This window comes from Trachurus trachurus, assembly GCF_905171665.1.
Source record: "Trachurus trachurus genome assembly, chromosome: 14".
NCBI lineage: Eukaryota > Metazoa > Chordata > Actinopteri > Carangiformes > Carangidae > Trachurus > Trachurus trachurus.
In genome coordinates this window covers 24,915,864-24,987,952 of record NC_139903.1, presented here as the reverse complement: position 1 = coordinate 24,987,952, position 72,089 = coordinate 24,915,864, and the positions used below count along the sequence as shown (strand labels likewise).

At 40.9% G+C, this 72,089-nt stretch overlaps 1 protein-coding gene across 1 annotated transcript; it reads left to right on the top strand.

The window, feature by feature from the left end:
• Positions 1–31,338: 31,338 nt before the first annotated feature.
• On the top strand, positions 31,339–71,416 carry rxfp2a (relaxin family peptide receptor 2a; the record flags this gene model as incomplete). Its single annotated transcript, XM_083986618.1, has 20 exons — positions 31,339–31,423; positions 36,849–36,995; positions 41,487–41,570; positions 42,773–42,878; positions 47,250–47,321; positions 48,391–48,462; positions 48,920–48,991; positions 49,869–49,940; positions 53,069–53,143; positions 54,027–54,098; positions 57,697–57,768; positions 58,627–58,701; positions 61,554–61,625; positions 61,711–61,782; positions 61,919–62,148; positions 63,758–63,903; positions 65,837–65,932; positions 68,013–68,181; positions 70,721–70,939; positions 71,084–71,416. 20 exons carry the CDS (start codon positions 31,339–31,341, stop codon positions 71,347–71,349), a joined length of 2,274 nt encoding a protein of 757 aa, XP_083842744.1. The 3' UTR covers positions 71,350–71,416.
• Positions 71,417–72,089: the final 673 nt, after the last annotated feature.

Sequence of the window (72,089 nt, the reverse complement as noted above, 5' to 3'; positions counted from 1 at the left end):
TGATTTTCACAACATTGTGGAAGCCGGCATTCAAGAGCACACAGGAGTGGAAGGTCAGGCAGTGGCACAGAAACAAGGTCTGGTTCATACAGTCTACGCACATTCCCCCTCATCCCTCTGGTGCTGGAAATCTGGGCGCTGCAGGTTTTTCCTTTCAAACTTTTACAGCCACTATTTTAGGACCTTGGCTTTGTGAAGATGGACATTGTAAATTTAAAATTAGTTCTACAATTGATAAACTACATTGATAAAATACACACATCTATGTGGGCACTATGGTTTACTTCAACTGTGTCATGATATGGCAACAGTTGGTTGTTGACTTTGGTCTGGCATGTTATCCTGCTATCCCAGAACTGCTGCTGTTCAGTTCATACCAGCAGACATGGATGTGATTTACGGAGACTGAATCTCGGCAGCGCTGCAGGTTTGTGCCATAACAAAATCAAATACATTTGATGTTTGACATCTCCCTAAAGACTAGATGAATTAATAGATGGTTGGATGTTCATCATCTACGTATTCCTCAACCAGTAGATATTTGATCTATAAATTATTTTTACCGCTGCAAAGCAATAGGGATTACATCTGGATAATCATCCAGCCTCAGCTTTCATCTTTCTGGGCCAGCTTTTGCTTCTTCATTGAACATATTCCCACATTTCTTTTGGTTATTGCAGTTCATCTCTCTCCGTTATCCATTAATGTTTTTCCACATGCTGACACGTCAAAGACACACTGTCCTCCGAAAATATAACCAATTCCAGCAACAAGAGAGGAACAAATACAACCTGTCTGGAGCCACTCGTCTGCTGCTTACTATCATGAGACTCCTTATTTCGTTAAAATGGTTCATTATGCTCTGAATATTCATACAGTGGCAGCATTCATATGCAAACTAATTATCCACACTTATTAGTGTCTCTTTCCTCTAAGTTACCGTGAAGAATGGTATTATATTTACAAGCTACACCAGTGAAAGGCAGAAAACCACTGAAATGTTTTCAGGCACTGTTGGATATTCTGAGAAGTTTTTATTACAACACAGTTATTTGACTTTTATTTGTGTGTGCTAATCTGTTTACTGGAAATGAGGTGCAGATGTTTTCAATTTCTTTCTTTTGTCTGTGAAGTGATGAGATGTAAGATTTTTATTTGTTTGTCATTTTTGGAGTGCTTTTTTTTAGAAATACAATTTGATCTGACATTTGATGTCACACAGTGATCTATGGATCCTGACTGAGAGCTGGGGTTTTCCTGAGGGTAAAACTTATCAGAGAAATGTATTGTAAGCTAGATTGACTATCCTTTAATACCCTTTAAATCTATTTTTTTTAAGGGCGTGCAGTTTCACAAAAAAATATGTTGGGCTCAGCTAAAGTCCCATATGATCTCATCACCTCTCCACTGGAATTGTGGAACTTATTCTTGGCCCAAAATTTACCCACAGTCACTGCGTGAGTGCATCAGATTTTATGTTTTGTGGACCAATTGATATTCCATCCCCTGATAGCAAATTGTCCTCTGGCCAATGACGACCTCCATTCTGTCTCCTACAAAGGAAGGACAAATCTTCTCAAAGTAGTTTGCTTGATGTGGGAGGAAGAAACTCTCTCTGTTTGTTCAAACGATAATATATAAATGAATTGTTCCCCCTACTTTGAAAGTACCTTCCTGCAAATATAACATTGGAGTCACTGAGTGTTAAACCCCAGTCCTCCATGTTTTTGAACCATAGCGTTAATTCATCTTTTCGTTTTTGTTTCTTAGGTTTGCCACTGCAACGTGCTACTACTGAACAGCCAGTGTTAGCATTACCTGCTGTTTACAAGAATGAGCTTTAACTACAGCTTAACAGCTTACTCTGGTCTGTCTTGATGAAGCAGTGCTGCTCAGAAGGTGTATTGTAACATCTTGTCTTGTAAACACAAGGATAGCTGCAGTAGGACAGCTCTCCATTCCGAAACTCCCCCCACTCCGAAACACGGCTGTTCCGAACCCCCCTGCAGCTGTCCATGGTGCTGAACCGGCTGACGTTGTTTACACTCTGTGTTGTGGCTTGTCTGTGAAACGTGTGCTGCTCAGGGACTGGGCAGATCTGTCCCACTTGTTTTGTCCCCCACTCCGTTGTGGGAGATCTCCCACACAGTAAAAGAAATACACCTTTTTTTCTCTCCCCGCTCCGCTCGAGCGCGGCTGAACCCGGCTTGAGCCCAATTTCACGGGCGTGAGCCTGCTGCAGCCGCCGCTCCTGCTGACAGCAGACTGGGGAAGAAAAAAAGACATTTCTTTGCTCTGATGCTTTGGTTGGGTTTAGGCAATGAAGGAAGGAGTTGGTTAAGTTTAGTAAAAAGACCAGGTCGAGCATAATGAGTGTTATTACACGGCTCTATTGAATGCTGCTCTCTGATTGGTCCAGCGCTGCGTTCTGCGGTCTGTTATTTCTGTATAACGGACCGTCGTCATGTATAACAGACCGTTGCTAGGGACGCCGCTCTGATCAGCGCAGCACAGAAAAGAGAAACTATGCAGGATATTTACCTTGTGTTTCATTTTTACCGTCATTAAAGCAGATATCAGCTTCACGGCCGTTTCGGCTAATGCTGCGTTCAAGGCAGGCTTTTGAAACCGTAAGTTACAGCTTCAAGTCACAACTACGACTTGGTAGCGTTCCAGGTAACCCGTAGCTCGTGTTTTTACCATCCTGTTGTCTGTGAAAGTTCCCTATAACGGCCACTCGTAACTTCCGACCCGTGAACTCGTACCAGATCGAACTGGTATGACTTCACAGGAAGGAAAAACACAAAGTACGAGTTTCTTTGAACGCACCATGAGTTAGCAGCCCCCGCCCTTGTCAGGCATCAATTGGTCCTCGTGCTACGTCACCACATTCACGCGCATCCCTTGGCTGCACACACAGCCCTTCATGCCGTTCTCTCTCCTCATTGGATAACACTTGTATCCCACAAGGAAAATTTTCTCCTCGGGTTACAGCAGAGCAGAGTGACGGAGAGACTCGTGTTTAGGCTGAAATACTTCATGTAAGTGATTGCTGACGGAAAATAGGACTATTTAGGACTTATATTAACAAAAACATTCCACTGATATCTGCTTTAAACAGCGTCGGACTATTAGTGATGTTAGATAAATCACTTGTAACCTGTTACAAGGAGAGTGGAGGCTCCTTCCACATCGCTGCTGGAAACCAAACCTGCTGATCAGAGCCTCTGACCCGGTGTCACAGCTCTCCTCTCGTCTCGGTGCAGCTGGCACCGCGGCTCCGCGACACAAACGCACCCCGTAAACAGTAAAGTTAATCTCTTGTTTATGACAGATACGACTACACACAATACACACATTTTAACACGTGTATGGTAATCGAAAGCAACTGGACTTAGTTATTTGTCTAGGAAGACGTTTCACCTCTCATCCAAGAGGCTTCATCAGTTCATGTACGCAGCTGACCAGGCTGGGACTGGTCCAACTATCTGGTGTGGAGACTCACTATTTAACCTCTTGTGTGGGCGTTTCACAAGGGTGATGATGTCACTGGTTCCCTTTTGTGCTCCAAGTGCCAACGACAGTCGTTGGAGTGACAGTCGTTGGGGAAGTTGGTTTCGACTTTGTTAGTGCACTATTGTTTTCTAACGACAGTCGTTGGAGTCACTTGCCACTTGTGAACAGTAGTTGTTCTTTGAGGCTAGATTGTTGAGTCTCCTGGGAAGGGATGAAAGGGCAGCATTGTAAATTGGAGATAGGTGGTGTCTCAGACCTCCTCCCCTGTTGAGGGTTGGTTTTTCTACTTTTACAAAAATGGCTTCTTTAACTCCTCTTTCAAACCATCTGTCCTCTCTGTCTAGGATTTGGACATTGCTGTCCTCAAAGGAGTGGGCTTTCTCCTTGAGATGTAAATGGACAGCAGAGTCCAGTCCTGAGGAGTTTGCTCTCCTGTGTTGGGCCATGCGTTTATGCAGTGGTTGTTTTGTTTCTCCAATGTAGAGGTCTTTGCATTCCTCGTTGCATTGGACTGCATACACCAGATTGCTTTTGTGGGTGTGTGGTGTTCTGTCCTTGGGATGTACCAGTCTCTGTCTGAGAGTGTTGCTGGGTTTGAAATACACAGGGATACGGTGTTTGTTAAAGATCCTCCTGAGTTTTTCTGATACTCCAGACACATATGGAATGACTATGTTTTTTCTCTTGTTTTGTCTTTCTTTCTCAACCACTTTGCTGGTTTTCTTTCTGGAAGCAGCTGCAGTTTTCACAAAGGTCCAGTTAGGGTAACCACAAGTTGTGAGGGCGCCTCTCAGGTGCTTGTGTTCTGCCCCTTGGGCCTGTGAGCTGGTGGGCACGTTATCAGCTCTGTGTTGCAAAGTTCTGATAACATGCCCACCAGCTCACAGGCCCAAGGGGCAGAACACAAGCACCTGAGAGGCGCCCTCACAACTTGTGGTTACCCTAACTGGACCTTTGTGAAAACTGCAGCTGCTTCCAGAAAGAAAACCAGCAAAGTGGTTGAGAAAGAAAGACAAAACAAGAGAAAAAACATAGTCATTCCATATGTGTCTGGAGTATCAGAAAAACTCAGGAGGATCTTTAACAAACACCGTATCCCTGTGTATTTCAAACCCAGCAACACACTCAGACAGAGACTGGTACATCCCAAGGACAGAACACCACACACCCACAAAAGCAATCTGGTGTATGCAGTCCAATGCAACGAGGAATGCAAAGACCTCTACATTGGAGAAACAAAACAACCACTGCATAAACGCATGGCCCAACACAGGAGAGCAAACTCCTCAGGACTGGACTCTGCTGTCCATTTACATCTCAAGGAGAAAGCCCACTCCTTTGAGGACAGCAATGTCCAAATCCTAGACAGAGAGGACAGATGGTTTGAAAGAGGAGTTAAAGAAGCCATTTTTGTAAAAGTAGAAAAACCAACCCTCAACAGGGGAGGAGGTCTGAGACACCACCTATCTCCAATTTACAATGCTGCCCTTTCATCCCTTCCCAGGAGACTCAACAATCTAGCCTCAAAGAACAACTACTGTTCACAAGTGGCAAGTGACTCCAACGACTGTCGTTAGAAAACAATAGTGCACTAACGAAGTCGAAACCAACTTCCCACCAACGACTGTCACTCCAACGACTGTCGTTGGCACTTGGAGCACAAAAGGGAACCAGTGACATCATCACCCTTGTGAAACGCCCACACAAGAGGTTAAATAGTGAGTCTCCACACCAGATAGTTGGACCAGTCCCAGCCTGGTCAGCTGCGTACATGAACTGATGAAGCCTCTTGGATGAGAGGTGAAACGTCTTCCTAGACAAATAACAAGTCCAGTTGCTTTCGATTTAACCTCCTTTGAAATACTATGACCTGGACAAATGAGAATATGCACCGGCGTATGGTAATCCATCGATCCACTGATTGATTATCAAAGGCTTCAAATGCACGAACGGGAGGAGGCTCGGCAAAACAGCGGAAGTGACCGGTCTTACAGGTTCGCTAAATGCAATTTTAAATTGATGAAAGTCGTATTTTGGTCAACATTATGTTTCAAATTAATTATTTCACTCGTAAACCGTGTAATAAGCGGGATAATGTACAGTTGGTCGGTTGTTATGGAGAAATAAACCCCTTCATGTTGAATGAAACCCCTCCGCGAACCTGTCGGGGTTTATTTCTCCATAACAACCTCCGAACTATACATTATCCCTTACTTATACAATATGTCATTAATATGAAGTACTTGTTTTGTAGTTAATTATGTACATGATCTGTTTGACCCCAAAAAGGAAAAAAGGATCAATGCGCAGCCTCTGTTTCCTTTCTGATTGCGTCCGTCTGTCCGTTCGGAGTGGGGGGGGGGGTTCGGAATAGAGGGTTTTCCCCAATAGCCTTTTCAGAATAGCTGGGTCATTAGAAAAAATAGAAAACACCGCTATTCCGAAGAATGGAAGTCTATTTTCGGAAAGGTGGGGTTTCGGAAAGGCAGGGTGTAACCAATAAACAGCTGATGCAGAAACAGTACTAATTATGTAGATATAGCCAAACCGGTACCGAGAAGCTAACCCTTGTTTTTATTAAAATTGTATCAATAAGTACTCTTAAAACCAAGCAAAGAAAAAAGGATAAAAATCGCTGCAGTAGAACAAGACATACTGTTTCTCTCTGTCCATGCATGGGTAGTCTATGCTGGCAGTGGTTTATGTAGCCTCAGGCTGCCAGTCTCATGCAGAGATGAAGAGCAGGCTGCTGAGATTTGGTTGAGTCTGATGTTGTGCGGGGACAGATGGATTAAATTGTTATGTGAACTTGTTGAAAATGGAGAAGGAAAAAAAGTCTCGTATCAACATTTATAGATTGATAACGAGAAATTGACAACACACGCTTATGTCAGCCTACCACAGCACAGGAATGAGGATTAGGAACTTTTTCCATGAATATATCAAAAATATGTCAAAACTTTATCCTCCTCCTGTGACAAATGGAAAATATGCACAAATTTTAGTAATTCTTTTCAAAGACATTGACAAGAGTGTGAAGTACAGGTCAATTTTAAAGCAGCTTGATGAAGAAAACTTAATCAAAAGAGATGTGCAGGTCGTTACAGAATGAATATCAAAGCAAGACAAAGCTGCATTAGAAGATGAAGAGGTACTGGGGATGTTTGAACAGATGCTAAAGATAGATTATTTTTGCCTTAACTCTTCTCTCTTAGCTTATATTTTATAGTACCTACCGTTCCCACAATGGGGTTGTGTGTTGTTCTTGGTAAAAAAGCTGGGTCGGCTGTGCTCTCATGTAGCCTATCATGGAGGCTCATTATCACAGTATCAGTGCAGCATGTCCCGCATTCCTTATTTGTGATCTCCTCCTCTGCCTCTGCAGTACAGAAAGAATACTTTTCACAGCTGAGCTGATGATTAACAAAATATATTATCGTGTTCCTGGATCATGGAGCAGCTCATAAAAGCTCACACTGGATATGAAAATACTGTTTGGCACAGAAACTTTAAGCTACAGATTTTCAGAAACCGGAAAGTGACTTGTTTGATCCAGGAAACAGTCATATGTTGCACAAACCAGCCTCATATGAGCTCAGATCAGGTGCTGTGTTATCCTGTGGTACACTGATGTAACATGTACACTGGGCTGCAGAATTTTGAAAGGAAGACGGCACAGACGTGATGAATGATAATGACATTTCTGTGGTTACACTAATCTTATAATGTTCAAAGAACACCTGAGTCTGATTACTCTGCATTAATCTGCTCATTAGTATACTGTATAACTTCACCAAAAATCTTGAAGCCATAATGAATTAATTTATTCTCGTGGCATCATGAGGTTCTGGTTTTAGAAAAATGTAATATTCTCTGTGAAAGCTGATGCACTCTGTTGCTCCAGACCCATTCACATCGGTGGTGTTGCCGTATTTTGTACTCACCACACGGTGACTTCAACAACCATCATCCTCGGAGCAGTGCCAACCCATCCTAATACTTAAACACACTCATGAAGAAGTCTTGGTTGAGGAGAGGCCATTAAAAATAAGTCTAAAATGCAGCTAGTGGTGGAGTATTTAACATTCCTGTCTCGGTTTTTGTCCTTGGTGGCACATTTTTCATATTTCTGTTCATAAAAAACTACCCAGCATGCAAACACGGTGTGGGGTGTTTTCAGCCACCAAAATAGAATCTGAAATTGGTACACAGCAAGTCTGAAGTTATGTTAACTGGTTGGCAAAAGCTGCCTATTTGTATATCCAGGGCGTTCAGAGCAACATTAGCATTCATCTGGAGTTGTGTCTCTGGCCACCTGATGAATGTCAGTCCAATATTTACTCTTATTCAGCTTCAGCCTGCTTTCTCCTGAGGGAAATATGTAACGTGTCAGCTGCCTAATGCTCAGTTTTGCTCACCAGCTACTCAATAATGGTCCGTCTGCATTTTTGCTTCTGGTCAGGTAACGTGTTTCAAAGCTGTTTTGCTGAGAACAGCAACAAAGACCGAGCATTGACACAAAACTAACAAATGTTGCTTGACACAAAACGAAAGCATTGAGCTGAAAAGTGTTGAAATGCTCAGCTGAGCTGAGTGCAGCCGCAGCCGAGGTTTGAACATGAGACTGCTTTCATAACTGTCAGCAGCTGATCTCTGCACTGGGCTGGTTTATGCGTGCACTTTATATGTTTCTCTGTTGTTTCATTATTATTGTCTGGAGGACATTATGTGTCCAACATCATAATTTGATTTCATCACCATGAGCCAACTCTTATTGAGAAGTTGCCACAGTGAGTTCCCACCGGCACACGCACTGACAGAGCAGTTGACTCAGAACTTCACACACACTTTCAACTTCAACTTCTCCTCCATATCTTTTTGTTCAGCTTTTTCACACATGTACTCGTGACACACAGAGAATAGTAAACAGGCAGCAGCTGATCAGTCAACTCACCTGACACGGCTCTGATCAGCCTTCTCCACATATCTTTCTCTTCAGCTGCGTGCCAACTGTGCCCAGTCCCACAATCCCACATTCTGCTGTTAGTCCCTCTGTGGTAATGATCATGGACTTAATGTAAACCTAATGATATGGCAAGAACCACAACCTCAAATTAGGGCTGCACTCACAGTGTGGTACGGAGTAGCAGAAAATCAGATAATCAATTTTCTCAGCATGGAAAGTAATTCTATCTCCATTAAATATTGGGAGAGCGGCCGAGAAGATAATCACAGCACTGGCCGGATCACCCACCAACCCAGCAAAGCAGCTAGATGTCCCAACGTTTTACTAAACTCACCCACCCCAAGCACCAAAAACATTGTAGCTCATGATAGATTATGAATCAGTCCATGACCACCAATGTAATTGTATGAAAATGTAAAGAGTGACCAATGACATTGCTTTACACATGAGTTTTAATTAAGGACTTCTTCTTCTCCCCAAAATGAGAAAGAAACTTAATTAATTGTTAGAGAAATAGAGGGACACTCATTCATAACCACTCTGCTGCAGACATTTAGAATAATAATCGACCTAAATGTCAAGTGAGCTCTCATGGACACAGGAAGCAGAACAAAAATACACCAAAGAAGTGAACTACACCTAATTTCCAAATTAACTCCAGGCATTTGAACTTTGTGTCAAGCTGCCACCATGACACACAGAGAGGGGATCACGGTCACCTCATGTGATTACTAAGCTTTGGGTTAAAGTGAGGTTTGAGACTAACTCCCTATATCACGGAGGTTCTCCAGAGTTCTCTTGACCTGCCTGTGACATTTAACAAAGACCGAAGATTTCAGTCCCATTGTGTTGATAATCCATGATGAGATGAAATGATAGTCTCTCTCTCTCTCTCTCTCTCTCTCTCTCTCTCTCTCTCTCTCTCTCTCTCTCTCTCTCTCTCTCTCTCTCTCTCTTGTTTCTCTCCCACCGTTGTCTGCCGCATGTTGTCTCACCTTCAGCTACTTTCCTAGTTTGGTAAAAACCCCAGCTGCATGTGTTCAAGATAAAACAGCATTTAATTGGGGTGATAAATGTTAGGTGGCATTTATGATGGCACTCATAATGGTCTAACCCCGGTTTACACATATATGGCAGTAATTGCAGGTAGTGCGCTTGGCGGGGGCTGTAATTTATTGCAGGGTTTAGTGCTGGGTGTTCTTTTGGCCAAGCTGTTGAAGTACCTTACTGTGAGGGCTGAGCCAAAATGTGTCCCATAGAAGCAGCTCTCTGAGAAGGAGGAACAGCTGTTGTTTGTGTTTGGTAAGGTCAGCCAAGTAGCTCAAATATCGAGAAGAATTTGTTGTTTGTTTGTTTATTTGTTTGTTTGCAGCATTTGATTCCTGTCCAGATACACCGGAGCAGGAGCAATAATGTAATAGACCATTGTAACCAAGGTTTGACTGATGATGGCACTAGGCTTCAAGTGAAGGAACCATGTTACTAAGTTATTTTGTCAGATATCTTTGTTGTTGACATTTTGCTTCAAACTAAAAATGTCGGCCTGCTGGTGACGCTAAAGGAAAAGTCAGAGAATCACCAGTGTCTCATTCCTCAGGGGTTTGTTAATGTTTTATGACAATCTACCAAATACTTGTTGAAATAATATTGACTGGACGAAAACTGTGAAAATCAGAAGAGATAAAACGGGCAATAAATAATTTTTTTTCCAAGAGTTACAACATACCCAAGATCTCCTCAGAGTCATGTTGCACGTGTATCACATGCCAGCAGATCATTTCCCCAGCTCTCCAGTGATGTTTCTGGCCTATTCTTCTGATTCCTGAGTCCTGGGTTGTCTGTGTGATGCTGATTGTTTTCATCTCATCCAGAGCTTTTGGAGTATGAGATCATAACATGCAAACAGTGTCCCTGTGGTGACCCAGTGAAGACCAATTTCTGCAGAGTTCTATGATTGGGAAAAAATGCTGCACTGAAATGAAAATAAAAAGGGATAAAGAAAACTTTGGGCTTCTGTTAGGTTAAGAAATACTGAGGAGGCATGTTTAAGGGGAGCTGGGATTAAAGAGCAGCTCTGCCGTTCCGCTTCCTGGTGATTTATTGTAAAGGTTTAAAAACTATGCAAAGCACCTCGAATTGGTTTCCTATCTAGAAATAACCGGCACAATCTACTTGCCACACAGCACAATTAGACCTCGGTCATGAGTAATGAAGGAAATATACTGTGCTGTGCACAACAACATTTAAAGTTTGTCTTACAGTATACTGTATGGTGACAGCATTGTCTTATTCTGGACACACAGGTTTTTGTTATTTTTAGAAAGGTGACACAATCCGTGTGAAAACTGGTGCAGTGTCTGCAGCGTGTGTGCGAGCTGTGATTGGCTGCTACTCCGGCCCGACTTCAATAACACATGGAGCACATGGTTTTTATAGTTTACTGAATTAAAGCCCCGGTACGGAGCTTTTAACTGGATATGCAACAGTCTCTGGTTTCTGCTGATGTATCTCTGCTACCTACAACAGCAAATGAGCCCATCAGTGTGAAGATACGCTATTTCTAAGTAGTCTAATTCTATTACCTCTGGAAGGCATGGTCGGGTCGGACCACTGACGAAACGATACAAATAGATACATAACCTCACGCTGCAGATAGCTGCTAAAAAAGAAAAGAAAAAAGTCCCGTCTTCTTTTCGACGTTTCCAAAACGAATCTACATGAGCCGGCCAGACAAACGTCTTCACGACAGTGGGAAATGCAGTCTTCATTCCGGCAAAACACTACCGCTTTCGTCTTCAGGGGCCGCCAAAATCAACACTAAATGAAAAGTCTGTACAGGGGCTTTAAGTTAGATGTTTTTTTTTTTGCCGATGTTATAAAACACGCACGCTGCTACAGCTGCGCAGCGCCACATCCACTGTGCTTTGGCTCAGCTGATCGGTGCTTAGATGGCGGTTAGATCTCCAATGTTAAACTAATGTTAAAACTTTTTATACAAAGTACAAGGCTACAGAGAGAGGAGCAGCAGAGCTCTCCTCTAACCGTTCGTCTGTGGCTCTGCAGGTGAGCTGGATGAAAAGAGCATTTTCCTTCTTTCTCGTTTCCATTTTTTTTTCTTGGCACAGTTGTCGTGCCAAAAAGTGATTGTTTGCCATAAACTGATTTCCGTTTGCAGAGTCTGTTTAAGCTGAAAAGCATAGTTTACATGGCTCTACAGCTGCTTTCATCAGGATCAAACATTTACGAATAAAAAATAACTGTTTGTCAGAGCTAAGAGTGATGGTATGTATTTGTGAGACAGTAACGCACATTTTAACAGATTTCACAGCCATTTACACGTTAGCTGTTTCATAATGTAGTCAAGCATTATATTAAAGCAGATATCAGCTTCACGGCCGTTTCGGCTAATGCTGCGTTCAAGGCAGGCTTTTGAAACCGTAAGTTACAGCTTCAAGTCACAACTACGACTTGGTAGCGTTCCAGGTAACCCGTAGCTCGTGTTTTTACCATCCTGTTGTCTGTGAAAGTTCCCTATAACGGCCACTCGTAAATTCCGACCTGTGAACTCGTACCAGATCGAACTGGTATGACTTCACAGGAAGGAAAAACACAAAGTACGAGTTTCTTTGAACGCACCATGAGTTAGCAGCCCCCGCCCTTGTCAGGCATCAATTGGTCCTCGTGCTACGTCACCACATTCACGCACATCCCTTGGCTGCACACACAGCCCTTCATGCCGTTCTCTCTCCTCATTGGATAACACTTGTATCCCACAAGGAAAATTTTCTCCTCGGGTTACAGCAGAGCAGAGTGACGGAGAGACTCGTGTTTAGGCTGAAATACTTCATGTAAGTGATTGCTGACGGAAAATAGGACTATTTAGGACTTATATTAACAAAAACATTCCACTGATATCTGCTTTAACGTGATCATTGACAGTAATGTTGTTTTTATGTCTCTGTTTGGTATGTCCAATATCGTTGTTAGACTATAATTAACATGATTTATATCTGGCTTGTGTGTGTAACTAAGACATTTGGCACAGAAAAGGGTTTTCTGTCTCAAAATGACTTCATGTCACTCACCAGGGTTACATTTAGAACATTTTACCTTAACCAATACTTTTTACCTTGTGAAAAATGAGTAAAGGGCCATTCCAATGTATATTGTAGTTTTACACCTGCCAAAAATTGATTCAAGCTCCTAATGTTGCAGTAAACAGGGTTTTCTGCCCAAAAATGACTTTATACAGATCATCACGTCTTTACAGGTGAAGCACGCGCAGAAGTCTGCCGACTCTCACAGGTTTTCCCTGCCTATCTTAGGCAGAGGCCTGGGTGATTTTGGCCACCACCGTGGTTAAAGTGTGTGTGCGTGCATGGGGGGGCATTCAGATGTACTGTAGAGTCTTGCACAAACCAAACAACAACCCAACAAAAAGGCAAAGGAAAGACATCGCCTCCGAGATGTAGAATGTGTATTATACAAGAGAAACACACATTTCAGGACCGCTGACTTTTTTCAGCCTCCTTTTCATGTTTAATAATCTACTCTGCCAAATGTATTTCAAATAAAGTTTCCAGAAGTCAAACATAGGGATTTAATACAACATAATGCAAACTAATATTCAGAATCTATGTTGAGGTAAGAATCATTAGCCTCATTGGCTGAATATGTTCAGATAAGTCCAAGAACAATGATCAGGAACAATAATATAGTATATGCACACACTTGGGTGCAAGATGTGCGTTTATTCCGAGATCACTGATCTCATTCATACTTTATAAATTCTACATTTATATGCTCCCATAGAGAATTAGCTGGCTGAAATAATGAGTTTCTCTATGAATTGCTTCACAAGAAATTAACATCACTTTAAAAATGACATACGCCGTGAAAAGGGACGTCCCATTTGGCAAATGACTCACCCATTGTCACAACTCATTCTTGTATCTTTCCCTCGTGTAACGTGTCACAGAGTCCAAGAGGCAGAGAGAGGATGGCCAGAGAATGAGGATGAATGAATGAATGAATGAGCCATGTTAGTCTGGGGGAACTTTAATCATCTATTCAGGTCCACAGCCCTCCTAGAAGGACAGTTTCTCTGCTGAAGTCAGTGTGGGCTTGATGCTGAGAGGACGTTGATGATGCTGCAGGGGGAGAGACCTTAAAACTAGAGTGACAGTGTTTTCACCCCAGGCAGAAAACATCTTGCACATCTGGTGGAGCTGATATGTGCGATTCTGTGGAGTGTTTGTCATGGCCTGATCTTTGACCTGAACACCTATACTAGCAGCATGGCTAGGCAGTGAGAAGTGCTCTGTCTGAGTTGATGAGTTGGCTTATTTCTCCTGCTTTTCGAGTGGGTTTTCCTTCTTTATTGTTTTGTTTGTTTCCTTCCATTTATTTGGGTGCCAAAGTAGAGTTTGTTAATGGGGGCTGTCATGCTGGGCAACAAACACAATTTCTAATGCAAAGCAGCATTGGGAAAGAAATGGCTTCCAAACAAGGCATTTTAATTGGTTGGAAAATACCAATTCACGATATTATGGCCATTTTGCAGATCATGGCTTCTAAACAAGGCATTTTAATGAGTTGGAAAATACCAGTTCATCAGATCTTTGCTGTTTTAAAGGCAGTGAAATTAGCTATTTTAATGACAGTGGTGATAGGTATGTTATCCTTGACAAGCTATAGTCAAAGACAGCACTTTCCCAGATGTAATCTGATGATTCTGATTCTGAGGATGAGGATGAGGATGAGGATGAGGATGATAATGATGATCTATCATGCTGAGTAGTTCATTACCCAAACCTGGAGGTTCCTTTTTTTGTCTAGCAACTATTGAAGTTACAGCAACAACTTTCTTTCTGAGAGCCTTAGCCCCTAAGAAGGCTGTGGATGGTTGTCAAAGATTTATTTTTACATTCTCATTAACACGCCATCTGGTAAAGCAACTCTTCACCTATGAGAATTAGACAGACTCAGACAAGCCGCAGAGAGACTTGTTGGACAAAGGTGTTTAGAGAATTGTTTCCAATCGCAAGGCTCAGTTTTGTCTTTTTTAAGGTGTGGTATACACCCCAAAGTGATAATGAGTAAAATTTCTCTGACACAAGCATACGCGCGCGCACGCACACACACACACACACACACACACACACACACACACACACACACACACACACACACACACACACACACACACACACACACACACACACACACACACACACACACACACACACACACACACACACACACACACACACATTTAAACAGATCATAAACAAAATTCAACTGCTTGAAAAGTGGGAACTTCTCTAGCTGTAATGATCTAAACCAAATACAGGCTGCAGTCTGTAGAAGTGCATCAGACCGTCTGAAGTGCTTTGCCTTGTCAGCCAGCGGAGGGCGCTCTATCAGCTTGACCTATTGCGTGCCCTATTGACCTACCCTATTGACCTATCAGATGTTCAGACGGGCAAGTGTGCAGCCTTGTCAATCGACGAAAATGACTTTGTGTTGTTGAAATGTGTGAGTGTTTGGGAGAGAGGCACTTTAATTATCATTTTAATTATTTGAACCTACACAGAGATCTTATCTTGAATAAAACGTAGCTCGCAGTGCAAACATATTTGTCATATAAAGACCACTATGCACGCTAATGTCTGTGTTGCAATTTCCCACCTTAAAGCAGCAACTGATATTTTATAGCACATGGCAACATGAAAATGAGGAGAAAGGATTTGCTTTTGCAGTGACAAGTGTTGTGGAAATTTCCTTTAACTTGTGAGAGAGAAAATCATAAGTCCAGCAAATTGAGGTTTCACTTTAATTACTTTATTTTATCTTGCAAGGTGGACTGTCATACACACAAAAGTCTGTACGAGAGTGCACACTGAAAATTGGTAACGTCAGGTTACATAGGCACAAGAGCAGGAAGGAGCCATGTGCTTCTCCTTGGAGGCGGCATCATACATTGTCCAATAACATTATTGCATTCTTGCAGAATAAGTTTGCATAGTACAAGTTTGCACTTATAGTCTAGTAGGAAGAGGGGGGTATCATGCACCCCCCGGAAATATACTTCTAACCAATGTTTCTAGATTGGAAAAAATGTGTAGAAAATGATGAGCTATGTTAAAAAGTTGTCAGAATGTCCCATGTATCATTTTTATGCAAATTAGTGCCGCCATTATTGGTCAGCAGCGGTGTCACAAAGGAGAAACAGAGGAGAGGAAGCCAAGGCTGCACGCTTTGCTTCCGCGTCTGCTCTCGCATTTCCTGTAGAGAGTGTGTCAGTGTGGTTAGTGTGGGCTGTACACTTACACACAGCCACAGACACAGGTAAGAAGACAGAATTTAGCAGCTTAGCAACTATCTGGCGATTCAGAATAGGTTTGCCATTGTATTTGAGGAAATTTCTATGCTTCCAAAGTATACCAAAGTTGTGCACCACAACACCAAAAGAATAGCGAGAGTTCGTGTAGATGGTGACCGTTTTACCTTCTGCAGCCTGACAGGCTTCAGTGAAAGCAATGAGCATCCTGAGCAGAGTATGTACATGGGAGAGGGCCAGAAGACATGACCTCAGTTACCACAGCATAACCCACTTTGTTATACCCAGTGACAGGATCTCGAGAAGCTGAAACATCTACAAAGAAAACCAATCAGAGTTAGGTAAGGGAATGTCACGGAGATCAGGTCTAGGTGTGCATTGCAGTTTCAGCATCTTTTCAGTCTAACAATTGGCATGTACTATCTATTAAACCTTGCAGATGTCAAGTGAGAGGATTTCTGATCATTCAAAATGAAAGTGACTGCACAAGGAATCAACAGGTTGACATCTGAATATGCAGCTATGTTCATGTGATGCAAGAAGTGCCTATTCAGCAGCTGCTACTGCTCGCAGGCAACGAGGGAGCCCTGCAACAACAGGGTCAAGTTTACGTCAGTAATAGGCAACTTGGTAGAGCTTGTCACCATAACTTTGGAAGAGTAAAAAGTTTGTGGAACATGCACGTTCATCAACAGTCTGTGCGGATGATTTAGTAGAATCAGACAACCAATGAGCAGGAAAGGAATTGAGCGGAGTTATAATAAGCTGTCATGAGCACAACCAAGGGTCCCTTCGGATCCCTAGGTCTGCTTTCTCTACTTCCCATGGGTTACACTATTAGACGCAGTCGTCACCATGAATCTTGGATCTGTTTGTTAGGCACAATCAAAGGTAAAAGCCCCCGTCTACTACGGTTTGTTTAAAGAGTCAAGGCCTTTGCCCCCTCTCTCCTCTTTAAACTGTTTAAGGAGTCAAAGTTCTCGGTTAATTACTTAACCTTAGCCTCTCTTCCCCCTAAACTTGACCAGTCCTAAGAAAGGATCAGCAAGCGAAAAATGTTACACCCTCGGTGGCTAAAATGCCAATTATTTTGCTGGAAATGGAATTTCAACTTCTCACCCAGTTTTAGAGGGAAATTGTTCCTCGTTCGAGATCGCTGTGGAGTTGACCAATGTCCTCACGGCCGTCAGTCCTCTCATCTCAGACTTAATTTGGGGTCGAGGTAGAGGAGGAGTATCACTCCCGGGCGTACCCTCTGACAGCTCCATAGGACATCTGCAAACTCTCAAGCGATCCCACTTCTGACACCAAGTTTGTTGTGGAAATTTCCTTTAACTTGTGAGAGAGAAAATCATAAATCCAGCAAATTGAGGTTTCACTTTAAGTACTTTATTTTATCTTGCAAGAGGTGGACTGTCATACACACAAAAGTCTGTACGAGAGTGCACACTGAAAATTGCTAACGTCAGGTTACATAGGCACAAGAGCAGGAAGGAGCCATGTGCTTCTCCTTGGAGGCGGCATCATACATTGTCCAATAACATTATTGCATTCTTGCAGAATAAGTTTGCATAGTACAAGTTTGCACTTAGCAGAGATGGGGACTCGAGTTTGCGACTCGAACTCGAGTCGCACTTAAGTCGCACCCATAGAGACTTCAGACTTGACTTGGACTCGTGCCCTAAAGACTTTAGACTCGACTCGGACTCGTGTTTTGAGACTCGTGAACAATCATTATTTTTTTGGCTCGTGCCTCCCTCCTGACAGGACGACCGACAATCTTTTTTTTTTTTTTTTTTTTTTTTTTGCCGTTAACACCACTAGTGGAGCAGCGCCACATGGCCGGTAACGTTATTCAGATGGAGGTTAGATCTTCATATTGAACTCCTACAGAGTGCAGCCAAACACCAGTGTCTAAAGAGAGAGGAGCAGCAGAGCTCCTCTGACAGCGCAGTCAGCTGCTGGTGAGTGACAGGTGACTGTGAACCGGCTTTTTTTTTTCTTTTTTTTTTTAATAGCGGCACCGTCCGTAGCCTACATGTGAGACACAACGCCCGTTTGTTGTCAGACCTTCCTTCACGGGGACTAGCTGCTGCATAACTGGCACATATCAGACTACTGTAGGCTAAATCCTCCTGTTTATTTATGTTTTTGCTGCGAAATATGACTGAAGGCTTGTATGGAAGTCTGTACGTGTCGACACGCCCCCATGAGTTGACGGAGCTAATTAAAAAAATAATAACAACCAGTTCTTCTCTCAGAAACATGCGGTTCCAGAAAGGTTTTGCTGCACATAAAGATGTGAGCTATAGGTACCATACAGATCTTATGACCTATAATTAACAGCCTAAATCATTTTTCATGTTGTTCATCTGGGTTTTCTGAATTCAACAAAGCAAAAAAAAGAGAAAAGGCCAGTGCAGAGGGGCAGAGCAGCCTTGATTCTTTCTTGACTCAGAATACAGTTTCCTTTAAAGGAAAGCTTTCATTGTGTGCTTTCTTCATATTGCATTGCAATATCCTGTTTAAAGTGATCATATAATAAACAACTAATCAATACTGTATAGATAAAGGAGTGATAATAATCTACAGTAAATGCTTTGAATCTCTTAGATATAGCTGTGCAGTATCTTTAGTAGACCGGATAGCAGCAGATGATAGAAGGGTCATTACAACCAGAAGAGGCAGGAGACTTTTATTTTTTAGAGACTTGAGACTTGACTTAGACTCGTGACCAAAGACTTGAGACTTGATGAAGTCTCACCCCTCAAAGACTTGAGACTTGACTTGGACTCGTGACCAAAGACTTGAGACTTGACTTGGACTTGCAAAAAAAGACTTGTGAACATCTCTGGCACTTAGCGCTCATGACATGTCACTGGACTATTGTAAGTTTAACCCGTAAAGGCAGGAAGCCAGTGTTTGTCTGTAACTTAAAGGGATAGTTCAACATTTTGGCAAAATGGCCCATTGCCATAATAGCTATAGTCATAGTAGTAGGTTCGTTACCTTTATTTGTCGGTGCAAGCTATTTTTAGAACGGAGGAGCGGAGCGTCTGGCTGCTCAGAGCTACGCTACGGAGGCTAATGGGATTTCTTGGTTTCCCTCATCAAACTCATCAAATACAAAATCCCAAAACTCCAAAACGCTTTCGTGGACAAGTTGTGACCTGCACAACCACCACGCTATGAGATAATAATGGAACGTTACGAAACGGAGCCGTTTTCGAGGTAAATACAGGGTAAATACAGAGACTGCTTGCTGAAAAACTGTCCCTGAACGCAACGCGCATCAGCGGTTTTGCATGAATTTACCTCTAAAACAGCTCCGTCTCGTAACATTCCATTATTATCTCATAGCGTGGTGATTGTGCAGCTCACAACTTGTCCACGACAGCCTTTTGGAGTTGTTGGGTTGTGTATTTGATGAGTTTGATGAGGAAAACCAAGAAATTCCCTTAGCCTCCATAGCGTAGCCCTGAGCAGCCTTCTGCTCCGCTCCTCCGTTCTAAGAATAGCTTACACTGACAATTAAAGGTAACGAACCTACTGCTATGACTATAGCGATTATGGCAATAGGCCAATTTGCCAAAATGTTGAACTATCCCTTTAAGGTTTGTTGTGGTTTTTTCACACTTAGGCATGTTGACATTTCGTTGACATCTCACTGTGGTTTTGGATATGGAGACAACTGCTTGCTTAAGCGTAATCATCATAAAATAACAGGAACCAAGTATCTATCTATCTAGCTATCTAGCTATCTAGCTATCTAGCTATCTAGCTATCTTCGAAGTTCACCTAAAGTTCATGAGCATACATCTTCAAAGTTCAATCAAGGGTCATAACATAAACATTTCCATTACACAAGCCAACTACCTCCAGCTCTAAGGATCTTGAAGTGAGTGTCAGTTCCTTCTTTAGCTGTTAGAGTTAGAGGGCAGATGATTAATGGTCTTGCAGGCAAAGGGAAGATGTTTCCCTCAGGGGTTTGAGAAGATCACAGTGCAAGGAGACAAAAGAGCAACTGCTAATAAGTTTGTCATATCACAAAGGGCCCTAATTTCTTGGCGCAACTCACGGGGGCGCAGCGAAGCGAGCCCTGACGCAGCTGGCGCAGTGGCATTTTCCTCCAGTGCAACAAGGTGCGCAGCGGATTCGGTAAATTGGTGGACTGCTGTGCGCTGAGATGGGAGTGGTCGCGCAGCAGGGGGAGGTGTCGACAGATTCGCCGTGGCGCAGTGACAATTTGTTGCCGATAGACCGCGCGGAGAGTGCGCCGAAAGCTCGCCAGCTCCAACCTGGTCTAATGTCAGCGCAAGGCGAAGCGCAGCCAGCGCAGTGGCAATTTGACTGCCCAGCGCGCAGGGCAGACACGTCACCAAGACCTCACAGGCAGATTTCCACACTTCCAGGCACATTTAAATGCAATTAATAATAATAATAATAATAATAATCATCACAATAACCCCTATTTATTGTATCTGAATCAGCACATACACCTATATCTATATAGATTGTCCCGTCACACTGATGACCATCAAAGGCTTGCGTAATGGAAACTCAGCCTGACTGAATTAACACAGATGAAACCAGGGAGGGACTGAGACAGCCGTGGATGTCCCAAGAGCAGGTGTTGACACTACACACTGTGCCGTTGCAGATGATCAGCTATTTATTTATTTATTTATTTATTTACTTATTGATTTATTAGGGGCCAGCGCCGCATCGTCACGCGACCATAACAAATACAACTGAAAACAAATAAACTATCATCTCTCACAGCAAACCACAATCAGCCTCGGCACCATAGTGAGCAGATATTAACATCTCCATCTCAGGTAAATTCTAAAGAAAAAAGAAAAAGAGAGACGCTCCGCGATGCCTCGTTACGCCCAGCTGTTTGTTATGTTGTGATCTGTGCACACTTGTTTAAATATAGGTTACTAAATATGAGTGTCTTTATTAATGGAAAAGGGCTGTGTGTGTTTTTTTGTTTGTTTTTTTTTACTGGGCAACAGCAATCTGTCAGAGCAAACATCATAACCTCCTCCCTCCCAGACTACTTTTGCACCATCAGCCCGTGAGGTCTGTTCGCGTGACCTGACACTGCCAGCTTGGACCGGACCAGAACATCAGTTTCCTCCCGTCTCACTTGCTCTGACAGATTGAGAGCTGTTGCCCAGTAAAAAAAAAACAAAAAACAAAACACACACACCCCTTTTCCATTAATAAAGACACTCATATTTAGTAACCTATATTTAAACACGTGTGCACAAACAGCTGTGCGTAATGGATGCATCGCGGAGCGTCTCTCTTTTTCTTTTTTCTTTAGAATTTACCTGAGAGGGGAGATGTTAATATCTGCTCACTATGAGCACTATGCCAGGCTGATTGTGGTTTGCTGTGAGAAATGATAGTTTATTTGTTTTCAGTTTTATTTGTTATGGTCGCGTGACGATGCGGCTCAATAAATCAATAAGTAAATACATAAATATAGCAGATAATCGTGTAGTGTCAACACAGCAGTAATCCATCCTCATCTTTCATCTGTGCAGCCTTTGATCTGTCATCAGTGTGACGGGACAATCGATATACTGTAGATGTGCTGAATGTGTATGCTGTAATCTGTATGTGCTGATTCAAATCTTCTCTTCCACGGTGAAATCAAACGTCCGCCTTGCGCGCGCGGCGGATTTAAAGGTGAGGAGAGGAGCTCATTTGATTGGTGAAGATCTGACTCGGCTGTGTCAAACCCACTCCACGCCTTCTCTCCACCCTCTATGCCATTTGCGCCGGTGGGAGGGAAGTAGGCGGGATGCGCTCCGCTGCGTCTCGAAGCAAAATCGCAATCTGCTCCTGGCCACTCCCCGTTGGCGAAGCGAAGGCGAGGCGCAGGGCAGATGCGCCTCGCCTGCACCTAGTCTACCAAAGTAGAGCCCAAAGTGACTGTATTCAGAGCAAAGTTGTGCTGAAAAATTAAGATCAGCCATTGCAGGTTTAAGTGGAATAGTATATTGAGGCAAACTGGGATCTGGCTGAATACCCACCAGTCTTCTGATAAAAGTGTGATATTATTCACTCATGACCAAATGCAACAGGTAATAATGACAGGATTCACTTTGGAGTTTAACAACTAAATACTTCTCAGTTCACCTCAACAAAACACAATAACTAAAACTATCAATTTGATCAGTTATCATTCCCATGAATTTAACTTGCATACATTTTAAAGCAATACTTACCTTTCTGGAACTTTTGCACATTTCTTTGTCTAAGTTAAAATGCTATTAATAATCTGATGATACATTAAAATGTAAGAGAAACCCAACAGGGTTAAAAACTCATCATTTTTTCATTCTCATATAATTCTGAGAAAAGTCTGACCAATAATATTATTCGGTCCGATTAATAAGATTTGACGAGCGACCGAACCTACTTAATATGTAATCATTTTGTGCACCCCTCTCCTCCTCTCCCCCCTCCCGACCAGGAAGAACGCTTATTGACAGAGCAGAGTAGCAGGACACAGAGAGCAGAGGAGACTAGAGTCACAACACACAAGAAAGAAGGTTTTTGGAAATAAATAGTTTTTTAAAAGACCAATAACTGCAGCCGCAGCTGGTCGTGGAGTTTCATGTCTGATATTGTAACGTTGATAGTGATCAGCCCCGAGTGATACGTAAACACAGGAAGTCACATGTGTCTATAAAGCATCCAGTGCTAACGGCTAGGGGGCTAGGCTACTGTTAGCTCTGTGAGTTCTCAGCGGTCCGGACCCGGTTGAAGTCCGGACCGGCGTGGCTCGACTCGGCTCGGTCTGGATTCATTTTGGCCCTGAACCAGCGCATCAGGTGGCGCTGGTCCGGCCGCCAGCCTGGCTCGTTGAGAACTGTAATCTGTAACAATCACTTCCCCTGCGTCTCCAGTAGCAGTAGGCTAACAACAGTTTATTATAAAACTCATCAGTCATCACTGAGTCCGTTTATACGGTTTAAAACTCCGGTGTTGTGTTTGTTTGTGTTGTTCCCGTTTCACTCGCGTTCCTGTTCTGTTTACCGTTGCCATGCCAACGCATGCAGCAGGGAGGGAGGGGGCTTGTGGAGATGCGGCAGGAGTGAGAGGTGGGTGGGACTTGTGAGGGAGGTGGAGCTGTTGATTTTCAAATGTTTGTGCTGTGCTGAGTGAAATGCCAGATCGGTAAGTATTGCTTTAATGCTGAAGTCTCAATTATCAAAACTTCCATGTTATGAATAAGCATTTAACATTAGATTTTTATTGATGTGAATATGCTAGCCACTGCCAGCGTATAACCTTTCACATCTAGTGTAGTAGTGGTACTGTATATTTCTTCTGACAACCAAAACACTCCTGGAGAAATAACCTGTCAGTTTGACACTGATGAAATAAATTGTGGATACATTTGTCTGTCCTCCTTATGTGCTCAAAATCTTTAATTCAAACTGGAAGTCATGCTCCAAACTAAAAAGCTATTTGAAGAGAAACATCTGGCTGCAGGCTCAGACAGGTTTGTAATGAAATGCCCAGTTGAGAGAAGATATGAAGTGTTTGTCTTTGTCCTTTAAATGTATGAGTTTTATATCTGGAGGTGAGTCATTGTCCCCAGTCCTTCAGAGGCTTATTTGAAGATTAATGCCTGATTAAAGTTATGTTCAGGTGAGATGTGGTCTGAGTTGGACTCATAATTATGAAGAATAAGATTATGGGCCAAGGACCCTATTCAGTCGGTGAAGGTCTTCAGTTATAGTACAAATCTGTTCATGTGTGTGATTAAGTATTGAGCTTAGAACAGGTGTGCTGTTGTCTCCCAGTTTCCCCAAGGCAGCATTTCTACTTTTCTTCACCACATTTCCAGTTCTAATGTTCAAATGATGATGAGTGGGGTGGTGTCCATGAATGATGAGTTCCAAGGATGAAAGCAGATTTTAAAATGCTCTTGAAAGATGAATAGAAGAACAGTGTTTTTTTATTCAACACACGTGTTGAATAAAAAACTGGTTGAAAAGGGAAAATCTGTATTTGAAAAAAGTATTTGCCTGCAGATTGGAGGTTTAAAAAATCAGCTCTCTGCTTCTCTATCCACTCAATTTGAATGATTTCAGTTAAACAGTATATATACACCTGTTGTTAAAAATCTAGGTTCAGGTTTTTATCATTAGCATACTGACCGATTAAAGCAGAAGTAAGCAATCCGGTCGTTTTGGCTAATGCTGCGTTCCAGGCAGGCTTTTGAAACCGTAAATTACAGCTTCAAGTCACAACTTACGATTTTGTAGCGTTTCAGGCAACCCACTCGTGTTTTTCCGACCTGTTTTACCTGTGAAAGTGCACTATAACTGCCACTCGTAACTTCCGACCCGTGAACTCGTACCAGATCGAACTGGTACGACTTCACAGGTCCGACACAGTCCTCGTCCCTACGTCACCACATTCACGGCGTCCCTTGGCTGCACACACAGCCCTGCATGCCGTTCTCTCTCCTCATTGGATAAAAACTGTAGGATACGATAAATGTTTTCTCCTCGGCTCAGAGCAGAGCAGAGGGACTGGGAGACCCGTGTTTCGGTCCAAACACTCTATGTAAGTGATTGCTGTCGGAAGATATAACTATTTAAGACTTATATTAACACAAATATATCACTCACTTCTGCTTTAACTTCATTTATTTGCATATTCATTGCACAGATAAAATAACGTGACTTACAGTATGTAGACTTGACGACTAATTATTGAACACCATTATGAAATGCTGAAAGAACAAAATAAAGCATTTGTTGAAACATGATGATGAATGATCAAAGATCAGAATTGATCTCATTATCGATGTTTTCTGCTCACCGCAGTTCATAAATGTTGATTCATGTAAATATGTCTCGAAACAGAAAATAAATGTTTCCTCCTGCTGAATAAACAACAGATTACATGATTGTTCTTTTTATTTTTAACACAAGATCATACACATTTGTGTGCAATGAACCACTTTAATTTGTGTGTGTGTCTCTGCACACACATATTTGTCCTTCCAAATGTAATGTATTGCAGATGGCGAGGCTTGATCCCTAGTAAAAGTTAATTTGTCGGTTTTCACTCTCTATGTTAATTTTGAACTGACAGCCGCAGCCTCTTGTTGTTTCTCTGGTCTCTTTAGTGTTTCTGAGCCATCTGACACTTTCACTGCGGCTGCTCCAAATGCAATGGGTTTTCAGAATTTAATCCATCAAGGTGCGTTCCTCCAGGTAAGGACACAAGGACACTGCATATTACCAACTGAATTTGAAATTAGGTTTTGTCCTGCCAAAATGTGGAGCTTCGCCTCACAAACTTCCGTTTCATACTTTTTCTATCGATGAAATTGCAAGTTAAAGTCCAACTCTGGTAGTTGCTGGTAACAAGTGGAGGAAGAAGTATTGAGATCTTAAGTAATAGTTACATAACTACAAAAAACAAATACACTTTCAAATAAAAGTGTTCAAATTTTTTATTAGAAAAGTAATAGCGTAACTACTGGCATCAAAATATACTTGAAGTAGCACTAGTAAAAGAACTTGGTACAGTAGAATTATTGATGCATTTATGTGTTTCTTATTAAGGCTTTTTCATAATATCGGCAACACTAAACCCCAGATTTATTATTACGCCTGGGTTACTGGGTTTTACTTTTCCTGCTCACCTCTTATTATTGTTTTATAGATTCGTTGAGAACTGAAGAACAGTAAATGCTTCAGATGATCAAATGCACTGTTAGGAAGCAGGGTTACCTTTAATGTACAGTATACCTAGTACATGTAGTTAGGACAGCATGGTTATACATCTTGATCTCAGTGTCCACAGCCAATTAGGTGTTGCTGCACTAATGAATATTTCTATCAATATTTCTAACTATTTAAACATGACTATGTTACTGTATATGAAAGTTGTCATTAATCACCTAAAACTAAGATATTTAACTCAAGCTGGACTGGATGTGGTGTGACCTGAAGGGTGAAACCGGGTTCAGACAAAGATTTAGAGATGATGTTTGTGTTTGGGTTCAGTCATGTCAGTCTTTTATATGGTGTCCACATGTGTCTTAAGAGTGAACAAGCAAGTCATGACCATGATAACAACAACAACAGAGTGACAGGGTGACACAAACTAAGTTCTTAACACTAACTGCATTGGACTCAGTTGGAGATGAAAGTCTGTGGGGAGGGAGTTGAGCTCAGTTTCTATTCTTCCATTGGTTAATATGCAGCCCCTGCCTCCAGGTTGTGTTTAAAACCTTATTCTACTAAACCCCGAGATGAAAAAAGTCCTTGTCTCCTTTTAAACAAAGCAAATTTAGCTCTTTTGTAGCTTCACTGGGGAAGCGTATCAAGGAGTACATTTTCATCTCTGGGCCCCTTAGCGAGACGGAAACAAAAAGAACAACTGTTGCTCCACAGTGTCGTCTCATCTCACATGCAGAGAGATCTTGGTCTATGCCAACTCATTTCTCTTGTGTTGCGTAATGCTGCCACACAATCCTGACTCATAACATCAGACGAACATCATCAGAAATCTGCTCCAAGGTCAGAGGAGACGGGACGTGTTGAAGCTGAGGGTTGTCTACTGTTTGACAATCTTTACACTGAAATCTGGTGTTTGTTCTTGTAGTGATAAACTAAATGATAACACATGTGACGGTCTGAGGAATAAAAGATGGGTACAACTCCAAATTTTATAAAATGAAAAATTAAATGCCAAGTCTCTTTTATCTGATCCCTTTGAATGATTTATTTTTATCTTTGTAGACACAACCATACACTGAGATTACATCAACTGAGAGGAAACCCCAAGGTTTCCTTCAGACGCATCTTTCTCTTCTATTGGCTCTCAGCTTTGCTTTGTTTCTTTTTGTGGAGAAAAACTTAGGTATCACTGAAATGAAAATGGAAAAATTCTATTTTATCATTAGTTTAATGTGGAATAATCCGCACTGTGGTCTGATCGAACGAAAAAAATTATTCTGGAAAATCAAAGGCTCATATTCAGATGTTTCTTTCTGATGAAATTGCATTTGTTTGTTCCAGAGAGAGTTGCCAAGTCGAAAATTGAATTGTGAAGTTTGTGAGCAGCCTTTGGCCTAAAAGCACCTTCTGTCATTGTTTGTTTCGCCGCGTGTTTGTGGACTTGCATATCTGTCGGTTCACAAGGCCGGCTGCTGCAAGTCTACAACAATAATAAACACCAGAAATTCAGTCAGTTTGATCTCAGTTAGCGTGGAGGTTTGAAAAGTATTAATCCTGGATTTACATGAACTAATTCAATCCAGGTTTGTAGATGACAGCAGGAACATGCTGCAGAATAAAAAGTGATTATAAAACAGGCTTCTCAGCTAAGATACCATATATTCAGACTTTCCACTCACATTTAAACCCAGAACTCGGCCTGTCACTATATTACATAATTGCCTGATCGATTTGAGCTAATTGTAATTATTTTGCATAACTGTCAAAAATCATCCAACTGTGTTAAAACAGCTGGATGAGACTAAAAGAAATGTTGCATTTCCATCACAATTTCCTTGTTGTTTTCCACCAGTTGAGGTTGACTGGTCTGGTCATCTTTTAATGACATCTTCATGTTGCAAACAGTAATGCAGTTTTTATATGTTCCAATGTTTAATGTCAATAAATGGCTCTTCTTCATAAGGTGTATGTCTGTGTATTATTAAAACTATGTTAAGGCTTATAATAGTGGCATAAAATGATCAGAAAAAGACAATTAAATCATTAATTGCAATTATTTGTATGGCAATAAATTGTCAACTAAGATGTCATGATTGTGACAGCCCTACTAAAAACCCAGAAGAATATGTTTTTGCTAAATCTAAACTTGAACAATAAAGTAATAAATAAGTCACCTGATCTTAAAACATTTATGTCTTTGCTTAATGTGCAAAAGTGATTTATACTATTTACACGTGTCATGTTTCATTTAATGCCTCATAAAATAAGGCTTATTTAGCACATATTTACTTTTCATTTCAATGCATGCTGTGAAAGAAAATAGATTTGCCCCAAAGGTCCCACGTGGTATTTTATGACATTACCCTGGACTACATGCCTGTTATCTATTTCAAGAACTGTTTTAATGTTAATTGTGCGTTCTTTGTGTGTGTGTGTGTGTGAGTGTGTGAGTGTGAGTGATGTTGGTCCAGGAACCACAGATGAAAAACAGCTTTTTGACTTACTCTGGCACATTAACAGCAGTTTTTATGAATGTGCTCTGTCCTTGTTAAATAAACCCATAAAAGAAGAAAGACAGCAGGTGATCCCTTCCCATAAGAGATTATTAAGCACGGGGGGAGAGATGATGTAGAGGGGAATATTCACTTTCAAAATAACTTGTTTATGTTACAACCCTGTCTTACTGTACTTACAGCTGCATATAAAACATGTTGTTATTCTCTGTCAAACAAGCAGAGAGCTGCCTGCTGGTTAACTAGACTGCAGCACGGAGCTCACACTGTAGGAGTACATTGACAAACAAAGTCTGATTTGGATCTGTGCTGTTTCATGTGCCTGTTATGGCCAGCAACAACTGAGCCTCTGGAGCTAAACGATGAGCAGCACTGAAAGTTGTTCAGTACTGCAACTCTGTCGCTGCTGCTGCTGCTGCTGCCTCCTACTTCTTGCTTCCTGTGTTCCTCCTCCTGTTCCTTTGGAAGTCTCTGGCTCTCAAATCAATAAATGATTGTTTCTCTCTCTCTCTCTTGAACTATGTGAAAACATTTGCCATTTTAACCGTGGAATCAAATCTGCACATGGCATCATTTAACATGGAAATGAGAGGGAGAATTTATTAAAAAATAATGATGATATTGTCTTACGATCTAAAACTAAAGTGGCAAAACGAAATGCACCGATCTCATTACACCTAAAAGTGTGCGGCAAGTCTCTCTAATTACATCTGGTTGAACTCCACTGACCGACTTCACAAAGAAATAATGGCAATGGATGAAAATCCCAGGAAATCAAACGTCTTCAAACTGAACGGTGTTTTTTGGCTTTGATTTTGTTTTTCCCCAAACTTTTTTTTTAACTGGAGACATGCTGTATTATGGATGTTTGTCTCTGTGTTCTTCACTGTGAATTTATTTATGAACTGTGTCTGGATCCTCCCCTGATTGTCTGGCAATTAGAAAAAGGTCATTTATTCCTGTCTCTTGTTTGCTGTCTAACCTGTTTAGGAACGGCGACTCTGGAGTTTTGGAGGCCGTGCTCCGCCCTGTCCCTGGCAGCTGGAGCATGTCGATTGGGGATGCAGATGGATATCTCTGGAGAGGTCAGCCTGCTTCATCTTGTTCTTGTTCTCCTCAGCCAAGACCACAAACTGAAACTGATTGCCAGTCTTTAATATTAATGTCCTCTCCTTAGGGTCTGAGAGTGTTTTGGGACGGGATCAAGCCCACAGTGGGCCAGCTCTTTCTACCCTTGCGGGAAAACCAAAACATGATCGATGTTGGCCTCAACATAGCACTGGAAACGCGGTGCTTATGTGGCAGAGATGATGGTCATACTAATAATTGCAAAATGTAACGGTACAGTTGAACCTGCAGGCCTGAGCTTGGTCTGCTTTGGTCTGCTAACTTCTCTCTCCACTCCTCCTCCATCTTTAAAGGTGCTATATGTAAGTTGCTGCCATCACCTCACTCACAACATTTGCATTAAAGGGACTACGAGGAGTTTCGGAAAGCAAAGTGTTTTCACACTACATTTCCCATGAGCCTTCGCTCGCACGGTAAAAATCTTGGACCGGCGCAAGACGGACAAAAGCGAAAGCATTTGCCAAGAACAATCAAGAATGGAAGTTGGAGGTTCGAAGATGATCAGATACCGTCGTAGTTCCGACCATAAACGATGCCAACTGGCGATCCAGCGGCGTTATTCCCATGACCCGCTGGGCAGCGTCCGGGAAACCAAAACTAGAAAATGCTGGGCGAGTCGACCACTAAATAATAATAACAAAATAACTATAAAGACAAAACGATATATTTACCGAAAATTGACCCATTAACAAGTGTGGGTAACGTGGATTTCATCCACATTAATATGAGACTCTTATAACCAAAAGCAAACTCCTCGGGGTCTCTTTAAAGCTGCTGTGATCATCCTCTCATGCTGAAGACTGAAAGCTGTCCCAGTTCAGAGGCGAGATCCTTGGAAGGACTCTATATCATATTGCAAAGCCTTGACAAAAATATGACTATCTGGCATACAGAGGATTTTTGCTTTGCCTTCTCAGCATTTAATTGTTAGCTTGAGTTAAAAGCATAATCCTTCAGCTCTCTGTGCGTGCTTTATTATTTTTTATTACTGGCACATACTGTATTGAATCCAGGGAACTGGGCTTGCTTATAACTGATTGTATCGGAGGAGACGGTGACGAGAGACTGCGTGTCGTTTCAGGAACCGAGGTCGTCTCTGGCGATGAGGGATGATGATTAGAGCTGGAACACTGACCTGACCCGGAGCTACAGAGAAGCTGGAGGTTACAAGAACTCACACATCATCAGGTTTGTGGTCAGCCAAAACATGGAAGTTGAAGCTGGGAGTTGTTGACTGTGGGATGGAAGACGGCCATGCAAGTCGATCAGTGGGAAGCAGTAAGGAGCAAGACACACAAACAGAGGGACAGACCAGGGTCCACACATCAGGAGGGGAGAACAGGAGACAAAACAAGAAGTGGGACATAATCAAACCCTAACAGTATGCCTGCAGGGAAGCAGATCCGCCCATATCCCTTAAAGTCAACAAAAATGAAAGAAGTAGCCTTTAACTATTAACTTATTGTTGAATACTGAATAAGTTCAAAGCTGTTTTTCAGTTTTAGCTCTTACATCTAAAACAAGTCATGAATGACTTATACAACACTGTAGGCTTAGTACAACAGATATAAATCAGTGTGTTCCTGTGCCGCCAGCAGGTCTCTGACCTCAGGCTGAAAGTGGTCCTCCTGCAGCTGCAGGTGGAGGTGGGAGGGGGAGGGGGTGCACCACTTCTTTTATCCCTTTATTTCACTCTTCACTCTTTGCTTGGGGGGAAACACTACGCCTCTCCAGGTGCATTAGAGATATTATGTTTGTGTGAAAAGTGATGTTCAAAAGTTATATTTAAAGAAACAGAGGGAGGTGGAGGACGCCTTTGGGGTATGTGGCTGGTTGTGCGTGTGCGCGTGCATCTGTGTGTGCGCGAGGGAGAGGGAGAAGTGAGGAGGACCCGGCGGCTTGAACAGAGTCTACAGAGAGCGGTGAGGAGAGGATGTGGCTGTCTTTACGCACCGGCCCCGTTTTACTTTGAGCGCTGCTACTTGAGCTGATCCACCCGATGCCTTAGTTCCCTCTATTATTTAACGTGGGATCCGCTCCGGAACCGGGACTTCTTCTGACTTATCTGGCGATTGTTTGGCGGTATCCACGGGGGGGAATCTGTCCTGGTCCTGGATCCGTGTGAGGGATCACAGCCGGTGCGACATGAGCGCAGGAAAACTTCTGAGGCTCCGGATGAACGTGACTGTCTTCATTTTACTCCTCCACTGGACCCACACAGAGATCAGAGGTAAACACAAACCAAAGGTGGGGGGAGTGATTGTATTAAGACCCACACGAATTTATGTCTATATATTTGTCTCATTTCTTTTTTGTTATTTAAGGGTTATCAGTTAAGCCGGTCAGCCACGAGACAATGGTCGTTTTCAATGTTCTGGCTGATACTCAGTGATACGCAGCCTGTTTAGTAGCGGATGGGGGTTAAAACTTAATAGGCTATAATTGTTGCTTCAATAATTTCCCGCGGTCTCATGGGTCGACTAAGTGAAAGAAACACACATCCTATCAGTTCCCGGGGTTGTATTTGTAGTGGTCGCAGCTATTAATTTATCATTTCTGAAAAAAAAAAATCTGGATTTCATTTTTGCTTAAATTTTTATCATTTTTAATGAAATATCTCATTTTATCACAATTCTGTGTCTGTTGTCACTCGTGCATGTGTTTTCTCTCTTGCTCTGCATTTCTCATTTGAAACATGCAAAGCTAGTAAGATGTATTTATTTTTTTGCTTTGCTTTATTATATTATATATTATATTAGTAGTAGTATGTTTCACTGTCCTCAGACATTTTTATTTATGCTTCTTTTAAACATTACATGACTCATGCAGTTGAGACAGTCAGTATATATTCAGTGCTTTCCCCTCCCAGTCTATGATTCATTTTCAGGTCTTTCTGTGTGTGGTAGATGTGGTCTTGTATGAGCATTTCTAGGACACACAAAGACACGCACAGACACAGCACAGAATGCTGATGTTGTTGTGTTTCAACAATCTGTTTTTGTTGTTCAATTTGCAGCTAATTCAGTGTGTCATGATGGTTTAGAGGACACTTCAGGAATCCCTGGTAAATTAGTTGTGATTGGTGGTGGGGAAACTGGTAAAATGAACAGTCTTGATGTTATTGAAAGGCCAAAACACCTGTCTTGGATTTTGTTTCGATTAGAATCTGTTTTTACTCAACAGAGTTATTTTGTTCAACAGTCGAAGAGTTACGGAAATGTTTTACTTGTTGCATTAACACCACGAGAATGTCACAGTTCTGCTCCAGTGAAAAGGAACTGGCAGGAAAATGTGCTAAACATTAAATAGACTTTTTTTTTTTTTTTTAATGTCCTATAACTGTAAAATAGAATTAGTGGATTAAAACATACAATACTTATTTGTGATGTGTGGCAGTATAAAGTAGCAGTAAAAGGAAATACTGAAGAAAATACTCAAATACAAGTTCTATGTTCTTCAATATTGTTCTTGTAACCTCCTGTACTCAGCCTCAGTTACATTCCATCACAGACATTACTGGGTTGATACCACAGTCTCATTTCAAAATCAATAATGATAAAACCTTTCACCAGATGATGTGTGAAGCACAGAGCAGATCTGAGTCGAATTCTCTGTGACATGAGGATGAACGGCAACAAGGACGAGGCCTCGGCTCACTGTTTGACTCACAGTCTATTCTAATCCCTAGTGTAAGGATTGTAGATCTGTCAGATCAAGTCTTCTCTGTCTTTTGGGAGAGGGAGCAGTTCACTCACCCGCAGGAAGTTTCCAGTTTTGGGAGTGTCTGGGAACAGTGGACAGAGATGGTGGAACAGGGATCAAGATTCAGACAACCATGAAGATCACAGGAGGATTTCTCTGTTCTTGCTCCTCACTGCTTGTCCCCAAGGTCAATGATACAGTGTTTTAGTCACGGATAGTATCATGCCGACTTGATGACATTCATACAAAGGCCTATTCATTTCAAAATACTGCTCACTTTTCTTCAAATAATTTTAAGATAATACCACTAATTTAAGTCATGATTTAAATTATGAATACATAAAACACACTGTTATTGAATTATTGCCTCATGGTTCTACTAAAATAATTTTCCAGTGTCAAATGAATAAATTGTCATTGAACCATCCAAATCTGTTCACGATGTCCGTGGGTACCACTGAAGATTTGCACCAAAAATGAGAAATTCCCCAAAGCCATGATGGTGATATTGTGTTCAGAAAGCCAAAACCACATCTTGAGGGGTCACTTAGTATAACCTTGACCCTGACCATTACACTCTAATGGATTCATCATTTAGTCCAAGTGAACATTTGTGGGTTAGAAGACGTTCCATCATGGCGTCGCTGATCCCTGAGAATCTGACAGACAGACGGCTGGACAACGTGAAACCAGTCTGCCTCTGGCCCTAACTGTCACTGAAGCATTCATGAAAAATAGATAAACCAACACTAATCACTGGTTTAAGGACTCACACAGAGAGGCCTTCAAATGAACCGCACAGGGGCTCACCTCACAGAAAAATAGAATTTGATAATTTCAAGAACATTTCTACATCGTGGTCGTTTCTCTCTCTGAGGAGCAGGAGAGACAGAAATGCTCACCTTTATAACCAGCAGCCTAGACCACAGGAGTTCTCTAACTAATTCTCACTGAATCTTGCACTAGATAATGGTTGAAAAATTCTTTAAATTAGGACCCAACAGAGCCTCTTAGTCTTAGATCTCCTCTCTTTTGGCCTGCCACCAAATGTAGAACAAAAATCTTCAGCAGCGCTGCTTTCAGCCGTTATGCTCCAGAGGAACTGAGAGAATCTTAAAATGGTAATATTTTGAGACACAGACTCAAAATCCATCTGTTCAGCCTTTGCCTGTATTGGACGTTTGTAAAGGACTTTGGATTGAATTTGAAATATGCAATATAGAAAAGTTTTATTGATTGATGGATGCAATCTTTATGGAAGTGTTGGAAAATTTGGGTAGTGGTCATTCATATACTGTAGAGGCCAGAGATCAGAGACCAATTGAGAATTAAAAGCAAAATCAATAAATTTAAAATGTATCCCACCGAGATATGATGTGAACATCCCCCAGTCCAAGAAGCCACAGAACCTGGCAGCTTGTTGTTGTTGTTGTTGTTGTTATTGTTAGACTTCTCTTGGCATCAGTCTCCATGTGTGAAGGTTTCCTGCCACACAGAGCAGCCGTGTCAGACTGTATCTGCTCTTAATGGTTGAGAATAATCTCTAGAGACTGTAAAACTGATTCAGATTCAATCTTTTCGAATAATGACTGGTGTAGGCGGAAGCTTTACCAGATGTTCTCAATAACTGTCCCATTTTCTCTGCTCAACTGAAAAAGTCGGCAACAAATGATCTGTTTATGATAAAGAGCCAGGGAACATAGGGAATATAGAGTACTCACAACTGTGGAAGTGGTTTATAACTTTCTCACAAAACTATTCATGTACTCTCAAGGCGAGCTGGTCTGCTGCCCCAGCCTGCTCCATCTACAGGGATTTAAAGTAACAACAGGAGAAGGCCAGACCTGCTGTACTGTAGGTGTCTCCTCACAGCTTTCTGTGTGGAGTTTGCACTTTGTCCCTGTGCTTACATACATACTGCCACAGTCTTGACACTAGACAAAGAGGGTTGGTTGAGGTTCAGTGTTGAAAATACAAAATAGTCTTTCTCTGTTTGTCTGCCTTGTGATAAACTGGTGACCAGTACTGTATGTACCCCGCCCTCGCCCTGTGTGAGCTGGGACTATCTCCATCCCCACACCGCCCTACATGTATAAGGATAAGTAATATAGCTGATGGATGGATGGATGTAGATGTGGTGACGAGGCCACCTACACAAAAAGTAAAGAACAGTAGCTGCAGTATGAGAGTTACCTGCTTTCTGTTTTCGGCACAGTCTAGTCTTCACTGTGGAGAAACTTGTTCTCTGAGGTCTAATTATTAGACCTTATTTAGATGTTCTTGTTTCAGTGACCACTTGTAAACATGTGAGCTGTCCTTAAGCAGTTTGGTATTTATCAGAGGTTTGACATCTTTATGACTGCTGAGCTTTCCTCTAGCGCTGAGGGTTGCTCTCATTATTCCCCTCTATTACTGTAGTTGCTGTGCTGGCTTTGTTTGCCATCACATGGGGTTTGAAATTAGATATTAGTTCTCGAATGTGTTTGCATGCACTTTCCAGATTGGGTGAATTCCAGGTCTATAGGTCGAACTGGACTTACACCTCACAGCTAGTGTGCTGGAGTTAAGAACCAAACCCCACTATTCAGGTACTCAGTGTCCTGACATCATGGGCTCTGGCACACAAAGGCATTCATTTTAAACGTCCAAGTTTCCTATAAAATTAAATGGGATTTAAATTGGACTGTTCCCTCTTCTAACTGTGGCACTATTTTATTTGGAAATTGGGAATAAGTCCAATGAAACATTGGGGTAAAAAATTAATGTAACTTTAATGTTGAATTTTATCTGTCATAACTTTTACATTGTTTGACTCCTCCCATTCGTTTTTATATTTCCTGCCGTTTCCTGTTGTCTCAGTTTTTTGTCACCTCTCCTCCAGGCCCCCCTGTGACTTGGCACTTTATAAGAAGTGGGTCTCTGTCCATGTTAACACTTCTTCATCAGCACTAGTTACTGTTACTTCCATTAAAATCTGCCTTGAGTGTCTAAGGGTTGATCACAACAGTTTACTGGAGATTCCTGATACGCTGTAGTTTATTTGGATGTTGTGGTGTAGGTTCAGAGACACAAAGTACAGAAATACAGAAAGACTTCCCACTCAGAGTTTGGGATCAATAATACAAAATACATAACAGTTGGAGCACTCCCAAGGGAATTCTTTGCATCCACTGAAAGCTCTGACAAGTGGAACATTTAAAGGCAAAATATGAAATTGCACAGATATAGAGAAGTTCCTACATATTGAAATATCAACCAACTGCTTTAAATGTATTAATATTTAAAAACGGCTTGTGATGATGGTGTTAGTAACTGCTCACTGCTCTTCCGTTTCTGCAGGAAAAACTCTTGTCCAAAAAAAGTTTGAGACAACTTAAAACACTCCAGTGACTGAGGAAACACTGTGTTTCACTGTTCAACAGTGAAGCAAAAACAATATAAGAAGTACAAGAGTCTGTCAGTGGTAAAGCTACTGGGAGTAATGTTGCATGTACCATTTGTAGACCTTTGCCTTTGGTAGCCAGCTAATGTGACAATTATCTTCTTTTTTATGTAGAATTATTCTGAATACATTTATTATTTCTACATAATTTCCTTTGAGGTGTCACTTCCATATAAATGGGTTCATAAAAATGACTAATACTCGTTTATATGCTGATGCCTGTTACATCTGTTCTCACTTTCATGATACCAAATAGAGTAATTGTCTGCCTATTAAATCTGCCTATTAAATCTGACAAAACTAAGATGCCAATGCTCTCCATCATTTTGAGTTGTATTATCTGACTATGTAGTTTGGATTTGGTGAGAAAAAAAACATGACATTACAGCTGCCTGCTGTTACTCAAAAGGTCACGACCAGTTCAGAACTGTTGAAGTCACATTTTATCCCCTCCTTGAAACAATTTGAGGAAAGATCTGTGAAATCTCTCATTCCTGCATCTCTTCTCCAGCACTGGTGGCCAGCAGCAGGGTGGATGAAGGGACCGGATGCCCCCTCGGCCAGTTCCCATGTGGGAACATGAGCGAGTGCCTTCCTCAGGCTTTGCAGTGTAACGGACACAAAGACTGTCCCAACGGAGCTGATGAGCGCCGCTGTGGTAAGTGTTTATACTGAATAGGAACTAGAGTAGTGGTGATAAACAAATAAGCAAACGTCAAGAAATGTGTGGACTGACCAAGAAATATTAATGACAAAAGATAAACAACAGGAAGATTTCCACTTTTATCTAATAATTTCACATGATGGGTTTTGTGTGATTTTTTTTCTCTCCCAAAAGACCACAACACATTTCTTCCAGCTCAGTGCCAGCTCTCAACGAGATATTACTGCAGTCATAGCCAAACAAACTTTTGATTAAAGAAAAAAATATAATCAAAGACAACATCCAACAGTGACGATCATTTTGATCATTAGGCAACAAAACTAGAAAACCCTGTTTAATTCTGTCAAGCAAAAGATGAAAGTTGAAACACAAATATCATCTCAAAGTTCTGTCTACTAGGATAGTCTCAGTGTGGACAGTACATATTGGTCTCTGTGCTTTCCAACCAATGTATGACAACCTCAGAGGCTACCAGCTAACAACAAATATATGTGTTCAGTTACGACCTAGTGAGAACCTGGACACTATCTCCAAAACGGAGAAACGTTGCATGTGATTTGGCACGAACGTGTGAGTGCTGCCACCACAAACATAAACACCGCCTTAAGTCGAGAACACACGAATAGATGCTGGAGATAATTGATCTGCACAGGAACAGGATGAGCCCTTCACTGGCAGCAGCAAAGAGCAGCTTTCAGCGTGAGATGAGCCACAGACTTCTACCACCCTGACAGTTTATTAGACCACTGGAGTCACTGTGGTCCAAGTGTGAACTACATGTACAGCAAGTGTCACGATGCAGCTTGAACCTAAATGCTGACAAAGTTTTAAGAATTGCAGATGACATGCCTAATAATTCATCAAAGACACCAACACACTGTTGATACGGTGAGGCTGTGCTCGCAGCGGTGTTTGTGCCATGGCTGATTTTCCACAGCAGGAAAAGAAATGGTGTCAGATTTTTATCAGATTTTCAGTCACGTTGATGCAGCCATGACCATTTTTTGAAAGTTTTGTTAGGCAATATTCAATGTGAATGTTTTATCTTAGTGAAAACATCAGACCCAAAGGAGTTGTGTTCTTGTGTAACCTCTCAGGTTCCTTGGCCATCTAGATTATGAGTGACTGGAAAAAACGTCCTCATCGTGTTCTTATCTTTATTCACGACAGCATGGGCAGCCTCACAAAAAGACACATAACACAAGAGCAAGGTTGATTTATTAGACAACCTGCCCAGTTTCAGAGATGTGTTCTGTTTCACATCACAGTTCAAGACCAAGTCCTTATCCTCTGGATGCTCACTCTTTTGTGACAGCCATTCCAGTATTGAATTAACTGTTGAGCAGTAAAACACTTCACAGATATTGAGAATCAACTACTCTCTTTGAATCATTTCCATTTTCCTGTTTCTCCATCAGTGTTGGTCTGTTTGTCAAAAATTCTAGGACACGTTGTGTTTGGAAAACACTGTGTATGCCGCTGGGTGAAAGCGTATTTTTCATATCAGCTAGATCAAGAAAAAGCACAAATTAGTCTCAGCCAGGCTGTGGTTGTGCCTTCATTCCAAATAACCAGACACCCATTCTGCTGTTCTCAATGATCTCTCCTCTCCCCCGTCCTCCTCATCAGGCAGCCTGCCCTCACTGCCATGCTGTGCTGCACTGCCACAATAACAAGTATTTTTTGGGGGGAGAAAAAAAAACAACTAATCTAACAATGGGCACCAAGTCCTCACACAGGCTGCATCTTCTCTGTCTTGATCTGTACTGTTCAGTAGGTAAAGCTTGGCTCAGTACTGCATACAGCTAATGATGTGGACACGACTGTAAATTGTAAATTGTCTCTATAGCGACTGTCAATGCTTCACTGATGAGTGAGAAAATGTTAGGGTCATTGTTAATTTAGTACCAGAACTGTCTCACCGTTTCATTATAAAATTAATTTGTCCATGAGCTATAGCCTCCACAGCTACCACAACTGCTGTCAGACCTATTTAGGTTACACAAGAGGAGAAATTGGAAAAGAGCATCGGACCACGATGCCAGCTCCATCCTCCACTGCAGTGGTCAGCTGAGCTGTGATGCAAATGGTGAACTCACAGGGATTAGTGTCTTATGGTACCTACAGAGGGGCTGGAGTGCTGGTAACACACTGGTAATTACTGTACATAACTCAAGCACAAGTATTTGGCGTTTCCAGTATTTAAAATGATTCATTTATCAGACATTGTAAACACAAAAACAGATAAGGACATAGCTGCAGAGAATCTGAGGGAAATTGGCCGTGGATCTAACAGTAGACCTCCAATTTCACACAACAGCCTGTGTTGATGTGTGTGGTCGTGGCTGAGATCTGTATCTGATGATACTCTCAAACTCCCTTTTATGAGCTGTATCTCTAATACCGAAGCCTCTGCAGGTGCAGATTTAAGTGTGAACTCCAGCCAGAATCTCAACCTAAGTAAGCGGTTTAAATTCAGTCCTGCCGGTGCTGTCACCGTATCACTGCTCTCAAGGCTCGGATGAACAGTCCTGTCATTGAGAATGAAAAATAGAGGACAAGTAAAGCCTATACGCTTTTGTGAGGGAACTGGTAATGAGCCCAGAGAACGTCTAACACAAAGTGTTTCAGCTGACTGTGTGTTGGGCTGTGAGGCTCGCCAAAGCATACTAGGTGAGACAGGCAGATAGATGAGCCGAGCAGTGGCTGGGTGGTCTGCAGTAAACTGTTGTTTAGTCTACATGATGAGCTGCTGAAGAGGACTGCACTGTTTCTACTGGAAGACAAACTCGGTCCTGAAATCTCAAAGTGAAAGGCAGCTCTGCATTGTCACCAATGTGGGTGCATAACATCCATCAGAGTGCTGATTATCTGTTGAGTCAACAGTGACACAAACATGAAAGTATATGAACAGGGATGACAGCTGTGTAGCGCTGAGCAGAGCACGGAGTTCAGATGAAGCTGCCTGTCCAGTTTAGCCTGAGAAGATGTAATGTAGATATTAGGCTGGGTCACTTTGCAACAGGAAGGATTCATGGGTAATTTAAGGGTTGAAAAGGCGCTCAGCTCAGCCTGGCACATTTCACCATCTGCATTCACACATAAAATAGCAATTTCCTCTTCGGCATTTATGATTTATGTTGCTGTAATTTCAGTAAAACAGTTCACAAAAAGCCTAGAAACTTTATTTCCTGGAGATGACAGCAAAAAAAAAAAAAAGATCCATTAAGCACAGATCTGTCCTGTCTCCTCCTCATCACCAGTGACTTCGCTGTGTTCACTTACTGTAACAGCCTCCAGTGCAGCATCAGAGAGGCTTTGAATGAATGAGAGCTGAGTGAAAGGCTGAGGCTGCTGTGCCGGCTTCTTTTCACTGACATGTCTGACAGCTACGATTGGCTCAATATTGAACGCCACTATGTGTGAGGAAGTTGTCATCAACCTTTTTTCAGAGAAGACATGAGTGTGTGAAGACGGCTTCATTGACACCGATAGGTTGCTAGGTTACATGAACGAAAGGTAAATAATGAAGTGGTGTTTAAAGTGATGACCGGAGGATTTCATTTGACTTGTTGACACTCATTAAAATCCCTGTCAGCAACGGTTAATGGGAGGTCTGTGGGGTAATTATGTATGACAGTTACTTTTGTTAAAGGGATACAGTAGTTCAACATTTTGGCAAATTGGACCATTGCCATTATCCCTGTAGTCATAGCAGTAGCTTCGTTACCTTTAATTGTCACTGCAAACTATTTTTAGAATGGCGGCACAAAGCCGCGAGCTGCTCAGTGTGGTGGATGTGCAGGTCACAACTTGTCCACCAAAGCGTTTTGGAGTTGTTGGATTGTGTATTTGATGAGTTTGATGAGGGAAACCAAGAAATCCCATTAGCCTCCGTAGTGTAGCTCTGAGCAGCTCACCGCTCTGCTCCACCGTTCTAAAAATAACTTGCACCGACAATTAAAGGTAACGAACCTACTGCTATGACTATAGCGATTATGGCAATGGGCCAATTTGCAAAAATGTTGAACTATCCCTTTAAGTCTACAAGTCTCCTGAAGTTTTGCACTTTTTAGCCTGGGACCAATTATGCTTATTTACAATATTTACAAGTCCCTTCAATTTCACATCTCTTCAGGTGTAGTTGAACTGTTGTTGAATCTGTCCCCAGAATGACCACATCCATGACTGAAAGTCCTCTCCGTCCAAAATCCAGAGTCATTCAGGGTGCAGAGATGTGTCTTTGTTGTGCTGAGGTGATTCAACAAAGATAATCCCTCCATGCTTGTGATGATAATTTAGCAGGACACACACTGCTTTATGCTTGACTGACGTTTATTGTTACCTTTTATGCATGTAACCTAGCAACTTATAAATGACAATCAAGTAGTCCACGCACAAACACACACACACACACAAACACATACACCCGTCTTTGGTGATGATAACAACAAGATGACTATAGTCTTTTGTTTGCCTTTTCAGGGGACAACATAGGATGGGCGGACTTATTTGGTCGAACGCTGCAGGATGCCAGTCCTGTGGACCAGTACTTCCTCGATGAGTGCTGTAAGTGTCTCTGATTTATGCGTTCACCTTTCTCTGCAGCATGGTCTCCAAGAGAGTTTGTTTTTACATTCATATACAAATGAACTGCTACAGTGCCCTGTGGCTGGATAAGATTCATAGATTTACAACATATTTTTTGAATGAATGTGAAGTGTTTCTGTGTTAAACCAAATCACAGTCTCTCTCTCACCTTGACCAGCTGTCGGAGCCAAAACCCGACCGTAGAAAGCTGCTGTTTATGAGTATACTGTATATTGTGCTGCATGGCTGATTATTTTGCCAGAACAGAAATATCTTTTCTGTGAACATTTTTAAACACATTTGCAACTTGCCAGATATTTAGTAAATACTGAACAACATAATCCTTGTAAAGTTGATAGAAAACCCCCGTCAAAATGCAGCTCAGTATACAGTATAAATGTAATCGCTAGGACACAGGGTGATGTTGTGACAGCACGTCATGAAGCTCTAGCTCCATTCTCCAGCCCTCGTTGTTTTATATCTGTTACAAAATGATTTTGTGCACCAAATAACAAGCACCTGCCAGGGCGCAGCAGAGGTGAAGATGATGGGAGATAATATCATGTCGTTGAGAGAGATGGCAGTCTGTGATTGGCTCTCTAATTTGTATTGATTAACTTGTGTGGAAAACAAATTTCCACACCGTTGGAAAACGAGCTGAAACAATGAGTTGACAAAAAACAGATTGACCATGAATATACATTTACAGCAATCTTAATTATGGATTCACTGGTTGTCCATTTTCTCTCCCAGTGCAGATTTAGAAGCTGTTTACCACAGCTTTATACGCAGAGCTCACTAGAGAGGTAACACCACATCACAGTCACTGAGCCCGTCCTCTGCTGGGATCTAATGAACAGCTCGTATTTAATGTGACTTGCTCATGATGTACTTGACATGGTCAATATTAAGCCCAATTCTGATCTGGCACATAGACGTCTTATTAAATATTTGTCATTTTCTAAGCTAAAAAAACAACATTTACTGGTTATGTTCCCCAGAAGTCACAATCATTGTAAATTGAATCATTTTAACCTCTGGGGAATGGTGTCTAGTATTTCATCCAACGATTAATCTGGTCATCATGATGGTTTCATTTTGTGTATACAACTATGATAAACGAATACATTAGAAGTCAATTAATTGTGTGTGTGTGTGTGTGTGTGTGTGTGTGTGTGTAGATCTACAGGAGTATCCAGAGAGTTGTGACTGCATACAGACAGATGTGGAGTGTGTGGAGGTCAACCTGCAGGACGTCCCTCGGCTCTCTCCAAACGTTACCTGGCTGTAAGTCTCCCCCTCACTCTGCGTATACATCTGTGTTTCCATGTGTGTGTCTTTGTCTGTTTTTTCAGACACTCATCTGAGTTTGAACATAAGAAGCAGGTCGTTCTTTCTTTTCTGGAAGATGTTGTTAAGAATGAAACCTTCAATTTTTCGAATGATTTCAACACACCCAGTATAAATGAGATACTGTAGATGAGAGCTGCTAAAAGTCATTTGATTATAGTGATTTAATTATATGCAGTGAATGAATGCTTCTTACTGAGTTGTTAACAACACAGTTTCTGACAAAGGGTGGTTTTAGAGCAGAGGAATGACTTGAGAAAAATCACCAGAATCCAATTAACACCAAATGAAAAAAGAAGCAGGATTTTCTCTCTTTCACTGATTTCTTCACGTCAGCGTGCCAGACTCGTTTTTTTCCCAGTATCTACAGTTCGTACACTTAGTAAAAAACGTCGGAAACTCTGCTGCTGTCAGTCAGATTTATGTAGGTGGGGGGGGGGGGGGGGGTCGGGACGAGCTGCTGAATCAGTCAAGACCCAGAGCAAAGCCAGAGACCAGGGGTCACACTTATTACTGTCTCCATGGAAACCTGTCTCCCCTTGAGACCGATTCACCAGCAGGGAAACCCTCAGAGACTAGAACAGCACCCAGCATCAGTAGGACAGTCCACAGAGGGAGACGGACAAAAATATCCTCTTGTTCTCTGGTCTCTCTCAGGTTGAGTTTGATGGTTTGGTTCAGTCAGAATCCCTTTAGTCTGTGTATGGAGAAACAAAAGAGATGTCTGGTGTTGACAGACAGATTGACCAGCTTTTGTCCTCCACCTCCAGTCTTTATTATGTGTGATATTTCCACATAAGATAATTAATTCAATACCATGATTTACTGATCATTTGCCATACAGCATGTAATTAAGTTGTTTACACTGAAAATCGACCAATCACAAAATGATTATCCCTAAAATCTGACTGTTATATACCGGTATATTAAATATATTATGTGGTAATTTCCCTCCAAAGCAAACGTATAACCTACTCTGAGCCAATATGATGTTTTTCCAAAGTAAAATATAATCCACATGCAATGACTAACCCAATGTTATTCTGACATTAATTAAACAAAAAACTGGCAATGTCACATTAATCTAATCTGAAACTCCAAGTTATATTTCTCCAAGTCTGTTTTCTTTTATGTGTGTACTAAAGTCTCTGTCCCAGAATATATAATATATATAAGAATATTAATTCTCTCTTATTTTATCAAATTAAATACTTAATACTACAAAAATCCCCACATGATACAGTACGTGATTTAGTTTCAGTATTTCGGCAGTCATTTCTTTTTACGATCTTATTTGTTTTTATGAAGCATTCACGGCTGTGGTTTAATGTCTTCATTGCACCATTTAATACTTTTATTAAGTGGGTATGAAAGTGAATTTATCATCTGCAGTCTCTTGTCTTTCTGTTTGAGGAAATAAGACTTTTAGAGGTTGATGGGTAATTTAAACGTCCTACAGTACAACTCTGTCTCAGTTTCTCTGAATCTGTAAACTCATTCTAGTTCTTTGAGGCCTAATTTCTTAATTAAATCATTCATTCCTTTTCAAATGAGTCTCTCAGAAAGAAGCCTCACACCATTGATCGCTGTGTGACCACCAGAGAGGCAATAAAATGGCTCATAATACCCACTGGTCTTCTAAATGCTAGCACTCTAAAAGAGGCTGTTTACTCTGAATGATTTTAATTGCAGGTTCATTACTTTCCTCGAGGCTGATCATTATGCCCCGTTTACTGAAAGCAGACACTTTCTATTGAGTAGTCAGGAGTGGTCATCCATAAAATGACCTTTAGCTGCAGAGCTTGTTCTCTCATTCAGCTTGTTCTCCTGACGTCCTGGTGATTTATCAGCGCAGCTCGCCAACAAACTGCACAGACTTTGTTCAGACGGGAGCCGACCACGACAAGCTGCTATTGACTTCAGGCAATAGCAGCTAACACTGGGATCACTGGCGTTTACCAATGCAAATTTGACCTTACTTTACCTTCTTAGTGCATTTTTGTTTGGGGATGCACAACTTATTAAATATTTCAAAGGAGGTTAAATCAAAAGCAACTGGACTTAGTTATTTGTCCAGGAAGACCAGTCCCAGCCTGGTCAGATGCTACATGAACTGATGAAGCCTCTTGGATGAGAGGTGAAACGTCTTCCTAGACAAATAACTAAGTCCAGTTGCTTTCGATTTAACCTCCTTTGAAATACTATGACCTGGGCAAATGAGAATATGCACCAACTTATTAAATAATACATGAACATCTGCACACACCATCATGGTTTAATCATTGAAGAAAAAATCTTCAATTATCTGTTCCCTGGACAGTTCATCAGCTCAGCCAGAAAATCTAAATTCAGTCCCTCTGGTTCTGTGATAACTTTTAAGGAGCCGTCTGGCTTGGATCAGATTTTGATTTAAGATCAAACTATGACTGGAGAAGCACTTCAGTGCAGAATTAGATCCTCTTGGAATTAAAATTATTTTACACACAAAAAGTGAGTCTGCTTTGGTTCCACCCACACAGGGCTTCACGCCACAAACAGGACGCTAATAAAACTTTTGGTGCAATTTAACATGTTATTGTGATAACATTTTAATAATTTTAAATGCCATCAATCAGATTCATTAAACATCTAAAACTGAAATCTCGTATTAATGTCTTTACACATGCAAATGACGTGTTGCCTTTGATGATTAATCTCACTGCCAAAACGCAGTTTCTACCTCTCAAGTACTCAACAAAATACTCTTAATGCTTTTTATTAAATTCTTTCAGCCTTCCCTAAACACTGTGTATTATGAGTCTGGATATTAACTGCAACCTTTAATGGCTTTGGATGATGGCTCTTGTGTTTGCTCTACATCTACGCACTGAAAACTATTTTTTCCCTATTTGCTTTTGGTTTGAAATAAAGAATCTCATTATCTCACTTTTACCTTCTCTACACTGCATGCACAATTATTAGGCAAGTGAGTATTTTGACCTTATTATAATTTTTATACATATTCTTCAACTTCAACCTATATAAATTATATTGTTTGTTGGATTTAAGCATTATGAGGTGATGTGTATTTGTGTAATCAGGGAGGGTGTGGCTAACAGCATAATTATTAGGCAACTTCTTTACCTCAGACAAAATGAGCCAAAAAAGAGATTTAACAGACTCTGAAAAGTCAAAAACTGTAAAATGCCTTTCAGATGGATGCTGCACTCTTAAAAGTAGCTAAATTATTGGGGCGTCATTACTGAAAAGTCAAATATCTAATAATTGTGCACGCAGTGTATTTATAGTATCACTGGATTATTCTGAGGATTTGAATCAATCAAATATGACTGTCTTTGTCTTCAATTTGACAATTAAAATTATATAATTACAAAATTAGGATTTTCAGAGCAGCAGCTTGAAGATTGCTTTAAATTTAATGTTGTGTTCACGGGCTGCATCCGGTCACATCCCGTCATTAACACAAAAACATGTAAATGCAAACACACTTAATAGGAACTTCAGCTGTATTAAATCACGGTGTGTATGAGCACAAAGAGACGGAGAAAAACAAAAGGACTGAAAGAAATAAAGGACTGAAACCTGATTCTGTTCAGAATACAAATGTGATGCAACAGGTGTTTACAGCGGTTCCTCAGCAGTTTTCAGTTACTTCCTCAATTTCACGTCAAAGACAGTCCAGGCAGTTTTTCTGCCCCATCTTGTTTTTCTGTTTGGTTTATGTTTTGTAAAAACAAACAAACAAACAAAAAACTTTGGTAATGATGCATTACAGAAGTCGTGTTGTATGAATCAAATTGAGAATCGGTGAAATCCTTTGCACAGTTACAGGTTTTTGACAGTTTTGTTGAACAGTAGTAGCTGATATATTGACATTTATAAAAGCCTGAATATAGAAGCTCTTTGTTGGATATCACATTTAGCTGCTATCTTTGATGTCTGTGCTGACTATTTCCTGTAGCGCTGTTTATCTCTGCTGCGCAGTGACAGATGTCTGTAGGTAGGTGGTATCTATAAAAGTCCATGTTGATGTCCACGCCGTAACCTTTCCTCATTCCAGGACAGTGGACTTTAAAGTCTTTGCTTCACTGACTCTGACAGGTGATGTTTCCGTTACTGTGGAAACTTGGCAGCAAGAAGAACAGAAAGCCATTCCTGAGTGAAGCAGCAGTTTATTACACATAATGCTTTAGACCTTTACTCTCTCTCTGTCTCTCTCTCTCTGTACCTGAGTGTATCAGCACTGCAGGTGTCTGATTATGCAAAATGTGATTTTGTAACATGTGCATTTCATGGGTTGTGTTGCAGGTCACTGAGGAGCAATGAGATCCGAGGGTTGTCGGATTTTGTTTTCTCTGAATACTCCGCCCTACAGAGACTGTGAGTGTTTCTGTGCTTGTGCTGCTTCCCACGTCCACACAGCATGCAAAGTTTTACAATTCATCCATTTTTATGAATCATGGTGCAGCATAAAAAATACAAGTGCCTTGTGGTGTAGTGTCCAGGCTCTCAGTGGCATTTATTTTGATTTAATTTGTATTCCAGTATCTTGTAGCACTCTCACAATGACACATAACCTTGTCCTGACACAAGCCCATTTTATCTCGGAGGAGAAATAATATAATAAATAATCAAAAGAAAACCAGCACAACACAGTCATCTTTGACACTTGTAATAAGATATAATTAATGTATCCTCTTTTTTAGGATTATAAATGCCCCAGCTAAATGCTTTTTGATGCCACAAACTGATTGCATCAATATTTAACCACACAACACAACTACATCTGTTAATGGATTTCACACAATATGATGTACCATATCATAGTGACTCACTGCGTATTTTAAGTGTGGGTCAAGGCAACACGTAATCGTCTGCAAGACCAGAAATTGTGTAATTTGTGTCATATATTTATTTTGATGCAGAGCTGCAGTATCTCTTCTTTAGAGGGTTGAGGCTGTGAGCTTGTAACAAACATACAGTGAAGTGGACAATGATAAATGGCTCTTTGGGTTTGTCTGCAGCCCCTTGAATAATAATAACATCTAAATCGTAGAAACCTTTTTTAAGGATTAAAGCTCAGTAATTGCTGGTTTGTTATTTTATTGTTTAAAGTATCATCATTTGCATGTGCAGATGGCCGTCCTCTGGGTGCTGGTGTGGAGAAATATGCTGATTAGTGTATTATGTTGTCACTGCAGACTAAAAAGGGGACAGAAACGTGCACTGGTTGATAATTATGATATTACTCTAACAACAGGATATTAATCACTTTGACATTCTGTTCAAGTGGATGTATTTGTGTGTGGATGCTGTTTAAATTCATGAGAGAGATCAATGGCTGGGGTTGTAGCCGCTCGAGTTGTGCATGAAAGAACAATCTGATAAATGTCCTCAGTTATGATTTCTGATCCCATTCTTCAGTTTTCTTTTTTTTCCCCACTCTCAGGTTTCTCCAGAACAACAGCCTCCAGTTCATATCCAAACACGCCTTCAGTGGCCTGCACAACTTAAAGAAGTTGTAAGTACTCAGCTCACTTCATCCAACAACTGCAGTCACTCTAATCTGTCTACAGACACCAACAAAGCTGCTTTACAGGTTCTGACATCCTTGATGTACTACTCTGTAAAAATGTACTAGTGCTATAACTGATACTTTTTTTGTTATCATTGATTTATTTCCTGTTTAATCTTTTAATCTATTAATTATTTGTTGAAATGTTGAAAATAATGCAAAAAACATTTAGATCATGGTATTGTATCTATTGGTTTTATTTTTTGTCTGAAATCCCAACGTCTTCATCTTGCAATGATCACCAAACCACCAAATTCATTATTAAATAACATGATATTAATCTAAATGCTGTAATTTCTCTCAGCTAATCAGTTGATTGACTAACGCTTTCAGTTCTGTTTTGTATGACATATTTAAAACATAAAGACTATTGGTACATTTCTCTGTTCCCTGTATCAATCAGGTTTCTAAGTGAGAACATGATATCCACCCTCAGTCATGGTGTGTTCAGGGACCTACATCAGTTAGAATGGCTGTAAGTAATACACACACACACACACATACACACACACACACACACACACACACACACACACACACACACACACACACACACACACACACACCACACACACACACACACACACACACACACACACACACACACACACACACACACACACAAGCACACACACAAGCACACACACATAGTACTTGCTGTAGTAGTCGTATCGTATAACTGCTTTGGGAAACCCAAATATGTGAACCAGCTGCTAAACAATAGCGCTAAAAGCACAGGATATAACTGAGATCTGGATGTTTTTTTATGAGACAGTTGGAAATCATCCAGAGAAGAGGTGTAATCACCAAAAAGCTCCGACAGTGTGTTTAAAAACCAAGATGTACGAGTTTAAGTGGTGGAAAATTGGTTCATCATTTGTGACAGTGAGGTTATAATGGTAATGCCTGTAATAAGACGTGTGAAGTGGTGAATGATGTTGTACTTCAGAAACTCCAGAAAGTCACTGTACCCGGTCACGAAGGCAGGCTAATAGCTTTATAATTAGCACATAGATATGAGAGCAGAAGGAAAGGGAACTCTTCATTTTCCATCCATCCATCGTCACTGTCACTAGACTATTGCAGAGCCGGCACATGAAGACGAACAACCTCACAAATACTCAGAGTCACCTGCGGGCAATTTAGAGGAGATCATGCAAACTCCACCCAGTCAGGCCACAGGCTCGGGAATTGAACCCAGAACCTTCTTGTTGGAAGGGACCACTAAACTACCACATCACCGTGCTGCCTAACTCTTCCTCTCATAGGAGTACAAAAAATAAAGTTTAGTCAAATGATTGCATTAATGTAATGTTATTTAACTTGCTTGTTTGTTTGCTTGTTTGTGGCAGGATGTTGGATCACAACCCATTAACCAGTTTGTCCCAGGACTCGTTCATTGGACTCCAGTCTCTCATGTACCTGTAAGTAGCATCATTATTCCTTTAAAATATCTTAATACACAAAAAGTATGAAAAGTTTAAATGGTGAAAGCTCCTCTCCTCTCCTCTCCTCTCCTCTCCTCTCCTCTCCTCTCCTCTCCTCTCCTCTCCTCTCCTCTCCTCTCCTCCAAATGTTCAGCAGAGATGAAGAGCTTGTCAAATCTCTTCCTGACTGTACCCTGTTAATAATTAGTGTTGCCAAATTACACACTTGCTCAGTCATGTCTCTGTGTTATGATGGTGATCAAGTATTGTTGGAGTCGGAGAAGTCTTGGCATTAAGTTCAGTCATGTCACATCAAATATATTTATAACACATTTAAAAGGCCCAAAATGCAAATCTCCATTAAAAGGATTAAAACATAAATAAATAAATAACAGTTTGATACGTTAAGTCCTATGTCTAATCACATCAGATATATCAGATGATGAACTTTTATAGCTTTTAAGTGCTGTTTGTTTTCCTTCTTAATTTTCTGTCCACATCACATTTCTCTCTCTGTCTTAATGTGTTGTTCTGTTTGTCTTCTCCTGTCATGGTGTCTTTCCTCCCATTCATCCAGTCACTTCCCTAGCGTTCTTTGTACAGCAAAGAGTGTGATATTGTTCTCCCAGTTTGTGTTTACGTCAGAGTTTATCTCTCCTGTTGAATCATTGATTCCTTTGCTCAAATGTCCACAACAAATATCGATTTCATTAAATGTCTGCCTTGTGCTTGAAATATAGAAGCCTTGTAAATGCGCTGTCACTGTCTGCCGCTTGTGCAGAGAGGCTCTGTGTCTCTGGAGTGACTGTCACGCTGAAGTGACCATATGTCTCTCTTTTGGTGAATCAGAGGACAGTCCTTTTTCCCTGGCATCTTATCGTCTCATCTGTCTCAATTTAAATCACTCTTTTCAGCATCTGGTGACATTTAACTCCATTTAGTTAAAAGACCACATCAGAGTGGCGTCTTGTTATGGTACCAAAACTTTTAAACTATTAAATGATAAAGATGCATTACTCTCATTATGACAGAATTCTATGGTACAAATGGCAAGATAGAGGAGACCGGGGATGGTTGTAACAAGGGGATGGTAACTTGTAACATCATCACTTTCACCAATAAGGGATAACATTAGAGTTATGTGATCAATATTATGTGTACCCACTCACTCCCTGACATTGCATGTGAATTTGCATGGCTGTGTGAAGAATTGTGTAGGTTTTACAGCCAAAAAACACTAATATTTTGGACCAAGCCTAAATTTTGACTAGTATCGATACCGTTGAAGTTTGAATTATGTAACTTGTATAAGATGAAAGAGCAGGTTCTTAGGTAAAATATGAGTCATTTCATCCATGTTTACTTTAAACCACCATGGTGGTACAGCTAGTCAAACAATGGCTGACAGGGGTGGGGATGGTTGTTACACCTTTTATCTTTGTTGTTTTATTAGTGTCATTAAGTGTCACCATCTTTCCTGGAATTGTATGATCTGCTTCTGACCTCCTGTTGAAGGTTCATACATGTACACCATTCACTGGTATTATCAGAATATATTCTTAAAGACAGCTTTCTAATGTTAGGATCCACACCACTGTCACTGTTCTTCATTTAGCCGTCAGTGATGAATTATTTTTGTTCATACTGAACCATAGGAAGATGCTTTAGTGTTGGAACATGCACAATAAACTTAACCTACTTAGATGCATGTTTTTTGGTTTGGTCTCAGTTTTTAGTTTTTAATCTCACTGTTACAATTGACCCCAGGTTGTGTGTCAACCTACCCTGGTAGTGGGGTAGGTTGTAACAGTGGCACTTGCATTTGACATCAAATAGTGAATTCTGTGATATAGTTTGAGAAGTTTAGGGCATTGCTATTTGTAGAGGACAAATGAGAAATGAAATGAAATTTGAGAGCCCAACCATGAACACTATGCAAGTTATGGGAGCTGAGACATAAAGTGTTACAATCATCCCCAGTCTCCCCTACTGATGTTAAAAATATCACATCAATATTATGATTAGTATTACACTGTAATTACTGACAACAAACCATAAATACTTTATTTTATTTATGACCTTTTTTTTTTTTCAAAATGAAGCTTTTAGATTGATTTACTATTTGAGACCTGAACAGAGACATGACCAGGAAGAGATAAGATTTTACAATAAGTTTCTCTTATTTATTCCTTTAATCCATTATTACACACTAAATTAAGTATTGTAAAGTTTTTGATTTTGGTGACTCCAGCTTTTTTTTTTGCCTCCATTTCTATATTTTCTTTTCCTCTGCTGAAGTTAGCATGCTAACCAGCTAGCCCAAATCCAGGTCAGACTGTCTCATCACTCTTCTATGCCAAGTCACTTCAGTCTGCCCTGAAAGAACACAGTGGGCTTATCTTAACTCATTCTATCGTAAACACAACAATGGATGAAATTCCTGACTGATAATGCTAATGCTAATGCTGCCTATGTAGCAGTAAACAGTTGTGCAGTTGTGGGGCAATATTATTTTCGAGCTCCTCATTCTTAGCAAGTTTGCAGTTACTGCGTCATCAAAGACTTGGAGTTGGTTTCCAAAGGGCAGCCAACTTTTATAAATGACAAAGAAAACCAGAAAAAGGCTTACTCTAACTCTTTCCATTAAAAGGTTTGCTGATTGGCTGCCAATTTCAAGTTTCAAGTGACATTGTCTTTAGTTCCTTCTTGGAAATTACATCATGCCAAAAAGTAATAATATTCATCTAGTATTTGTCATTTTTAATGAAAGAATCCTGATTATATTATTGGATGCTTTAGATGCTTACTTTATGCTGTTGCAGATAACACAGTGTTCTCCCTGTTTTTACAAGATACTGTTTCACATTTGTTTGTTTTGTTGCCATCACTGTGAGAGGTGCACTGACTTCTTCACTAATCCTGTTGTACGGATTAGTCATCACATTTCTGCAGCTTTCTCATTTAGATCATTTACTTTCATCAGCTGTGTTCCTCTTTTTCAAACAAGCCACAGGTCCAGGTATATGAGCAGCAGTGCATCATCCCTGCTCTGTGATGGTGGGAACTCCTGCTGAGTGACTTTTAATCTCTGTGTTACTAAAACGTTCTCCTCCTCCTCTCACCAGGTCCATGGTGGACGCCTCACTGCAACAGCTTCCCCACCCGAGCTTCTGTCAACACATGCCTGCCTTGGTCTGGCTGTGAGTCTGCTCTGACAGTGTTCTTGTGTGTGTGCAGGTGTGTAGTGCATGTATGTGCGTGACTCAGTAGATGTCTGTGCCGGAAAGAGCGTAGCAGACGTGTGACGCGTGTAAGTGTGCTTGTGCTTGTGCCTGTGTGCGTACCTAAAAACAAACCGGGACTGGGAGATAGAGGTGACGGGGGGGGGGGGCGGACGTGTAGTTGACAATATGAGACTCAGATGAGTGGTGCTCCTGACTGCGTGAGACGTGAAGCGTCCTCGAGCTGATGTCACGGTGGCCGGTCAGATCGACCAGCTATTTTTGGTTTGAGTGTGGACTGGAAAGCACCCGCCAGATGAGTCTGACATTGTAATGACCCGAGCTCTCATGTCGTTCTGTAAGCAGCCTCTCAGCACTCATACCCACTCTGCCTGCTTGAATTCCAAAGCAAACAATGTCCATCACTATGCCGCCCTCCCTCTCTCTGCTTTTTTTCTTTTATCACCTACAAACATAAATTGGACAACTTAGACAAATTACATCTTTTATTACTACGGTATTTCTGTGAAAAAAGTTCAAATCTGATCACTACACATACAATATACATGGTTGTCCATAAAGTTGGAATTATCCTCTTTTTATTACTAATATAAAGGTTAATTGTGGTTTAATTTCCACAGAGATATGTTTGGAAGAGATAGATCAATAAAGTTTTGAGAAGATATACACTTTATCTATCAAGATTAAATCACATTGTCACAATCATTTCATGAGAAGAGGTAATCAAAATGTTTTATTCCAACTTTATGGGCAACCATGTTTTTACATCTGACCACCACATGCTTCTGTGTCTTGTCAAGTCTACACTTTATGTTCCCGATCTCCGTTTCTCTGCTTTCAGGGATCTTGAGGGAAACCAGATCCAGACTCTCAACTACTCCATCTTGAAGACCTGCAGCAAGCTTGAAGTTCTGTGAGTATCCTCCCTCTTATGAACTTAATGAAAATCAAATGCATGAAACACAATTACTTTGGAGAGTTTACAAAGAGTCATAAACAAAGTTTCCATTCCATTTAACAAGCTTTCTGAAGTTACTCTAAAGACAAACTACAAATGAGGTGTTTTTCTATTAGCTGGATGAAGGACAGGGGTTTGGTCTCTGTGTGGCTACATCAGCTGCTCAGCGATTGTGTGTCTGCTATCACTTCCACCATATTGTCTCCACACACAAAACACTGCCTTGAGAATGAAAGTGGTTGATATCAGTTTTCCATTGTCTTTATATTATAATAACATTATATTATAATTCAGAGCCTTTTGTGAATTATTCTTCCAGTTTTGTAGTTTTAATTCAAATTCAAAATTTAATTTTAATTCAAGTCCAGGTAATCTGATGAAAAGTCAGACCTCCATCAAACAGTTACTTGCAGCTTCAATATTAAAACAATTACATCTAGGGCCAGAAAACTCAAGTGTATAAACACATAGTTGGAGCCACACTAATACAATTCTTAACTTTTCAGTGCAAGTAATAGGATCAATTGTGTACTTGTTGTGTACTAATCCCAGGGAAGCTGGAGTTCACTGCGTGTACTTGTGTACACTTGTCTTAAAGATGTGCACAAACACAGTCTGGTTTTGATGTTGTTCTTCTGTTCTTCTATTTTGAAACACAAAAATAAATCACTAATTCATGCAGACTCTTGTCAACACAACTATCATCTTCACTAACACTGTTCAAGACAAACCAGTTCAACCTGAATGTTTTCTCTACTTCTTTTCAAATTCAGTTCCTCTCCCTCCCTCTTACACACATACCAATTTGTCGACTTTTATTGTGTCATTAGTCAACACAAACAACATCAAATGCTCTGCAGAGTGACTTCTTGCATCACTTTATTAAGAAACTGAACACATACTACAGGCTCAGAAGAAATCCACAATGACACCAGTTAATCATCAATGTAAAAAAGTCATTCAGGTTCTTTTTAAAACAAGCAACCAAACAAAATCAATCTGTCTTCATATTGAAATTTCATCTTATCGGTTAGCATTTATTAGCTGTGTGATCAGTTGTGGACAGTAACGGAGTAAATTTACTTGAGTAGTACTTAAGTACATATCCAGAGGATTTGTACTTTACTTGAGTATTAGATTTCTCTGGTACTTATTACTCTTACTTGAATACATTTCCAAGACAAATGCTTTTACTTTTACTCGAGTTAATTTCAAAGAAGGCTGAAAAGTACTTGTTACTTGCAGGTCTGCTCTTTTTCTTTTTTTTTTTTCTAAAATACTGTTGGACACAAGCTGTGTTTGTCAAAGAAGGAAACCTATGACAGTGCACGCTCTCCACTGGGATCTACGTAAAAGCGGAAATACGTCATCCCTCCCCACAAGGATACCGCCAAAGTAGCCACGCTCTCGACTGCGTTTGTCAACTCAAAACTATACCGCGAGTCGTGAAAATGACAATTGCTGTCCTCTTATGATCCCATTTGTTTTATTTGTTTTTATAAGTGTTTCTGCAGCTTTATATAACATTGTGGTTCTAAAAGCAAGCACATCAGTGCAGGTGGTTTCAAAGAGTTAATTCTCAGAAACAAGCGTTAAAAGGTCCTTAAATTCATTTAGAAAAAATGATAGTAATTCATTGATGTGAAAAATAAGAAATTTACTCTTACTTTTAGTTAAAGTAAATTTAAAAGCATGTACTTTTGGATACTTAAGTACCTTTAAAAGCAAGTACTTTTTTACTCTTACTCGAGTAACATGTCGACTGAGCTACTTTTACTTGTAATGGAGTAAATTTTGACCTGTAGTATTTGTACTCTTACTTAAAGGGATAGTTCACCCTAGAATGATATTTCGCTCATTATCTACTCACCCTCATGTTGACTAAGGGCTGGAAGAATTTTCAGAGTCCACCGTCCCTTCTCTGAGTTACAGGGGGTCTTGGCGTCGCAGTGCATTTCAATGCAACGGTTGCAAAGGGACACCAGAGCTCTTCTTTAAGCTTGTTTGTAGCGGAAGCTTCTCGAAGCTCCTCTTCCTGGTCCGTCCAAATCTCGCGTGATTCGCAGTAACCGCACTGACGCCGGCGCAAATCACGCGAGATTTGGACGGACCAGGAAGAGGAGCTTCGAGAAGCTTCCGCTACAAACAAGCTTAAAATATAGACTTATTTAATTTTTTTCGGGACAATTACGCAATTTGGGGCTTCAGCACAAGACGGACATTACATACGAGCATCATGGAGGTATTTGGATGTTTTTTTGTGTGTGTGTTTTTTACGAAGAGCTCTGGTGTCCCTTTGCAACCGTTGCATTGAAATGCACTGCTACGCTAAGACCCCCTGTAACTCAGAGAAGGGACGGTGGACTCTGAAAATTCTTCCAGCCCTTAGTCAACATGAGGGTGAGTAGATAATGAGCGAAATATCATTCTAGGGTGAACTATCCCTTTAAGTACTGGGGTCGAGTACTCTGTCCATCTCTGTGTGTGATCAGCTGTAACTCACCATTCAGCCTTTAAATGTGACTGTAGCCTACTCCTGTGCCTTAACAGCATTGAACAAAGTGTGTGAAGGTCACAGAGGTGCACACACTACAACACTACAGCTATACCTGTTGATAAGGTTACAAGGAACTGGTGATGCGCGGGCTGACCCGTAGCCCGCGGGTCCCGCGGTTTCCCCTGAAGGACATTTTTAGACATGAGGGACAGACACGCTGATGTTGAGGATTCTCATTTTCATCGTTGCCAGGTTTCACCTTGGCTGCTAAACAGAAATACAAGCTGTCTGCTTTGGTTTCTAAGACGTGTTGTGCTGGTATTTTAAAACCCTTGAGTGGTTTGCTTTCATCTCCCTAATATACGCTTCACTGCAACAATCTCACTTTTCCTGTAGTTTTCAAACCGTGCAGTTTTGCTTTTATGAATTACAAAGCTCTTCTATTTTTTTTTTTTTAAATACTGGTAGCAGAAAATCTGGTTCTGGAACAAGATGTACATTTTTTCTCACTGGGGACAAATTATAGAGACCAAGATGAGTCATCCATATACACTGAAATGTGTGTTCATGTGTGTGTGAGCCAAATCTGTGTCTGGTTAGGTCTCATCTGCTTTTCATTCAAGAACCAAAGAAATGTGGAGCGTCTCTTTTATTGAAGACATTTCTGATCATGTTGAATCCTAACAAGCAATATGTGACCATGATAAAGACAGATGGAAAGTGTAAGTGGGATGATGGCAGGAAGGTTGACAGTTTGACCCTGAGAGATGAAGCAGAACAGCAGCTGTTTAGCTCTTAAAGATGCTGTCCACATGTCCTTAAGCAAGGTGTCTTTCTGGAGAAGGCCAAATTGTTGGATATAAATTGTGTTCATGCAGATTTGTTAAGCATTAAGTCAGTTTGCATTGCAGGCATTGTGGGAATTGGTAGCCATATGTTTCAGATACTGCAACAAATGAGATTGTATCCAGTCCCAGCAGGGATCCACCGCGGGAGATGGAAACACCACTTTGTAAGACTCTGCATGTTTTCTGACAGCTGCTCTGTCCTGTTCAGATTGCTGATGGACAACAGGATACAAACGATTCCCGAAAACACCTTCCAGTCACTGTGGAAACTGGCTGAGCTGTGAGTGTTTGCATCGTTCTCATTCAGTTCACACAACCAGGTTTAATCAGCTGAAATTAGATGGAGAAGTTTAATCAGTTACTGGGTTTAGAGAAAATTGAAATGGCTATATAAAGGTCAACAGTGGAGTTTGTTCTTGCTGACTGAGAAGCTTTTCCTCAAATGCGGTCAGTTCATAAACTAACAGCAGATCTTTTCCTGCTCTGCTAATTTAATCTAAAACATCTAATTGTGAAAACGTTGTTCAGCGTTTCATTGTTTTCTGCTTTTTATGAGACTGATCAAACAATGGGAACTGCTTTTTATCTTTACTAAGTGGTCAGGATCACCCCTTCCCAAAATATTAAAGACAACATCAGGTCTGGAGTAGTGAATTGTGTAAATTATATTTAACTGTTTTATGAAGTTAAAGTTAATTATATTGCCGTGATGGATCCCAGACTCAACACTCACTTGTTTTTTCACTTGCACAAAAATAAATGACTTTAGGATTCAGACAGCAGAATGAGTCAGCAATCACAAAGAGATATATAGCAGAACTGTCTGAAACTGTAATACAGTGGCTTTGTTAGCTTGTCATGATGACTTGACAAGAAATCATATACAGTTTATATAAATGTCTGTAAAACCAGGTTTAAGCGCTGTGTTAAAATACACAGCTATGGAATGGAAGTGATGTGAGCTGAGCTTTACTGGATACAGTAAACCTCTGCAAAGCAAATAAAGCAGTTGTGACTAAACACCCAAATGATTTCCATGCTCATGATGAAGATTAGTGTATATGAATTTGGTCTTCTGCAATTTCTTCCAATAAAGTTGTGAAAGAAATCCTGTTTTCCATTTTGTCTGTTTTCTCAGGGATCTTTCCAGCAACAGGATCATAGAGCTGCCTAAAAGCACCTTTAAAAGCCTCTCTAAGTCACTGCTTAAACTGTGAGTATCCAACAGTTTCTCTGAAGATTATATGTGAGGAGTGTAACAGCAGGGCATTCAAGTGAAATGATAAAAACATCACTGAGATGGTAGGATTCAGACAGCATGCTCTTATCTCACTAATGAAGGCTCTCAGACAGTGGTGGAAAGCACATTTACTCAAGGACTATATACTATATGTGTGTTTGTTTGTGTGTGTGTGTGTGTGTGTGTGAAATACTTCCACCTTTCGTATTTACAGGTGCATCTCAATAAATTAGAATATCGTGGAAAAGTTTATTTTTTATTATATGTCAGTAATTAAATTCAAAATACATTATATAGATCCATTACACACAGAATGAGACATTTCATGTCTTTATTTTTTAATTTATTTTAATTGTAATGATTATGGCTTACATTTAATGAAGAAAATTCAGTATTTCAAAAAAAATTGAATATCACAAAAGACCAATATGGAAATGTTGACCCTCTGAAAAGTAACAAAAAGGAGGGAACTCGCCACACTGTATTCTCCCAAAGTGTTAAATAATTTATTAGAGGATTACATGATAAAAGGACAAGGACAAAGTTTCGAGCGTTTGGCTCTTCATCAGGTCAGTCAATTAGAGCAGTTCTTCTTCTTCTGAAAAGTATGTCCATCTATATGCACTCAATACTTGGTTGGGGCTATTTGACTTGAACTACTAGAAATGAACTTTTCCACAATATTCAAATTTATTGAGATGTACCTGTACTTTATTTGAAGAATGGTTTACTTTTTGCTCCACTACATTTATCCAGAAGTTATCGTTATTAGTTGATTTACAACAGAGTTTACATAGAAACATGATAAATGGTGCATCTATATATAAAGTACAGCACCTCAAGCCACTGAAATATATGGATTCTCACAGATGACAGCATCACTAACAATGATTCAATTATATGTAGTAGGGTGACATTGACAGGGCTCGGTTTACTGCATAAAATATGTTTTTCTTTTGTTCTTCATGTGTTATTCTGATTTACAGTTTACTTGTAATGTATTTTATATTGTGGATAGGGTTGGTTTACAGTAGTAAAGTAAAACATCTCAGTTTGTTTTCTTCCTTCACTGGTGGAACATACAAATGACCAGGAACCAGAATATCAAAAGTACGGCAGTTGGTTTTCCACGTAATTGAAACCTGTGCCGTGATATGCATCCTGTTCAAAACAATATAGGGACAACAGATGAATGACTTGCTTGCGATGGAAATTTGCCTGCAACTATTACCTATTCTGTTACTTTTCAGTGGACAGATTAACACACAGCTGCTTGCCAGAAGAGCCTGCAATACTGACAGGCAGAGCACTGTCTCATGAATAATGCTATTATAAAGTTAATGAGCTCCAAACTGTTTCATTAGTGGTGAGTTTGAGACCTTGCAAAACAAATTACTGCCACTAAAAAAAAGTGTTAGAAGTGTCTCTTAGACATAACTGCTTGTTTGTCCTCGGAAAACTCTGTTTTAAACTTGAGTGTGTTGTATGTTCAGCAGTGTGGTGCAGCTGAAGAGTAGCTGATGGATGAAAGATGTGGTTTCTAGTAGGATGGTTTTCAAAGTTTAAAATTGTGCTGCAGTACAATCACAGGACAATCTGAATATTTATTTTTCTGTCACTTCACTTCAACACGTCGTCCAACATTCAAAAAGCCACAAACAGAATACACAAAAACTGATTTTAATCAACACCTCCTCCTCCTCCTGTCGTGAATTAAGAGCTGTCGGACCTTTGCACCCAGAAGAAATTGAACACAGCGTGACAGTGTTGAAATACCCATGCAGAGAAAACTGTGACTGTGCTTGTGACTATATGTGGTTTTAATTTGCCCAAATTTCACAGCCAACAACAAGCACATGACGGTCACAACTGTCAACTGTGTAGCATGAAGTAGATCAGGCAGATGTTTCCCAATATGAAAACACTCGGTATGTTTGGCCTGCGTCATGTTATTGCCGACAGCATTTTAGAAGTTTGACTGCAGTGACAGTGAGACAGTCTGATCTTTATATTTTCAGAAGGCTGCATGCTCCAGCCTTATTAAGACAAAGGTGTGTCCGTCCTCGTCCTTCATCTGTGGCCAAAATGGAAAATACCAGCACAGAGTTCAATAAAACACCGAGACAAACCCTGCAGAAGAGCTCTGGGGTTATCTATGGCTATACGTGCGCTACATAATAACGAGCCCCAGACAAATGCTTCCACGGACCAGTGCTCTCACTTCAACAATAGACCATTGTGAATTGGTTTGGAAGTGCGATGAAGAAATATGAAATCTTGCCAAAATATCTGAGTCGGATATTGCAGGGATAGATGCTGCCGCGATGTCTTGTTGCAGCCAGTAGACAATATAATTACAGGGGGGATATTAAACTGCAATCAAGAAATGGTACAACAAAGGAACTTTTGATAGATGAGAGGGCAGGGAACTCAGAAACACACAATTTCTCTGTATTTTACTTCACTGCACTGAGTTTGTGTGGCATTGCTTTACTTTATCTGCAGTGCAGCATTACATTTTGGGCAAAAGAGGTAAAAAAAAAAAAAAAATTAGAAAACTACAGCATCCCCAACCAGAAGTACCTATACAGACTGTTTACTGGTGGCAACAGATGCAGAGGTTTATTCTTGAATTAAAGCGTGAAACTAGGACACAATGTCTTCTATATCCGGGTTTAGGTAGGACTGAACATACAAAATTCATGGGCTTATTGTCTATTCAGCAATAAACAAAGGACATATGGATTTCACTGTCTTTCTACCACGTGACAGATTTCATCCTGACGGGCTTTAATGACTTGATCATCATCTATTTCTTCTTGCAGAAATATCTCCCACAATCCCCTTCTCCTAATTCGCCCCAGCCACTTCCACCACCTGGCACATCTTCAGTCTCTGTGAGTATACGCACACACACAGACACACACACTGTCACACTGGCTGCTGCAGCCTGTGCTGTTAAATATTCTCTGTTTTCTACAGGGCGCTGGAAGGCATAGAAATCCCAGATATTCAGACTAAGATGTTCCTGCAGATGAAGAACCTGTCGCACATGTACGTGTCCTCCTTCAGAAATCTGTCCCAGAATAACCATGGTGTCTCTTCATCTTTCTATCTTTATCTTTTTTTTTGGGGGGGGGGTCTAAATCTGTCTTATCTGTCTTCCATCTCATCCTCTCCTCTTCACCAGATACTTCAAGGAGTTCCAGTACTGTTCTTATGCGCCTCACGTCAGATCCTGTAAGCCCAACACGGACGGCATCTCGTCTTTTGAGGACCTGCTGGCGAACATCGTGCTGCGAGTGTCCGTCTGGGTGATGGCCTTCATCACCTGCTTCGGTAACCTGTTGGTCATCGGCATGAGGTCGCTTATACGGGCCGAAAACAATCTGCATGCTGTTTGCATCAAAGTCCTCTGCTGTAAGTAGCCACACATGAGTCAGAAAATACTGGTTATATTATTCCAAAAACACACATAAACAAGTACAGTATATAACATGGATTTCATCATCTTAAGAAAGTTATATTTGTCATTTACAATTTTATAGGGGAGGATGTACCAGAGTCAGACATAGGTCAACTTCAGCTGACGCAGCAGCAGGGATCAGTGGGTTTGTAGGCCAATAAAAGAGCTGTTATCCAGACTGGTGCAAGCTCAACCACCTGTTTTATTGCAATAAAAACAGTTGCGAAACGAGGCATCAGGTGGAGCAGAACTGCACCATCTGGGCCTGACTTTGTGAGCAGTGGTCACAACTCTTCATGAATGAATTAGTTAATCACACAGTGAGTGAGCACTTCACAGTGTGCTGTCAGTGGATGTTTTCTGGGGCTAGATATACAGTAACGTGTTAAATGCATTTGCAGTGAATTCAGTTCTATATGTGAGAAATACCTCTGAAAAACAGAACTGTGACCAAAATGTATCTCCATGTGATATGGCAGCATTTCTATATTTTCTCCTGTCACAGTGATTTCTTATGGTTTTATAGAGGAGAGTTCAAGAAATAAAATACATAGTGGAAGATGTGGGTTAAAAAAAACAGAGTACGTCAGAGTAAATAATAAATAATGTTATTTTTACTTTGAAAAAAGATAGAGCCACACATCTTTTGGCAAAGAGGAAGGGACTGGAGCATCAAACCAAACACTCAGCTATCGTTACAGCGAGGGGAAGTATCTTCACACTTGCCAGTCCTCTGAACACAAACTCCACAATAAGGAACCATTTCTACTTCACTTTGGATAAGTAAAAATAGTTTTTAAATCCAGAGTGGGAGGAGATAAGAGGCGCTACCAAAGTTAATTTAATTAAAAAGGCAATATTCAGTGTGACGAACATGAAAAGCCACAAAAACAATTACACATAGTACAGACGGTGTACCTTACTTAACTCAAGAACAAGCACTTCTAAGGACTGAGCCTGTCTGATAGGACTTGAAGTACATTTAAGACCAGAAAAATCCCTATATCTATTTTAACTTTCTCTCCGTCATGCTCCGTTAGCTTCCTCTCCACTTGTTTCTGTATTCTCGCTCAGTTCTCTTTTTTACCCGTCTTGTCAGCCTGTTGCTCTCTGGCCTCTTTCTCCTTCTGGGTTTTGTTCATCCTCCAGGCTCCACTCCCCATCTCTCTGCTCTCCCACCTTTTCATTCACAATATATCTATTGAAAAATAAATCAAGGGGAGTTTGAACCCTTTGTCTCCATGACATGAACACTTCTTTAAGTGGATGTAGAATTAGAAATAAGGACAGAGTCATGGTGGCTTCCTTAAGTCTCAAATGAGCTAGATGACTCGCCTACTTTCCCACCCACCCACTCACAGTGAGCGTGTGTGTTACATGCAAGTCATTACTCCTGTCTGCTCTGGAGGGCAGAGAGGATCCGCTGGGTTTTAATGAGAAATCTGGGGCCGTGACTTCAGGAAATGCCACCAGCTGAGAGATGGACCTCACCTCCTGCAGACCCACACAAAGCAGCTCTCTCAGTAAATTGACTCTTTTATTTCCCTCTCTCTTGTCATCCAGGTGCTGACTGCCTCATGGGCGTGTACCTGTTTTTCGTCGGGGTGTTTGACGTGAAGTTTCGCGGAGAGTACAACCGTAACGCCCTGCTCTGGATGGAGAGCGTGGAGTGTCGGACCATTGGGTTCCTGGCCATGCTCTCCTCTGAGGTAACGTCACAGAGATGAACATCCCACTCATACAGAGCCTGTGATACACGACAAAATGTATTCACTGCAAAGCATATTCTACACATGTTTATTTGTGTTCCCTTTGGTCTGCTGAACCTGCTTTTTTACGTATCCCGTATCAGCCGCAGCTGTTGTTGCTGCTGACAGCATCCCAGTGTTCAGCTCAGGGCTTTGACTAATTTCCTCCAGGGAGAACTTGACTACCACCGGTTCTGCTCATAATACTAAATCGGCCGTGGCAGGTTCAGAGCCTCAACGTGTTAAATTTAGCTCTTCACACACAATAAGTCAATCTCAAGTACTTCTATTTACAAATGCAACAATTGGTTTTTTGTACCGACTTCAGTGCCTCAAAGCAGAGAATGAGAGCAACTACTGGTGCTCTGTTTATTTCCACATTAAAAAAAGAAAATAGTAGGGATGCACGATAATTATCAGATATCAGGAAATTATGACGTCATTCCGATTAGTCTGATATCATATCTTATTGGCCCAATTAGATATAGTATATATTTTTGTCAGCACTGTGGTGTGGGTTGTTTTTTAAATCAAGCGCTCTCACTCATACAATAATTAGAAAAACAACTTCCTGACTGAAAAAAATCATCAGAATACTCCCTCACGTCGGACGACAACTCGTCAACACGGTCATAATTGTGGTAGTTGCAGACTTGACTTGATATCAACGTCTTATCCACAGTATTTTACCCATTACCCATGTTACACATAAACCATAGAAATATGGGGGCGGTGCGTGGTGCAGTGGTTAAAGCGGCCGTCCCATGTAGAGGCTACAGTCCTCAACGCAGGCGTCCCCGGTTCGAGTCTCGTGTCGGGCAGACCTTTCCTGCATGTCATTCCCCCTCTCTCTGCCTCCCCCTTTCCTGTCTATCTCACTGTGCTATCGAATAAAGGCAAAAAAGCCAAAAAAATATACAAAAAAAAACAACATAGAAATATGAATATAAAAAAGTTGGAAGAACGACTCGCAAACCGGGAACTGGGAACTTCCGTCAACACGTGAAAGCAGCACAACGTGCATACGTTTGTAAACAGAGAACATGACAGCGGTAATGTGGGACTTCTTCAAAGTTCAAGTTCAAAAGCTCGCTGGATATTTGTAATAAATGTTCAATGCAAGTTCCCTTAGCTTTTTGTTCCCTTAGCATGGTACAAAAAGTCATTTGTGCCGTCTGCAGTGGATATCCTGAACCAGAGCATCTTCAGGTGAACTTTGAGCTACAGTGAAACCGCAGCTGTTGTATGATACTGTATTGTTGTATTTCATGTGTTTATTGTATTTCATGTGTTTATTTATTTTATTGTTACTGTGCTAGATGTGTCCTGCTATTGTTGGCTGACTACCAAGATGCCAAAGGCAAATTTCCACTGTGTTTTTAAACCATTGGACAATAAAGTCTTCTTATCTTATCTTATCTTCTCAAGTTCCGCGAGGAGGGAAAAATATAAATATGTTATTGGTATCGGCCTTTAGAAGCAGAAAGTTTTGGGTTATCGGTATCGGTTTCAAAAATAAGTTATCGTGCATCCCTAAAAAAATAGTATTATACTGAGCGGTGATAATGGACCATGCTAATGTTGCATATTTTACGCTATACTGACTGTAAACCATGTTTACTTCACATTACTGCAATCACAATTCAGGAGCTACAATTAGACAAGAAAGGAAGTGAACAAAGATGAATTTGCTAAGAGTTTTGTGCAAAAAAAGAATTTACCAACTTAAAAATTCAAAAACAAAAGCACTTGAATATACCAACAGTTCCTGCAACATTTCCACTGTGTACAGATAGACCACAGCATCAATCATCATATAAGCTTAAGGAAAACCAAAACACTGTCTAAAAAGATCTATACTGTACATGAGTTTATAATGAGTGTCTCCGTCAAGGTGTCTGTTCTCCTGCTGACCTACCTGACGATGGAAAAGTTCCTGGTGATCGTGTTTCCCTTCAGCAACCTGCGGCCAGGCAAACTTCAGACTGGGGTGAGCTAAGCTACTGTACTAATACAGGACAAAGAAACCTGCTGGTTTTGCTACATGTCTTATTTTCACATTCATCTATCAAACCCTTGTTTGTTGTTTGGTGTGTAAAGTCATCATGACGTAAAAGCGTTGGATCTGTGCTGCTATGGTAGGTTGCCTTGGAAAAGAAATGTGCTCTTATGCGTCCAGTCTTCTGGGCTCAGTGTGAAACACTCGGTGAACTGTAGCTGAGGCTGCATTTAGAAACAGACACATATCATGCAGAGCAGATCCTAATTACAGCCAGGTAGAGCCAGAAAAGCTGTGTACTGTGTGGAGGCGCAGGATTCTCAGATTTAGGTCAGACAGTCTGTGCCACACCAGGTTTATGTAAAATTTGCAAAAATGCAAATGTAAAAAAAGAGATCGATCCGAATTATAATTTTATGAATACAACTGAGGCAGCTGAATCTCCTGGTGCTTGTAAAAACATGTAATTAGGAACTCTTGATTAAGACAGAGAGTCAAAGATTAATGAGATTCTTCGTCAAGACGAGACACCTGTTTTTTCACCTTTTAACTTCAGAAAGGAAACAAAACTCTTGCAGAGAAACACCTGCTTCAGCTCAACTTCTCCAAACACTGAAAAACTAAATGATCAAATAAAGATCAGACATGATCATCGCTCATATTAACTTTACATACAGTATTGTTGATAGATTCACATATCTTATTGTGACATCAGTTTAATTTGCTTCTGCTGGCTCAGCGTCCTCCACAGCCTCCTCTTGATGTGCTGTATGTCTCTTATTTTGAACATGCTGTAGCAAAGATCAATGTTTTTCTATAGGGGATTAGTTCTCCAGCAGACTCCCCACTGTGCTTGGATTGTCTGAGCGCCCCCTCAAAGAGCGGAGCATTTTCAGCCAACTCTATACACAAATAACTGCAATGCATATTTCTACACATTTTCACTTATCAGCTGCCACTGCTGTTGCTGCCTCGAGCACTTTGTCCTCCCACTGTTCAGCTATCGGCTGTGACTCCACTTTTCTCCAGGGAGGATTTGACTGTCATCCATAATACTCTACTGTTGTTGTGTGCCTACAGGCAGCGACAGGTTCAGAGCCTCCACATGTTAAATGTGACTCTTCTTTACACACCACAAGTCATTCTTTATAAATCTAAGATTGCAACAAAATGCTTTTTATCCTACCAATACTGATTCTAGTGCAGGAATGCAGAGAATTTAAGGATGCAGTAGTGATTTGACTCCGGTGCTGAGTTTTCACCAGATTTAAAGTCTGTCACTTTTAATGTGGGGAACTGATATCACGTACAGTTTTCTAACGAGAGTCCGTCTGTTCACAGACGTTGTGGACTCAAAATGAATATTCTACTGAGCAGCAGTGATCAATGAAAACATCTCCTGTCCTGAACAAGTGAAAACATCTCATTAGGAAGATGATGATGGAGATTAAAAGATTAATCAAGATCCTCATCAAAACAATTTTTGACCTTTTAGCTTCAGGAAGGAAACAAAACACTTGCAGAGCACTTCTCAGTTCAGCTCAGCTTCCTCCAACATTGACAAACTCTGAGTATATTGATATAGTTAAGGTTTAGGAATAACAGCTGTTTAACATGTGTTTGCTGTTGCAGCTTCCTACACATCTCTGTTATTTATGATGTAACTAAAACCAGTGTTTGTTATGGCAGATTAGTTCTCCAGCAGGATCCTCTCTGAGCGCTCCCTCACAGAGCTCAGCATTTACAGCCAAATCTAGCTGCAGAACCGTTTGTTTTAAATACTCCTGCATCCGTCTGTACTGAGAGAGGGAACGCTCTGCCACCTACTGTTGGCTGCCTCAGAGAGTCCAGATGGAGGCAGAGCCTGAACTGTCCTACGTCTGTCAACAGGAGACATCTAGACTGAAGTAAATGTTTGTAGGAAGCTCAGTCGGTGAAATGTGGAAATCCAACGACTCATGACTCATTTGTTTGAATTAGTTTTTTAATTATTATTATTTTATTTTTATTGTTGGCTTTGTAATGATTTCTCTCAGAAAATCTAACACCATGCTTGTCATCCTTCTGGTAGGTGTTCCTGGTCTCTATCTGGGTACTGGGGTTCATAATTGCTGCTGTGCCCCTAATGAATGAGGACGTGTTTGGAAATTATTATGGACGTAACGGAGTCTGCTTCCCCCTGCACTCTGACAGGCAAGAAAAACCCACTGCCAAAGGATATTCCACAGGCATTTTTCTGGGTAAATCTAAGTAAACAACAGTTGTATTTTTTTCCCCTCAGAAGCTCATTTTACAGTCAGTACAGATTTTAGCAATTAAAGGTTCCATTCAGAAAAAAACGTCGTATTAATGATGAACTGCAGCCAGCATCCTGTATTTCACACTCATCATACTTCACAGGTAGGCACAAGTGAACATCCTGGGCAGCAGCCAAGAGAGTGATGAGATGACAAGACTGGGAAATAATTTCAGCCCTGTGTTGGTCTTAGATAGAGGTAATTGAAGGATTACCGGGAGAGGAGGAGCAGTCTGAGCTTCTGTTGCTGCCGGACCATGTGGAGTTTTGAATGGGATTAATTGAGACTGTGAAATCAGTGGTGATGTAGAAGTGAGTTCATAAAGGAATGTCCATTGGTGGCAGCGGGACACCTAGGATATATTGGAATATAGTGCTGATCAGACCAATAGAGAGACTGATTGGTTAAAACCTGGTTTTGGTTCCACTGGCCCAGATGTGGTGGCTCAGCAGGATTTTTCCTGGTTTCCCTGATGGCCAGTGGAACCACACAAACTGACCAGCATCATGTTGCTAGAGCAGGTAACAAGAGTTATCCTGACATTACAGCTAAACTATATTATAAATCTCCCTGGGGATGGCACATCACTAAAATGAGGTGTGATTCAAGACTTTACTGTAGTGGGATTAATGTTATGAAATTCATAAAGTTTCAGTTGTCAGTCATATTCGGTTTGGTCAGATGAGCTTCACCAGATGAAACTTTGTCTTGTTTTTCATGTTCGTGCTGGAGTTTTGCTGTTGTGCTGGGAGCCAGTCGTCTGTTGACATGTTGGCACTATAGAGGAGCAGTAGAGAGCTGATGAGGCAGGAACTTGGATGTGAGTGTAGACGAGGTTCAAGGGTACTTTTATTGTACCTGTAGGTAAACTTTTGCTGCGGTTGAACTTAGTAAAGTGTCCACACACAGCCGACGACAGAAGACAATAAAATAAAAACATTTCAAAACACTTAAAACAATCAAGACAATTACCACAATTAAGACAACCAAGGAAATACTAAGTAAAAATTGAATTAAAAGTGCTCCTACGGTACAAAGAATACCCAATAAAAAAAAGCATTTCAAAGGACACGAATAAATACACACAGAAAAGTCAAACCACACCCATTGGAATTTCCTGGCAAATTTGGAGGAATTACAATTTTGATATACAGTATTGACAAAAAAAAAACAATTAACACGTGAAAATTGCTTCCCATACTTATGTACTGTACCTTTAAACAAAATGTTGGTATGAGGTTTTTGGCTTTTGTTTTTAGCATGTTGTGTAGTGAAGTGTTATTTGTTTACACGGTTCTGTGCATAAGTTTGAAGTAAATGAGAACAACCCCCAAACAAACAGGCAGAGCCATACAAGCATGAAGAAGCAAAAGGGAGTCCTGCAGCAGATGGCACGACTCCCACAGAGAGCAGGCTACCTGCTGAGCACCTGGTGTGCCAGGAGGACTGATGCTGTTTGAAAGACTGAGGGTGGATCACATCAAGTGCTCAATTAATTTGGAGTTTGTCTGTGTTGTTGTCTCTTAATTTTGTTAATAGAACTAGTCATTCCAGTACATTTAAAGTATCCTCACTTCACTTTCTGTTGTTTCTAAAACTTCTGCACAGCAAGCAGTAATTAAACGCACCACACACTGAGATTAGATACTGATCCTTTAATCCAATAGGACGTGCTGTTTCTTATCATGGGAATACGTAGTTAAACCCTCTGTGATATACAAAATAATTATAACAAAAACACTGCAGGGTTTGTATTTAATAATGTGCAGGTGATATGATGCAGCTTTAATTTGTTGTCTTGAAAGTTTTAAAAAGCAAACTGGTTCTATTTTTACTTGTTTTGTGACACAACATTGTCACCATGTACCAACCAGCGATAAGAACAGGGAGTAGTATTGCACTAGACTGGGCTGTTACACAACAAATAGATCCATCAACAATGCATGATTAGTCTGAGTTCCCACTGAGTTACTCACTGTTCTCACTGAGAACCAGTGGAAATGTGTCTGGCAGCGGTGATGAGGAGATTCTGTCTAACATGATGCCAGCGCTCCCATCAGCGGCCTGTTGACACCAGAGTGCTGTTAGTTGAGTAGAAGTGGAGCCACTGCTTGTTGTTGGTCATGAAAACCATTTGTGACCCTTCACAACCAAACACTCTATTGTTGGTTCTGGTGTTAATCACGTTATTGAGTTTGTTAGATGACACTTTTCTCCTCTGGGCCTAATGAAATCACTTGACAAGTTCAAAGACATACAATAATAAATTATATGACTTGATGTTTACTCATCGATGTATCATTATTAACAGTTAGATAATTATTTTGATATCTCAAAGCACCTTTTGCTGATGATTGTAGAAATTAAGCAGAATTTGACTGACATTTACATCAATGTATTTGTGTTTTAATCAAAGCGAAGGATCTGAATACTGTTTCCACCACTGTATTTATGTGTGTGAATAGCATGTGCATTTCTTTAGGTCTGAACGTGGTGGCATTCCTCGTCATCGTCTTCTCCTACTCCAGCATGTTCTACTCCATCTATAAGACTGGCATCAATGCCACAGACCTGAGGAGCCGACTGCACAAAGACGTGGCCGTGGCCAACAGGTTTTTCTTCATAGTGTTCTCTGACGCCCTCTGCTGGATTCCCATATTTCTGGTGAAAATCCTCTCACTGCTGAAGGTGGAGATACCCGGTAAGAAAAGAAAAAGCACAGGGTGTTTGGTTTAAATTGCACCTCAGACATTTTATAGTAATTATTATAAAAAAGCATCCACAGACACATTTTTATATATGTACTGTATATGTAATTCTTGATTACCTCTCTCCTCTGCGATAGGAACCATCTCCAGCTGGGTGGTCATCTTCATCCTTCCCATCAACAGCGCCTTGAACCCCATCCTTTACACCTTGACCACCAGCTTCTTCAGGGAGCAGGTGGAACTCTTACTCTGTCGCTGGCAGAGGAGACACATCTTGAAAAAAGACCGCAAAAGCCTCACTTCCTCCACCATCTTCGTGGAGATGTCCCGGGCCCCTTGCTACCAGCATCCAGCCTACCTCCAGCAGATGTCATTGACCGGCGCAGATCCCCGCTACGCCTGATGGAGGCAGGAAAACCTTTTTGGTAAATTACGGGTCGAGGGCCTATAGCTGAAAGATCCTTAGGCTCCTACATGACAGTTGCACTAATAATGAGCTTGGCTTCCAACTGGAACAGGATGAACAATCACTGAGCCGCCTCGTGACGCAATGACGTGCTCTACGTTTTGTAAAAAAAAAAAAAAAAAAAAAAGACTTTAAACAACTTTAAACTTTTGTCCAAAGCAGTTTACCATTTCCCCTCAGTGTCTTGCTTTATGGCGCTTTTACATGCAGGTGGGAGGAGCCAGAGATCAAACCACCATGCAACCCTTTGAGTCATGAGCTACAGTTGCTCCCATGCTTATGTGGGGTGAACGTAGGAAAATGACAAAGAAGGGATGCAAGGAAGAATAAATACCAGCACATACTGTACATCTCAAAGTGGAATTAAAATGACTCAAGTCAAACAAGATTCCTATGGGTCGGGTTTTGGACACGGAGCAGGAGAAGCAACAAGGAGATGAGACGAACAGCCAAATCTCTATTTTCTACAGTGACTGGAGGATGAAGCTCACTGAGCCAGGGATGTGAAACACCTCAGGTGCTGAGCTGAGAAGTCACAGATGATTGTTGTCAATCTCAATCATGGAAAAAGAACGAGTCCTGTACTGCACAAAACGTTGCTGAAACAAATTCAATTGTTAAAATCTATTTAATCTACATGCAAATGAAAAGTCAGCTTTACATGTCATTGTTATATT